We start from the raw sequence: 71939 nt of genomic DNA, 5'->3' as shown, positions 1-71939 counted from the left end.
TCTACAATGTAAAGTTTTACTGATAAGCATTAGATAAACATTATCAGTACCTAATTTTAGATTGAAATTTTTTTGAAAATGCAAAGAGTTGAAAATAATAATATGAAGTAAGAAAAAGCAAACTTACTTAAAGTACTCAACTCAAAAACTTTTCTTCTCTCTGTAGCTGTTGGAAAGACTAGAGGAAAGCCTTTTCCATTACTCTTATTTTTTGAAACCATCTTTAGCACAAGTCATGCATGCAGACATCCTATCAATGCAGAACTGACCCTGGAAGGAATCAAATGTGGATTATCTGAAAAACGTTTAGATTTAGTTATCAATTGGGTCACCCAGGAAAGGTAAGTAAAATTAAGCTTTTGACTTAATTTTGATATTTGGTTAATAAGGTTGTTAAGTTCTCAAGATTTCAATAGTTTTTTTATCAGCACATTGTTTGAACATTTAGCTTAGGTCTCTATTGCAATTAACCCATCAGGATTTACAAAGCATTCATGGAGTAATGTGGCCTAGTCACATAAGCCCCGATCAGGAGTTGAGTAATGGAAGTTCATGGGATGATTCATGACCTGTGAATTTATCAATCAGGATAGAAAAGTATTAATCAGTATCATGCTATGCAGAGAGATAAGGCAGAAACCTGGATCCAGATAGATTATGGGTACATGTAAAGCATATACCTAGGAGAAACCTTATAAGCAGGATGGATGTGGACCAAAGTTCCTTTTAGAATATACAAACCAGGGGCATCTAGGTGGCTCAGTCCATTAAGCATCCAACTCTTGATCTCGGCTCAGGTCATGATCTCCTGGTTCATGGGATTGAGTTGGTGTCGGGCTCCATGATGAGAGTATGGAAGCTACTTGAGATTCTCTCTTTCCCTTTCTCTCTGCTCCTCCCCACCCCTCTCTTTGTCTCTCTCTCTCTCTCTTTCTCACTCACTAAATAAATAAACATGAAAAAAGAAGAAGAAGAAGAAGAAGAAGAAGAAGAAGAAGAAGAAGAAGAAGAAGAAGGGGAAGAACATGAACATGTACACCAGCAAGGACAGGCAGGAAATGGCTTTTTGAGTTGGGTTTCAGTTATAGATTAGGAGATTTGTACTAGAGCTTCCTTAGGTTAGATTCCCTAGAACCAAAGCCTCAGACGGGAATCTGAGTGTACATGATTGACAGACGGTGAACTTCTCAAGAAAACCCTGTAAGGGAGTGAGTGAAGCAAAATAGGGAAGTGTGTGTGTGTGTGTGTGTGTGTGTGTGTGTGTGTGTGTGTGTGTGTTTGGGAAGCCAAGAAAGGATGTGATCTCAGACAAGTTCTGCCCTTGGTTTTATTTGTAGAGGGATGGCTCTGGAGCATAAACCACACCAAAGAGCTGTCCCCTCTGAGGCAAGGGACCAGTCTTTTGTACCTCTCTATTAGTCTCTATTAGAGCTATAGGCTGCCTGGTTGGGGCATAACTTCCTAGGCATGGTGACTCCCACCAGCAAAGGGCAATTTGCTGTAGACAGGAGGGGAGTGTGAGCCACTGACGGCCAACACGCAGAGCAGCTGGGGAAGGGTATGCTGTCTCAGTAAGGAGTGTCTGGGCAGGACGTTAAAACGGCATCCACTGTAGTCAACCATTTGTACAACACAAATGTATTTTTTTTCTCACATTAATTTCACTCCATCTGGGCACAACTTCTCTAGGATTCTATGGTTATAATTCTGGGGGAAACTTATAATAAGAGTATTAGTGGAATGAACTATATAGCCCTTTTCATGACAATTGATCATAGGGCTGTAATTTGTTTTTTTACAACTTTATTGAGATAGAATTTATGGACTGTAATCTTTACACGTTTAAAGTGTACAATATGATGAGTTTTTAGAAAGCAGCATTGTGAAGGTATAATTGACATATTATAAACTGCACATATTGATAGTGTACACTTTGACAAGTTTTGACATATGTATACACCCATGAAATCATCACCACAGTCAGGATAATCAACCTCATTCCAACCCCCACCCCTATCTCCAGGTATCTCAGGATCCAACCCCCACCTCCATCTCCAGGTAACCACTGTCACCTTAGATGAGGTTTCATTTTCTAGAATCTTATATACATGGAATTACACATTATGTATTCTTTTTTCTTTTTGCTCTGGCCTTTTGGGTTTAATTGAGATTCATCCATATTATTACTCATCTTTCTCCTCTGTCCTCCAATTTATATTCTTCTCCCTCTTCTTTTGGTCTTGATGGCTTGTTTGGTAGGATGACTATGGTCACCATGCCTTTATCAAACCATAATTATTGATTTACTCACTAACAGTTTTAATTGGCCTGGGACTACCCAACGATATCCCAGTAGATCATCTAATACCTATAACAAGCAACTATATACTATTCCAAAAGTTCCTGCTGAGCCCTGCTAAAGTTGGAGTGTTTATCCAGGGAACACCAATGACTGTGGAACTAGAACTGCTCATCATGAACTGGATTCTGACAGAAACACCAAGTCATGAGGTCAGGTGGGCTCAGAGAGTCCATCTAAAATCAGGCACAATCAAGATAATGGTCAAGCAGCTCCAGAGCACACAAGTTAGCTTCAGGAATAGGTGGCCCAGAACTCCTGTCAACTACCACTGACTGAAACTGACCGACTCTACTTCCACACTCACACCTGTGGCGTCATGCACAGGTGGGGGTAATGTAAGGCCAGCAGGCAAGGAAGAAAAAACCCAGACTTGGTTCAGGGGTGGTTCAGGTTGTATCCAAGTGATGCCAGCTTGTCACTCCATCTTTTGAGGATGTAATAACGTCCTTCAGAATGGAATGTACACATTAAACCACTGACCATTATATGGTATATCTCCATAGGTAGAATACTTGGATCTGGGAGATAAAAGAGTGACTCTGCTCACATGTCATTCCCAGTAACCCACTTGGGGAAATCAGGGTTCTCCAGAGAAGCAGAATCAATAGGATATATATACATACACACACCTGTGAAGAAATTGGTTCATGTGAATATGGAGGCTGAAAAGTCCTAAGATTGGCAGTCAGCAAGCTAGAGACTCAAGACAACTGGGAATAGTGTAAGTTTCAGGCTACTCAAGACCCAAGAAGAGTCAGTGTTTCTGTTTGAGTCCAAAGGTAGGAAAAAACTGATGTCCCAGCTAAGCAGTCAGGCAGGAGGAGCTCCCCCCTTATTTGAGAGAGGGTCAGCCTTTTTTATACCCGTCAGACCATCAACTGATTGGATAAGAGCCATCCACATTCCCAACAATCTGCTTTATTCAGTCTACTGACTCAAATGTTACTCTCTTTCAAATACATCCTCACAGATTCACACATAATAATATATGACTAAATATCTGGGCACTCTGAGTCAGTCAGGATGACACATGGAATTCTCATGCCTACAGATTTAGGTTATGTGAGTCATAATCAACTTTGATTATCATGAGAAGGTATGATTGTTGTTACATAACAGGGCAGAGAGGAATATATTTGGCACTCAGGTTTCCTGTTCCCTTAAAGAGAGCATAATAATTGGATTTGAGTACATATCATTTACTGATAGACTACTCCTTGAGAAATATTGTAAAGGAAGGAGTGAGAAGGGATAGGGAAGGGGAAAGAGCCAAGCAAGGATGTGAACTCAGGCAAAGTCTAGTATTAGCTAATATTATGGGGAGAGGACTGTGGAGCATTATACCAGAGTTGCTTCTTTTTGAATTATGGTACTGACCTTTTATATCCTTACTAATCAGTTTTCAGCTCTAGACTACTGGGAGGTTGAAAGAGCACAATTTTCTGGGCAAGATAGCTGGTCAGCTGAGGACAATTCTCTGGGGAAGTCAACAGCTGTCATCTGTTAGTAGTCATTCGGGAGAAGAATCACCGGTCCAGTAAAGAGGACTAAAACAGTGTCTGCTTACTTATGAAGATCAAGCTACTTTTGCTGGGTCTGTGTGGACATGGGTTGGGCTATGAGTATTGAAAGGCAGAGTGAGGAAAGGCTTGTCATCTGTCTGGTAGCCATGACCTACTTATTTTGCGGCCTAAGGGGTAGGCTTACTTGCTTCTGGGTGCATCCAGACATAGGCTACATATTAGAGAGTAGTTCTTATCTTTAAGAAGTATATCATAAGGGAGATGGAAGGACTAATATAGCACTCTGTATATAACAAATTCATGATTTTGAAATGTCTCAGACCTAAAAATGGCAAGTTTACATACTAGAGCCTAATGCCACCTGTTCCAAATTCACCATTTCCCCTAGGTGGCCCTGGGGAGTCGTAAACTGTGCTGGATTGAAGGCACTATTGTTCACCAGTGTAAAGTATCTTTTTTTCCACCCCCTCTTGTTATGGCCTTCACTTACTGTTCACATAATAGTTCATTCTGTTTTCGGAAACTTCTTCATACATATACACTTTTTTGTTATTTTTTGCCTCTTTTTCTACCTGGCTTCTACACCCTCTGCAAAAAGTACTTGTCAGGGAGCACTGGAAATGGTTCAGACATGAGAACACAATCAGAAAATACATGTTCATTAACACCTGCTGTCTAGTGCAGAGACACTTCAGACAAGATTAATTTCCCTACATATACTGATGGTTCTTGGCCAGTTCTGCCTCTTAATTGTAAGAATTTAAATTCTTATGCAATTCCTTGATGGCATAAATTTGAAAAATACCACCACTTTTAAGGATCCTGAGACGATATAACAGAATCCTGAAGGTAATTCACGTTCTTTGTTTTTAGCCTCTGTCCTCTGGTCTCTGCCTCCAATATCCTGGCCTCTACCATATGGCCACCTTAAAAAGTTCTATAGTTCTTTCCTCGAAGTCCTGCACAGAGCCAGTCCTAAAACAGCCTGGATTATAGACTAATCTTGGCTCTCTTCGTCATTCTTACCTAGGGGAAAGTTTAATCCTTTGACTCAGAAAGCCTAAACTTAAGAAATGCTATTTTACTGGTGTTAGCTCTCTAAATTGCAGACCTTGCTCCCAGAAGAGGAAAACTATCTTCTGAAATACTAACTTGACAAACCCAATCCTATAAAATAACAGTAAATAATAGTGACTACATATTACCTTTATTTTGGCTTTTAAAAATCTATAATCTGGAGCATCTGGGTGGCTTAGTCAGTTAAGTGCCTGACTTGGGCTCTGGTCATGATCTCAAGGTTCTTGGGTTCAAGACGTGCATCAGCTCTGCGCTAACAGCTCAGAGCCTGAAGCCTGCTTTGGATTCTGTGTCTCCCACTCTCTCTGCCCCTCCCCAACTTGTGTCTTTTTTTTCCTCTGTCTCTTTCTCTCAAAAATAAACATTAAAAAATCTACAATCTGGTTTATAATCAAATATACCTTCATTTACTAATGAAGTTAAACACATTTTATTTTATTTATTAGTCATTTGTATTCTCCAGAGCCAGTCTAGAGATCCACTTTCAGAAGTCTTTTTAGAATTGGAAGTAGGGATGGGAGAGCCAAGAAGGTGGCTTTGAGAAAGCAGAAAGAGGGGTATACTGAGGTGATTGGGAGAAGACATGGACGGAGGTTCCCAGGCTCATTTCCTAGCTGGGTGCAGGGTGCTTGACTACCTCCCTTTTCCCAGGGCTAGAATCCCTGTTTTTCTTTCCCTTGTTTTCCTTCACAGCCAATTCTACTCTTTTGGGGCTTGACCCTCTTCCTCCCTTTTGATAATTTTTCTTTTTAATCATACATCCTCCTTTTGGAAAGTGACAAACCAAGACAGAGCAACCTCAGTCCTTAGCTCTGGTGTTCTCGCAGGTGGAACAATATCATGACAGTGATGACCTCTTAAAAAATAAAATAATAGTAATAAGAGAAAGAAATACTAAAATACTTGTATTATCATCTTGCTCTGATTGTACAGTCACTAAAAAGACCAGTAATTCATTGTTCAGCCTTAGAAAACATCGTGGCTATAGCTATGAAAACCTGTTTTGGTACTAAAATATAGAAGTCAGGTAAATTTCTTACTAAATAATTGATTTATTCTTAGAAGCTGCCTTTTGATTTTAGACCCACTTCTCTTTGGCCCAATAAACAACCCCCAATAAAGATGGAAGGTTTTATTTACTGAATTTTCAGTAAATAGACATTTTGTAGGGGTTTCAGGATTTCATTTTAATGTGACTAGTATTTTGTTCCATGTGTACAGGTACCAATATTATGTCGTTGCTGTTATTCTCTAGTTGTTAATTAAAAATATAACTAAAGCACAATTTCCATACTGTCGTGTCCCGCCCCGGCCACTCCGGCCCGCCCGCGGGCCCGCGGGCTGTGAATCCTTGCGGGGTTCTTCCTGAGAGAGGGAGAGAAAGGGCAGGAAGGGGGAGCACAGAGAGTAAGGACACAACAGAAGGTTTCTGATCAAGCCTCTTCCCTTCTTTATTCAGAAAACACTGTATCTTATAAAGCTTTTTAGACGGGAGAAGAAGGCAGCTGACCTATGTCGGTTGCTAGGAAACAGGGTTAAGGGATTTAGGCTAGGGTAAAGAAGGAAATAAACTGAAGTTTTTAGCACAGCACTGAAGGGCCGATACCACCCCGCCTGTAGGCAATTGATCTTTGTTCTTCCGGCTTCTCCTCTGACAGGGAGTGGCGCTCCCCTGCCTATTTTTGCAACTCTCCTCAGGGAGTGACACATCCCGCTAGCAAATGGCCAAGCAGCTGAATCTTTGCCGCTCCCCACACCATACAACCAGTGATTGGATGTAATATCTTTAATCATACCCAAATGTGTTTTGGCCTATGCTGATCATTTTTAGGTGGAGTTAGTGAGCAGAGGGTTCACTCCCATTGTGTTTGAGGATGGCCGTTAAAATGTGAAGACAAGGGAAGCCTAGTCAATTGAGCCATCTCAAAAAAACTACTTCTTCAGTCTATCTCAAGTGGGACATCATAAATCCTTTTTCCCCCTGTTGTTTTTTATAATTCTGTAAAAGTTTAAAAAATAACACGATGTCACACATTTCTTGCAAACACTTGCAAGATCTGTCACTAATTTTGAGCTAAAATTTGTTGTCACTATCTTTAACCAACATTTAATGAGTTCTTACATTCTACAGGGCTTAGAATCTGTATAACTCCTGAGAACATTGAAATCCTCAATTATAAAATAAGTTTTGTTTACCTCGTTATTTTGAATCCCACCATTATTTTTAGGAGAGTTTTAACCATGTTTGTAGATTTTTGAAAAAACTTAAGTTCAGTTTCACCAAAATGTCTGCCCCAACACAAAAAGAATATGTCTGATTATTTTTGTTCTTGTTGTTAAATCTTAGATATGTTTAATTTCTCTTACATCAATTGACTATTAACTTGGAATTCTTACAGACCATGGAAAATCCAGTTCTACTATGCTGAAGTTTTAAATATTTTATTCTCATGCACTCACCATGAACTCTCTAAAGTATACCTATTGATCTGCTTGCTCTAGGCTCACATTTTCTGAGGAGGCTGGGGATGTCATTTATGATTATGGGGAGCAGGATACTTATAACAAGGCCAAGTGCCTAGCTTTAGCTCAGATTATCTACACTGAATGTGGCCTACACAAGAAGGCTCTTCTTTGCCTGTGTAAACAGGGTCAGATTTATGGGGCCATGGAATATGTACAGCAGTTCAAGGACTTGACTTCCGGTAAGTGAAAAAACCTGCTTGTTGGTATACATTCGAATTCTAGACTTTACTTGTAAGATCACACATGATAGTAGGCAAGATTTTGGATTTACATTATAAAGTCTGTTTTATGTAGACTAATAAGTAGATTTTTTAAATTTTCAGTGAAAACAGTTAAGCTGGAACTGATTGACTTTTATGCTAGACATTCAAATACATTATGCAATTCTTAAATATATAAAGATTTAGTAAACTATAATCCCGAAACATACAATTTTTGTCTGTTTGTTTTTTAACAAAAACCTATCTAACTTTTACTGAGTACCTACTATATGCCAGACTCTGGATGGGGTATTCTCACACCCTTCTAGCCAGTTCTTACAGTAGTTCCATCAGGTAGTCAAACAAGTGGAGATTCTGAGGCCACTGAAGGAAGTGAGTCAAGGCTTACACAGAAGGAACACTGAGCCGAGGGAATAAAGTTCACCATGTCCTTGGTGCTGATGGAGGGTCCTGGGTAGCTGTGGCCAGGCCAGTCAGAGTGGTCTTTGCCTTAAGGTCTGTTGTTGCTGAGGAGATCTAGTTTTTCTCCCATGTCTGGCAAAGGCATAAGGGACTGAGCCTCAGGCTGTCCTGAGGCAAGGGCCTGGAAGCCTTGAAGAAGGTGGGTGTCTGGGTATCGCTGCTTCTCTCCCTCTGAAGTACACAATTTATTTTGCAAATATTTCAGACCATGCTACTTAAAGAATTTAAAAAAAAATTAGCGTGGTGCCTGGGTGGCTCAGTCGGTTAAGCGTCCGGCTTCAGCTTAGGTCATAATCGCACAGTTCGTGGGTTCGAGCCCCGCATTGGGCTCTGTGCTGACAGCTAGCTCAGAGCCTGGAGCCTGCTTCGGATTCTGTGTCTCCCTCTCTGTCTAACCCTCCCCTGCTCACGCTGTCTCTCTCTGTCTCTCAAAAAATAAATAAAAAACATTAAAAAAATTAGCTGCACTTATTTGTTACATAAGCTATAATATGACCATTAAAAATGAAGAGCTAGTAAAATAATGTTCATTTCAAAATTCTGAAACACCTAGATTACAAGTAGGCAGTGATCTGAGAGCGTTGTCGACCTTGGGGTAACCGTAGTTGAATGAGCTGATCTCTTATGAATCTAGTTCAGCTCTGACCTGAATGTACGGGCAGCCTGACCTCTCCCATATCCCAGGTCTGTGTCTGAATTCTTATTTGCAGGCTACGTACCTCAATTCTAAGAAGTAGCAAATAGAACAAAATGTAGCACTTTTGGTTCCTATTTTTCCAGGAATGAGGATAATTTATGGCAGTTGAATCTGGTTATTTTTAAACAATAAATTGAATTTTACTTAGAATCTATTTTTTAAAGTTATGAATTTCTTCATTTGTTATGTAACATTATACTTGATTCTATAGTTTGGCCTTTTACTTGCATTATTTTACTTAATACTTCCATTAACTATAAAGTGGGTTTTGTTATTATCCCTGTTTTATAGATGAAAAAAAACTTTCCACAGAGAGGCTAAGGCTCAAAGAGTTAAGTAATTTGCCTACACACACACACACACACACACACACACACAGAGCAAAAGAACAGAACCTGGCATTAAGTAGGTACTACTCAATATTTATTGAAAGAATTATATATTTTATTTTTATTATCTAAGTATTCAGATTCAGTTTCTGTTTTAAGTATTATTTTCAACAGGTAAGAAATTATTTTAGTTAGTCGGGGTTTTAAACATAGATGGGATATAGGCTTAAATACTCTAGAATTTATATTGAGTGAAATGTGAAGTTTGTTTTGCTTGCATAAGTGCATAGAAATGTGATTGACTCATTATTATATTGTTATATTCCTGTTAGAACCTAAAATAATCAAATATGTTATTATAATGTAAGAAGTAATAACACATGATATAATTAGAACCTTGATATTTATCCTCAGAATTTATTTAGCACATCTTAAGATAAAAATAATAACGAGAAAAATTAAGCTTACAAAATAGAAACAGTGTTTGAAACTTACTTTGCTGATTTTACTTTTTAATGGGAAATAACCCACAGCTTTCGATGATATCATGGGGCCTTGGGGGACAGATTCAATTTGTTAATACTTTCTGGTTTCAGAAAACAATGTTGTCTCTTAGAGACTTAGACTATCAGTTACACATTTACAATTTGTTTTTTAATTTTTAGAAAATGTTTTATTTGAGAGAGAGAGAGAGAGAGCATGAGCAGGGGAGGGGCAGAGAGAGAGGGAGACACAGAATCTGGAGCAGGCCCCAGGCTCTGAGCTGTCAGCACAGAGCCCGATGCGGCGCCCAAACCTACAAACGGTGAGATCATGACCTGAGCCAAAGCCGGACACTCAACCGACTGAGGCACCCAGGCGCCCCATATACATTTACAGATTTAAAAACCAAAACCAAACCTACAACAAAACAAAAAAATTCTAAAGAAGTTTTTTTCCCAAAAGCATAAATCTGACTAAAAGAACATCTGTTTTAGAAATAAAAATTTTTCCTCCCTAATAATTTTTAGAATAAAGCCTAAAACAGTTTGTGTGTTCACCTTCCCCAGTATCATTAAACAAGTGAATAAATGTATCTGGAAATTGGGTTATTCTAGATGTGAGACTCTCAAACTTTTTGGCCTCAGGTTTCTTTTACACTCCGTTCATTCATTCATTCATTCATTCATTATGTTTATTTATTTTTGAGAGACAGAGAGTGAGCGAGCATGTGAAGGACAGCAAGACGGCTCCAGAGATCCGAAGTGGGCTCTGGTGCTGAAAGCAGAGAGTGCAGTGAGGGGTTTGAACTCACAACCGTGAGATCATGACCTGAACTGAAGTGGGATGCTTAAGCAGCTGAGCTACCCAGCTGCCCCTCTGTAACACTTTTAAAAAAGCACTGAACATCCCAAAGAGTTTGTATTTATATAGGTTATATCTGTTAATATTTATCCTATTACAAATTAAAACAAAAATTTAAAATGTTTATTCATTTAAAAATAATAAACCCATCACATGTTATCATAATAAAATATTTTTATAAGAAATAACTTTCCTTGGGGCGCCTGGGTTGTGCAGCTAGTTAAGTGTCCGACTTTTGATTTCAGCTAATCTCTTGATTTCACCGTCTCAAGGCTGCATGAGTTCGAGCTCTGCATCTGGCTCTGTGCTGACAGTGAGGAGCCTGCTTGGGATCCTCTCTCCCCCTCTCTGTTCCTCCCCATCTGCACCTGCTCTCTCTCTAAAATAAATAAATAACTTGAAAAAAACTAACTTTTTCTAAAACCAAAGAATTTCATGAAAAGAGTTGCATTTTCTACATTTTTGCAAATCTCTGTAGTATCTGGATTGTTGTAAGATAGCTGATTTCCCATATCTGCTCCTATATTCAGTCTGCTGTAAGACCACATGTCATGTAGTCTTTGGAAAGCACCACTGTATATTTGTGAGAGAATGAAAGTAAAAAAGGCAAATAACAACCTGGTATTTTTATGAACACAGTTTTGAATTTATAAACCCTAGACCATATTTTGAAAACCATTGCTCTAGATGTTTGTGAGTTAAACATATGTCACACTTGGTATATCGGCCTTTATAATCTTATTACAACAATATCTATGAAAGGGGAACCCTCTTTGTACTGTTGGTGGGAATACAAATGGCTGCAGCCACTTTGGAGAACAGTATGGAGGTTTCCCAAAAAGTTAAAAAAAATAGGGTTCTTGGGTGGCTCAATCAGTTAAACATCCGATTCCTGGTTTCAGCTCTGGTTAAGACCTCACAGTTAAGTTTGAGACCTGTGTCAGGCTCTGCACTATTAGCTAATACCACAGAGCCTGCTTGGTTTTCTCTCTCTCACCCTCTCTCTGCCCCTCCCTTGCGCTCTCTCTCTCTCTCTCTCTCTCTCTCTCTCTCTCTCACACACACACACACACACACACACACACACACACACACACTCTCTCTGTCTCTGTCTCTCTCAAAATATATAAATACATTTTTAAAAGATGTTAAAAATAGAACTACCCTATGATCTAGCAATTTCACTACTAGGTATTTATCCAAAGGATGCAAAAGTACAGATTTGCAGGGGTATATGCACCCCAATGTTTATAGCAGCATTTCAACAATAGCCAAACTATGGAGAGAGCCCAAATGTCCATTGACTGATGAATAGATAAAGAAGATTGGTGTATATATACACAATGGAATATTACTCAGCCGTTCAAAAGAATGAAATCTTGCCATTTCAACGATGTGGATGGAGCCGAAGTGTATTATGCTAAGTGAAATAAGCCAGTCAGAGAAAGAGAAATGCCACATGATTTCACTCATATGTGGAATTTAAGAAACAGCAGATAAACATATGGGAGAGAAGGAAACAAACCATGAGAGACTCTTAACAATAGAGAACAAACTGAGGGGTAATGGGGGATAAGCTAGATGGGTGGCGGGTACTGGGGAGGCACCTGTTAAGACGAGTACTGGGTATTGTATACAAGTGACGAATCACTGAATTCACTGAAATTGCTCTTGAAACCAATTTCCACTGTTTGTAAACTGAATAGAAGTTAAATAAAAATTTGAAGAAAAAACCCAGAACATCCATGATATAAAAAATGATTAATAATGTATGAAATTGGCGAAATGACGAAATGGATTACAAAGTGTGGTAAGCAGAAGAGAAAGCTCATAGGATTTGAATTTGTGTTCTTTCTAACTAGTCAGAGACCATATCCTGCACATTTTTGAGTAGATATCAATTAATTAATCAATTTAAGGAGAAGGGGGCTTGAATACGTGAGTGAATGACACAACAACATGTGTGAGTTATGAACTGTTGGAGGCCGGGAATGCTATATAAACAGCTTCCCCTTCGTGGAGGCCAGCTTGAGTGACCCAAATCATAAACCTCTAAGTCTCCTCTAGGGAAATTTTAAAAAAATTATTTGACTTTATTAATTCAGAATTGTATTCTGCTATTCCTTGCTTATTCTTTTATCATTTTTCTCTCTCTGTATTTATGTGTGTGTGTGCATGCATGTGTATATATACATACATGCAATGCATGCACACATATATTTATTACTTTGGAGGAGCATCACTAAAAATTGGAAGGTCATGGACTCTGGGAGATCAGATGAACTGTTCTACTTTATATCATGTATATAATTCTGGGAAAATTAACTTCTCAAAGCCTGTTTCCTCACTTTTAATGTGAGAATAATAGTATCTCACTTATACTGAATATTAAATAAATGATTTAATATATGTAATTCCCAGTACAGTAAATATGTATTTAATAAACACTAGATTATCTTATATTGCCTGTCAAAAAATTTCAGATTATGTTTATGGTAGTTCTTAAAAGGCTCTTAGAAATTATTCTGAATACTATCTCTGTTGTGACCGAAGAAGAATAATTTTGCTTGAAAAATTTTAGGAAGTTAATGCAAAGTTTATAAATTTTAGAATGTAAGTCATGATTGGAGTACTAACTGAACTCAGTAGCTAACTAGTATATTATACTGTCGCAGACTAGAGAGAATTCTTAAACTCATATCCCACATTAAACCATATGAAATTTCTTTTTTTTTTTGGAGTCAAAAATGGTCATATTCAGGCAACTTCATATGGTTCAGCCTCTAGCTTCTTGAACTGGCGAATGGTTTCTTAAAGTCTTCATTTCTGAGTTTCTAAATATTTGGTATTTTTAGGAAAAAAATCACCAAGCCCCTTTTTCTGTGCAAAGCACAGAAAGAAAGAAATTATACTCATTAGAAGTTGGCCTAAGTATGACAATAAAATAGAGACAAACATAATGCCTGTTAGATGGAACCTTAGAAATTGGAGATGCTAACACTTTTTTTTAATGTTTATGTTTGAGAGGGATATAGAGAGCAAACGTGAGTGGGGAAGGGCAGGGTGGGGGGACAGAGGATCTGAAGCGAGCTAACAATAGAGAGCCTGGATGCAGGCTTGAACTTACAAACCATGAGATCATGACCTGAGCTAAAGTCAGATGCTTAACTGACTGAGCCACCCAGGCGTCCCAATGCTAGAACTTTTAAGATGCATAAACTGAGATCCAAAAGGGTAAATGACTGATGGAACTGTGGTTAGAAGTCAGGTTTCCTGATTACCAATCTAATTCTTTCTATTCTACCACAGTTCTTTGATAATTTGTGTTACTGGTAGTCCTTGGTGTAAGTAGTTTTCTTTAATTTTTTGCTGTGCTAAACATAATTTTTTTTTAAAAAACCTTTGATGTTTATTTTTGAGAGAGAGACAGAGACAAGAGTGCAAGTGGGGGAGGGGCAGAGAGAGGGGTCACAGAATCCCGCTCCAGGCTCCAGGCTCTGAGCTATTAGCACAGAGCCAGATGTAGGACTCAAACTCAAGAACCATGAGATCATGACCTGAACTGAAGTCAGACACTCACTCAACCAACTGTGCCACCCAGGCGCCCATGAGCATGATTCTTTTTCTTCTTGATGGAGATAGTATTGTTGAGTTCATTGAGGGCTTTGGAAGGATTGGAAAAAGAAATCTTGACTGGCAGGTATACATATTAGCTGATCTCAGTTTTTAGTTGATGTATCATATTAGGATGTTGAGACATAGTTTTTTAATTTTGCTTTCAGATGACCTGATGGAGCTAATAAAGTTATGTCCTCACACCGAATTAATTCTGTGTCTCACTAGAGAATGGAACGGGAAACCACCATCTTTATCTTTTGGTCTTGCTATACTTCATCTGTTCTCTGTAGATATGAAAAAAGTTGGCATTAAGCTACTTCAAGAGATAAGTAAAGGTGGAAAAGGTAAGTATAGCAAAATGTTGTTGTAGAAGAAAAAGTAGTGGGTTATTTAGGGAAAGGTTCAAGAATATTATGTTTGAGTTAACTCATTCTTCCTAAGAGTTCCTTCCTGGCAGGAATTGACCGTAGGAGTTTCTAAGTGTAATCATTACCATGTCAATAATAGTCTGTTGACAATAGTGTTTATTCTTGAGGGAACTACAAAGAAGAGAGAATCTTTATGGAGCTTTAGGGGAACATCTTAATAATTACACTAACACTGCTACTAAAAACTTTACATATTTTAATAAATGTGTATATTTAGTAATTTTTTATGTATTTTGTTATTTAGACATATTTTTAAAAAAATATTTATTTTGAGAAAGAGAGAGAGAGACTGTGAGCAGGGGAGGGGCGGAGAGAGAGGAGAGAGAGAATCCCAAGCAGGCTCTGTGTTGTCAGTGCCGAGCCTGATGTAGGGCTCAAGCTTGCAAACTGTGAAATCACGAACTGAGCCAAAATCAAGGGTCCAGTGCTTGACTGAGCCACCCAGGTGCCCCCAGAAGTAATCTCTCTCTATATATTAATATTAAACCAAATATATATATACATGTCACTTACACATGATATTTACTCTGAACATAACTCTGTAGTAGGATCCAGAATAACTAACTACATCTCATTTTTCCTTTCCTTTCTCTAATATAGGAACTTGAGCAGACCACTTGATTTTAAATTATTATATGGGGTTAAAGAATGAATAGCAGATTACATGAGAATATATTTAGGATGATAATTTTGAAATTATCATAGACATCAACTAAAATATTTTGACAAAAATAATATCATGGTAGAAATAAAATAGTGATGATAATATTTTAAGAAGAGACCTTCTTTAATTAAGTATCATAAGTAATGCAGGTAATAGAAAAGAAATGAGTTCCTTAAATAAATATATTCCAAAGGGGGTCACTGAATTGATTTTCAAAAGTAAATAATATTGTTCATTTTCTTTAATAAACTCTTTCTTTTATATCCTTTGAAAAAATATTTGGTATAGAAGTTCCATGACTAAGAGATTTCTCTCTATCCAGATGATAGGATGGAGGGTTTGCCAAAGAGTTTTTTAAGCCCTTGGGCCAACACTACTAGGGAGTTTATAAAGTAATTTGAAGGATCATAAAAATTAGGCCTATAAGCCCTCAGTTACATGATAGTGTCTGATGGTACCTTATACTCTGAATAAGGCTGAGACCTCATTCTTCACTTTCTGGGCCCCCTTCCTAGTAACCTTCAACCTCTGCTAACCCTACCAAGAAGGAGATGAGTGAAGGTGTGGGAATGTGAGAGATGGTAGAGGGCTGGCTTGCGGCATGAAGAGGCTAATGAAAAAGGAGAAGCACTAACACTTGATTATTTCCCACGAGTTGGATGAAACACTCCACATTAAACTTCTAGGAATCGGGTTTAATAGTAACTGAGTTGAAATGATATCCCTCCCTATTTTTGAAGAATTTCTAAATGTGGATTTTCAAATAAGTGCCATACTGTAATATTATAATTTTTTCCCTAGGTTTAGTTGAACAACTTATGATAAATGATCCATTTTGCTCATTAGAAAACTGGCAAGAAGTGGCAAATATATGTTTACAGAATGGCTTTGACAGAACGTCTCATGACATCATGTCTGTTCTTCGATCTCAGGCTGGAGTTACAGAAATTTCTCAAGAGGATGATGCAGTCAACCTAATGGAACATGTTTTTTGGTAGTGCTCTGTCTTAGCCAGTTGAGGGAGCTTGTATAACATTTCATGTGTGTTGGTTGGACAAATTGATTTTGGCATAACTAATTTATAAATAAATCCAAAGTATGAAGCTCTCAGAAATAACTCATGCTGCTTTTGTTATGTTGACATTTAGATTTGTCCTTGAAACATTTATACTATTGCTGTCTCTTTTTCCCCCATATGGTCATTTCTTATATTGAATCTTGATGAAATCCAAGAATATAACTCAGTTTAGGTACCTACTTCTATCAAAGGGCATAAGCTAATATCTAGATATATTCCTTTCCGGTGATCTAATTTCATAGCAGGAACTGGAGAAGGTGTGAGTAGTATCCTGTCACATGAATTTCCCAAATATTGAATGCTACTAGTCTGATTTTTAACGAGAAAGGCAGGTTGTCATTTCATGATTGGACTCACTGATGAAATTCTAAGTATAGTAATTCTGTGCTACTGATTTAGAGATGTGCCCCGTGCTTTGGTATATGTAAATAGCAATTGTTAGGCTTCTACTCTTAAAGTTGGAAATCCTAGCATGTTCTTACCTAGAGAGAATACCAGCCAAATTTTGCATGAAATAGACCCGAGACACCTGTAGGTATGGAACATCTTGCATAAGAAGTCGTTTGGGATGACTTCAAATGTCTAAAGTGTTTGATGGAATACTCAGGTTCTGTGTCACCGACAGGATATTTAACATCTTTAGTGATCCACATGGCACAGGCACCGCCAGTCAAACGGAACAGATCCCCAGCTAATCATAACAGCTTTCAGCCCTTATGCCACAGCAGAGCATACCAGATAGATGTCAGCCTTGCTCATGGAACTTGGTAACAGTGAGCTGCTATGAGATGGAGTTGAGTAAAAAGTCAAGCTTTCCCCTCCTAAATTAGAATTGAATGTTTGTTTTTTACTGTATAGTGGAAAGAATATGAACTTGAAATCAGATGGCCTCATATTTAAATTCTGGTCTTACCTCTTCCTCTTTGTAAAATATGGGCAGTAATACCTCCTCCAAAGGTTCATCATAAAGGTTAGTGATGTGTGTGTGTAACATAAGTATATTACATAATGGAGGAGTCTTGTGGAAGATAACTGTTAACTTCTATGTAAGAGGTCCCAGAAATCTATGTTCTTCTACTTGGTTTAAACTTAACTAAATCCCACAGATCTGTCCTTACGTGTAAAATTATCCTCCTTTGGAGTATTCCATAATATTGACATACCTTATTTTCCATGTAGTAAGCTATCTGTCTATGCTAAAATTAGGGTTTCTTGGATTATAAAACTAGAAGGTACTGGCTGAGTCCTCAGTTTTTCCATATATTACTAAACACAGTAGTGCATAATTATAATTTAGTCTTCTAAAACATAAGATTTTTAAAAGTAATATATGCACACAATTTAAAAAACAATGTATTACTAAAAGGCTTATAATAACGAATAATATTTTGATTTCTGGCCTTTACATTAGCTGTGATTTTTAAAAAGAAAAGATGAAGGATGGAAGAAAAAGGAAGGGAAAGGACATTTCAGCAGCATTTATTTTTACTTTTATTTATTTATTTTTTAATTTTTATTTTTAGCAGCATTGATTTTTTTTTAATGTACCAATGGCTCAAAACCTTTTTTATTAGAGATTGTATGATTGATAGAAAGCTATTATGTGTCCATTGACAACTTAGGGGGGAAAAGTGTCCCTGAAAGCCAGAAGGATAAAGTGGGAACATAAATGTGGAAAAGGCTTGGAACAGCAGCTGTTGTTGTTGTTACTGTTAATTTTGCTTTGATTTTAAAATGTTTTTCTTCCAGTCATCATTATTCCTCCTCTGTTTAGCATTGCCTTTGGCAGTTTCCCCAAGGAATGTGAGACTTGTCAAGTGAATATAAATTAAAACATCTAGAGATGGAGTTGGGAGGAAGACCAAGAAAGAATATGAAGTCAAGTCGGGAGGAGGAGTGGCGCTGTGAGCGCCACAAGGTTTGGAAGCAGTTGGCGCCCTCTGTAGGCTGCACTGAGAGATGCATAACATGAGCCTCCTGGCGTAGAACCCTGCATTCAACCCCAGGTCCACCACAAGCTGGCTTTGTGTCCTTTTCTTCATAAATTTATTTTGACTAGATAATTCCTATTATCATTTATAACTCAAAATTTTCTGTAATTCTGCAAAGGTACAAATGATCTCCCAGTACTTTTTGACCTTCTGCCTAAATTTGAAATAATACTGAGATTCAACATCAGAATCAATAACACACTGAGTGACTACTTTGTGTATGGTCTCTGCTATCAAGAATATAGCTTCAATGGAGACACAGTATGCTTTTAAAAATAATAATCCCTTAGCGTCATCTAATGTCCAGTCCATATTTAAATTTCACCAATTGCTTAAATATACCTTCTTATAGTTGATTTGTTCCAATTAGGATCTAAACAAGGTTTATGCGTTCTGTTTTGTTGTTGTATCTCTGCATCTGGAGTTTGCCTTCCCACTCCCTTTTTTTTCCTCTCTCTATTGACTGGTTGGACTGGCTGGTTACCAAAAACGTTCTACCTGCTAGATTTGTCTGACTGGTATTTGTCCTTATGGTATTACTTTGTTATTCTGTTTCCCATATTTCCTACATTTAGCTTCAGCTGTTTTGACAAGGATACTTACAGGTTGTTGAGTACTTCACATTCTATCATATTATGATGCACTAAGTGTTGGTTGTCTCATTGCCTCTTGAGATAAAGTCCAAAATCTTTAACACAGCCTGCATGACCAGGATTCCAGCTGCCTCTCTAACCTATTTCCTAATGTACTCTTCACTTGCTTCCAGTCAGATGTGTGCTTGCTTTCTGTTCCTCCTGTAAGGTGTGGTAGTTAAATGTGGTGTCTCTCCTGATCTCCTGATCGGATGTGGGCCCCCAAATGTCGGGTGACAATAGGGTGGCAGCTGGTGGTGCAGGAGGTAAAAGGATTCACCCGAGGCAGAACAAGGAGATAGAAGTTTATGGATTACATTGCAAGGGAGCAGTGGGCAGGACGGCAGAGGAGAGGCTGTTTGCCTGGAGGCATTTGAGTGGGGAGCGGTGCTGTATTTAAAGCTGGAAGGTGAGGTGGGTGGGGAAGTATGGAATTTTCCCTTGTTTGGTAACTGCTGGTTGTAACTGTCAGTTAAGGCCTGTGGATGTGAGTCTCCTGCTTATATTCAGCCAGAGGGTTGCTGTAGGCTCTTTCTACATTCTGTTGCTCAAACCTGTTTGCTTAAAAGTGGCCTCTCCATAAGAGGCTTTAAAATATGCTATTTCTTGTTTTTTGGAAGCCTTGTCCCTTTCTTTTTACCTAGTCAATAATTTCTTTTAAGGGTGCCTGGGCAGCTCAATCGGTTAAGCACCTGACTTCAGCTCAGGTCATGATCTCATCGTTGATGGGTTCAAGCCCTGAGTTGTGCTGACAGCTCAGAGCCTGGAGCCTGCTTCAGATTCTGTGTCTCACTCTCTCTCTCTGCCCCTTCCCCACATGCACTCTTTCTCTCTCATAAATAAATAAATAAATAAAATAAAAATATTTAAGGATTTTTAAATAAAAAAATTGTTTTACTTCAGTTTTTGAAGTTAAAAGTTCCTCAGGGAAGCTTTCATGACTTCCTCAGTTAGGCGAATTTCCCCATTTATAGGCTGTTCTTTATTGCAGTTATCCTCGTTGTAGATGGGGACAGTACTTTTAACTGACAGTCCCTTTTGAGGGTATGGGGAGTGGGCAAGGGTTAACTGTATTCGGTAGGGCTGCTGAAACAAGTATTACAAACTGAGTGTTTTAACCAACAGAGACGGATTGTCTCACAGTTGTGAGTGCTGTGAGTGTGAGATCCAGGTGTTGGAGGGATGGTTCCTTAGAAAGCTTACGGGGCGCCTGGGTGGCTCAGTCGGTTGGGCGTCCGGCTTCTGCCCAGGTCATGACCTCACAGTTCGTGGGTTGGAGCCCCAGTCAGGTCTGTGCTGACAGCTAGCTCAGGGCCTGGAGCCTGCTTCCAATTCTGTGTGTCCCTCTGTCTCTGCCCCTACTCTGCTCATGATCTGTCTCTGTCTCTCAAAAATAAAATAAATGTTAAAAAAAAAAAAAAGAAAAAAAAAGAAAGCTTGTGAGAGAGCAATCTGTTCCTGTTGCAGGGTGATGTCGGAAAGACCACCAAACACCAAATAGCTGTTTTATTTATGGCCGGGCCAAACCTGTTCCCCTAATCTTAAGGAGAAAAGTGCAGAGAATGGCCCTGAACAAAGGGGGCAGTGAGATTATATGAACAGAATAGTCATTACTTAGTTAGCCAGTTACATTCACAGACACTAGTTTTGGTGGGAACCTATCCATTTAAAGTTCTTTGTTCCTTTAAAATGACCATAGTTAGACACCTAAGATACTGTGGGGCAGTGACTAGGTAACTTTTGCCTGCTGACCTTGCCTTTGACCAGGTCTTAGTAAAAGGGGTGGGGGAGAGTTTTGCAACCTATGTTATCTATCTAGCAGGTGGGCGTTGTTACAGAAGCGTGATAAGCCAAACTTTTATACAGTAAGCTTTCTGATATCTTATAAGTTGACCTATTACATTCCATAAGTTGACCTATTACAGTTCCAGACCTCTGCCTCTCTCCTTATCCTCTTTCTCTTATGTCATCTTCCCTTTATGCATGTCTGTGTCCACATTTCCTCCTCTTATAAGGACACAGGTCATACTGGAGTAGGGCCCACCTGAACGACCTCATTTTACTTGATTACCTCAGTAAAGACCCTGTCTCCAAGTAAGGTCACATTATGAGGTACTGGGGGTGAGGGCTACAACATGGGGATTTGGGGGACAACACAATTCAACCTATAACCTTTATCACTGTATCACCAAAATCAAACTCTGTACTGGGTACAAAGTAAATTTCAATAAATAGTTGCATGAATAAATACCAGGCTGGGCCTGGTATCTCCAATATTTAATGTTCATGTGTGAATTTACAGGTGCTTTATTATTTTTTTGGTAAATTTTATTGATATATAAACATGCATATACCCTATAATACATTCTGAAAAATGCACAAATTATAACTCTAGAGCTCAATAATTTTTCGCAAAGTGGACACATTGTGTAATTAACTCCAAAGTGAAGAAACAGGGGCGCCTGGGTGGCGCAGTTGGTTGAGCGTCCGACTTTGGCTCAGGTCATGATCTCACAGTTCGTGGGTTCGAGCTCCGTGTCGGGGCTCTGTGCTGACAGCTAGCTCAGAGCCTGGAGCCTGTCTTCAGATTCTGTGTCTCCCTCTCTCTCTGACCCTCCCCTGCTCACACTGTCTCTCTCTCTCTCTCAAAAATAAATTAAAATATATTTTTAAAAAAAGTGAAGAAACAATACCTGTCATTCAAGAAGCCCCTTCCAATCACTATGATCTCAAAGATAGCCACTATTCTGACTTCTCTATCACGGGTAAGTTTTACCTGATTTTGAATTATATATAAAAGAAATCATAATGACTTTTTTTATGTGTGTTTTTTTCTTTTGCCCTTTATTATTTTTGTGAGATTTTTTCCACTGTGTGTATTTGCAATTATTCATTCTCAAAGCTGTTTATTATTCCAATATGTAAGTACACCACAGTTGTAGCAGGGATGGACTTTTGTTTCCAGTATGGGGTGAATACACATAGTGCTTCCACGAACATTCTTGTATGTGTCTTGTATACAAACATAAGTGTGCATTGTTGGATTCCTGCTTTGCTTCTAGGTTGTATATTGGGTATTTATTAAGTCATACTAGTAGCCATAATTTTCAGGATCAGCACCACATTAATGTTGATTTATAACATTATCCTGTGACAGCTATACTGAAAAAGCTATAATAGAAATTCTGCATTTGGTTAGAAATAGTAAAAATTAGTCATTTGTTTAAACCCTTGTCTCTAAAAAATATATATCTCATTTTGAACAGTTTTAGGTTCACAGCATTATTGAGCAGAAGATACAGATTTCCCATACAGCCCCCTGCCCCCACACATGCACGGCCTCCCGCATTATCAGTATTGCCCACTAGAGTGATACATTTGTTACATTTGATGAACTGCCAGTGACACATCATTATTACTCTGTCCATCGTTTACATGAGGGTACACTCCTGGTGCACTTTCTATGGGTTTGGACAAATTTATGACAAGTATCAGAATAGTTTCACCACCCTAAAAATCCTCAGTGCTTTGCCTATTCATCCTGCATGGCTTTTTCATTTTTTTATGGGGAATGTATTTGCCTGCCATGTATGAAAAGAACAGAAAATTTTTTTAGATGTATAGACGATTAACAGACAAAGCCTACAAAATTTATTTCTTCTTGGACACACCCATGGCACGGCCACAGTGGCCTGCGGTCTTGGTGTGCGGGCCTTGGACACGAAGTCCCCAGAAGTGGTGCAGCCCTCTGTGAGCCTGAGTCTTCTTCAGTTGCTCCAGATCTTCACAAGTTTGTTGGCTAGGTCATTGGCTATATTTTCTATCCTTCATGTCCTTTTGTCTCTTCAAAAACCAGTCTGGGAACCTGTACTGGTATGGATTCTGCATAATGGTGATTACACATTCCACTTCATCCTCAGTGAGCTCTCCTGTCCTGGTGAGATCATGGTCTGCTTTCCGCATCACCACATGAGCATGTCTTTGCCCCCACATCCTTAATTACAGCGATGGTAGAGGTTACTTTCCACCACCCATTGATATTGGTGTCAGGCACTTGCAAAATGTGCTGGAACTTCTCAGGGATCACTAGAGGCATGATGGCGGCCCCAGTGGTGGCCTGTAGACCTGTGGAAAAAGAGATGAACACTAATGTTGTAAGTGCTCTCTGTGTGCCAGACACTGTGATAGCCATTTTGATATATATTCTCATTAAAATCCTTACAACAATTTTGTGAAATAGAGATATGATCCCCATTTGTATAGGCAAAGGAAAGGGACCAGAAGGCAAAGCCATATGCTGAAGATGACATGGCAAGGGTCATGATAAACTAATTTATGACTTCAAATTAGGTGTTCTTTCTGCCATACAAGAGAGAAAAATGTTTCTTCTAGAGTCAGAAAGATTTCATTGTACTAACATGTATTTACATTTCTGTTTAACTATTGTAGTTAAGCATCTATCAAAGTGAATTTCCATTATTTTCATTTATTTGGAAAGGCTTAGAGATTTTCTGAAACAAAAATATAATGATTTAATGATAATGATTTAATGATAATTTAATCCTTAAGTTTTTCTAAGTCCTGGATTTGTTAAATAACTATTATATCCAATCACTTTTTTAATGTTACCTTTTAGTTGCCTTCAATTCTATTAGACTGCTAAAGCATAAGGTAAGTTAAAAATCAAAGTACAGGCCTCATTGGTTATTTTCTTTTTAACTTTATTTCATGGATATTTCTTCCATTCCTTCTTGGAAAAAGACAGCATTTTTAAAAAATTCCAGTTGGTTAAAATATAGTGTAATATTAGTTTAAGGTGGAAAAAACAGCATTTTACCAGAGTTGAACTAGTGTAGTACTACTGAACATAAAAAGTTATGAATTTGCTAATAGTTATAATTTGTTGTGTTCTTAAAAAAAATTAGAAAACTAATAAAGGTATTATTATTTATGTAGCAATTTCCTCATGTTTTCTTATTGTCAATTATTTACAGGTACCCTACATGTCTTGGAATCTGTGTCAATCTCTCCTTGATGTTTTAGATTTCAAACTGAAGGTCATTCAAGTATCTATAGAAGCCATGTACTACTATATAAATTAGTAAGGCATTTCATAATCAGGCATAGGAGAATCTGGAGATGTTTTGAAAGGGATTATAGTAAATTCCAGCTAATTTTTGTCATGCAGGATTATGGACTCAGAATTACCCTATCAGAAGGTGGCAAGGTAGATTTGATGTGAACAAGTCCTGATTTTCGGGGAACTGCATAGGCCAAACAAAACACATCCACAGACCACACTTAACCTTAGGCCCCAAATTTGAAACCTCTTTCCTAAACTCAGGAGACCAGATTGAATTTTTTGTTTCCATTAATTTTAAATGAAGCTTTTTGAGTAGATAAGGAAGTAAAGAGCTACCATGTTTTCTTATTCAGGAAAAGCTGCTGCAGAATGCCTAATTTACTGATGCCCTGGTTATAGAAGGTAGGATTCTTTCACCTAAAAGTTAGAGCTATTATATGTTTTGCTGATGTAGAATGGAGGCCATTTTAATTTCTAATGTGAAGGGACTTGGAAAGTAGCACAGATGTATGTAATTTTTATATCAAAGAAGGAAAAGACACATACTCCGTAAGTAATTTTGATGCCCTTTTCTCCCATGCTAAATAATTAATCTGTCAGTATACTTCCTCAATGGTATTGCCATAGAATAGTTTAAAAAAAAAAAAAAGCCCTTTAAAATGAGGCTATTAAGACACATTTTGAAGATTTTCCTAAATTGATCCCAGTTTCTATTTAGTTGGCTCTTTAGTATAAATTCCATTATGGCTGTGAGGCTGCCATTATGTTGTATTTTCAAACTGCCTGTGGGAATAATTACCACTAAATGTTTTTAGTCCTCCACTGAGTTCATATTCTACCATCAAGCTCCCACATGTATTGATGTGTTAAGGCCACTGAGGAGGATCTACCTTTTTCATCTAAGGAATTATATTCTGTTATTTTGTTTTCTGGCATCAGATCATACAGAGCCAACATTAGTCGAATTTGTGCTTAACATTAAGTGTGTATCAGCCTTAAACTCTTTGGTTATACACAGATCAACATGTCTAATAACAAGCCCTCAGGGCGCCTGGGTGCCTCAGTCGTTTGAGCGTCTGACTTCAGCTCAGGTCATGATCTCGTGATTCATGAGTTTGAGTCCCACATCGGGCTCTGTGCTGACAGCTGGGAGCCTGGAGCCTACTTCTGATTCTGTGACTCCATCTCTCTCTGCCCCTATTCCCCTGCTCATACTCTTTCTTTCTCTCTCTCTCTCTCTCTCTCTCTCTCTCTCTCAAACATAAATAAAAACATAAAAACAACAAAAAAACCCCAAGTCCTCATCCATTTTCTCACCACACACATGCTCACACAGTTTGAAAGCACAGAATCAACCTGAGAATGTGCATTTTGGAAGCAGCTCCCACCAATGGGACTGAATTATCAAAGATCTCTGCCACGTTGCTTAAAGATCTGGGCATTTATAGGTTAACAATCATGGGTTTTGAATTGCAAACCTTGACCAGTCCAGAGAGCCAACAATCTGCTTGTAAAGTTGGTATGCTATTTTATATTTGCCCAGCTTCTCTGGGGTGAGGACTTAAATTGATCAGTTCCTGAATAACATTACAATCACAAGAAGACAAATACTGTATGATTCCATTTATGGGAGGTACTTAGAGTAGTCAAAAATAATAAAAAAAAGAAAGTATGATGGTAGTTTCCGGGGGTCAAGGGGAGGGGAGAATGGGGAGTTATTGTTTAACAGATATAGAGTTTCAGTTTTATAGGATGAAAGAGTTATGGGGATGGATGGTGGTAATGGTAGCAGAGTATGAATGTATTTAACACCAATTTAAAGATGGTTAAGGTGATAAATTTTGTTATTTGTATTTCACTAAATAAATTTTGCTCCTGTAACAGCTCTGTCCTCTTCCCATATAGTTGATGTCACAAAATTACATCTTTGAAAATTGTGCGCCCAAAACCATAATCTAATTTTTGTAAATACATTAGTTTCTTAAATTAGGTAGAAAACAAAACTAGAGTTATAACCAAAATTACAATAATAGTAGCTTTTAGACTAGTCATTCTTAGAAAATGTATTATTCTCTTGTCATGCGGATAACAAAAGGTAAAGTTACAAACCATTGTTACAGTAAAAATAGCTCTTACAATTATCTGTGTATTTACCTTTGTTGAGATCTTTATTTTGTCATAAGCCTTAAGTTACTGACTAGTGTTCTTTTATTTTATCTTGCAGTAGTCCCTCGAGCATTTCTTTCAGAGTAGGGCTAGTGGTAATGAACTCCCTCAGCTTTTGTTTAACTGGGAAACTTTTTTTTAATGTTTATTTTTATTTTGATAGAGAGTGTGCGGGGGGGGGGTGACAAAGAGAGGGGGACAGAGGATCCAAAGTGGGCTCTGGGTTGACAGCATGGAAATCAACTTGAGACGTAAACTCATGAACCGTGAGACCAGACCTGAGCCAAAGTTGGACATTAAATTGAGCCACCAGGCACCCCTATCTGGGAAAGTCTTAATTTCTCCCTCATTCTTGAAGGATAATTTTGTTGGATATAAGAATCTTGGTTGACAGTTTTTTTCCTTTTAGCACTCTGAATAGCACTGCCTTTTGTCCTCTGAACTTTCTGATGAAAAATTTGCTGATAATCTTACTGAAGACCCCTTGTATATGATAAGTCTTTTTTCTCTTGTGACTTTCAAGATTCTTTGTTTTTGTTTTTTTGAAATTTAATTATAATATGTTTCAGTGTAGATCTCTTTGAGTTTATCTTACTTGGAGTTTGTTGATCTTCTTAGATGTTTATTGTCTTTCATCAAATTTGGGAAGTTTTCAGCCATTATTTCTTCACATATTCTCTTGGCTTCTTTCTCTATCTCTTCTTCTTTTGGAACTCACATGATGCATATGTTGGTCCACTTCATGGTATTCTACCAATCCCTTACATTCTGGTCACTTTTCTTTACATTTTTTTCCTTCTGTTCCTCAGACTTAACAATTTCTATTGTCCCATCTTCAAGTTTGTTGATTCTTTCTTCTGCTGAAGTCTGTTGAAATCTGAATCCCTCTAGTGAATTTTTCATTCTAGTTATTGTACTTCTCAGTTCCAGAATTTCTTTTTGGTCTTCCTTCTTTCCTTTTTTTGTTTTTGTTAGAGAGGAAGAGTGAGCAGGAGTCGGGGAGAGGGGCAGAGAGAGAGGGAGGATCTTAAGCAGGTTCCACGCCCAGCAAGAGCCTGACATGGGGCGAGATCACACAACCATGATCATGACCTGAGCTAAAATCAAGAGTTGGATGTTTAGCCAGGTACTCCTCTTTTTAGTTTTTCTATCTCTTCGTTGATATTTCCATTTTGTTCAGGCATCATTTTCTTTGAATATCTTTAAGACAGTGGTATTGAAGTCCTTGTCTAATAGATCTACTATCAGTTCTTTTTCCGTATCTGTTGATTTGTTTCTTCCTTCCTTCCCCCTATACTGGGGCACTTGGGTGGCTCAGTTGGCTAAGAGCCCGGCTTTGGTTCAGGTCATGATCACACAGTTGGTGGGTTCAAGCCCCGCCTCAGGCTCTGTGCTGACAGCTAGTTCAGAGCCTGGAGCCTGCTTCTGATTCTGTGTGTCCCTCTCTCTCTGACCCTCCCCTGCTCACACTGTATCTTTCTGTCTCTCAAAAAAAAAAAATAAATAAATGGACCATACTTTGCTTTTTCTTTATATGCTTTGTGATTTTTTTTTCTTGAAAACTGGGTATTTGAATCTATTAATGGGGTAACTCTGGATATCAGATTCTCTCCCTTCCCTAAGTTTTCCTAGTTTTTGTTTTTGTTTATTGTTTTGCGGTTTTTGATTGTTGTAGGCTGTCTCTGTGCCAATAACATGCCTGAGGTGTAAACTTAAGATCTCAAATCTTTTCTAAGCCTGCACCTTCCCCTGGGTGTGCATGATGACTTTCTAATTTTCCCTGTATATAGTTGCTTTTGAACATCCTACTGTTTCACATCTTGTTCCCAAAAAGGGAAAATGAGAAAAATGGAGGGAGGAAAAAAAGAGAATACTGACCCTTAAAATCCTCTGGAAGCTACTTCAGCTGGAAAGGGGAGAAGCTTGCAAGAGTGGAGGGAAGTGCAACAACAATGGCCAACTTCCTCTTTGTTGGCATCTCTGAGATCATAAGCAGCAATCAGTAATCAGAACACAGATACCCATATTTGGAAGGTAGGGTTCTTTTTTAACCACTGGATCCTGTAATCTATGCACACTCCAGGAACAGGCCCACAGCTGCCTGCTTTGGGGCAGGGCATGGGAGAGGGGTACCTGCTACTGTGTACCGTAGCAGAAATGGACTCAAATTAACCAGTTTGCTGTTCAACCCTTCCCCTGGAAGTGATAAGCCTTCAGTAGACTCTAGAGTCCCAAAATAATTAGACTGCCAGACAGGTTCTGCCAGAGTAATTGTTGACTAGGTGGAAAGATAGATTCCTGGTGCTTTTTACTTTTCCCAGAATCCTTTTTGAAAACCATTCTTGCTTGGGGAGAGATTTGCATTCTTAAGAAAATGGCCCTTTATTAAAAAAAATTTTTAGGTTTATTTATTTTAATGTTTACTAATTGTTGAAAGAGAGAGAGAGAGACAGAGAGACAGAGAAAGAGAGACAGAGTGTGAGCTGGGGAGGGCAAAGAGAGAAGGAGACAGATCTGAAGCAGGCTCCAGGCTCTGAGCTGTGAGCACAGAGCTTGATGCAGTGTTCGAAACCATGAACTGCAAGATTAATGACCCAAGCCAAAGTAGGACGCTTAACCGAGTAAGCCACCCAAACACACCTAGAAGATGGCCCTTTAAGGGGGAAAAAAAAAGTTACTCTGTATTAAAATTTATAAAATTCTAGCGTTTTTTCTGTTTTTGAGTTTTTTTCATTCAGTTGAAGCAGGGATAAGGGTGGAATGAGTAGGGTGAGTTGGTGCCTGGAAATGAGGGCTTTGTTTTCTAGACATAGGATTTCTTTTCAAGACATTTCAAAGGCCATATTGTAGTAGGATCCTGGCCATTGTGCAGTGATCCCACACTGTTATATGTTTGACTGGGCCCTCATGACTTGGCTGACTTTTCTCTTTGTTCTACTCTAGTTTGGAGGATACTCTGGCTTCAAAGTTGTTGCCTATATCATAATTTTACCTTCAGAAGTTTTTGACATGTTCAATCTCTTCTTCAGAAAAGTAAGAAATGTATACACAAAAACAGCCCAGGCTGATAAATTTACAGCCATATTGTGGAAATCTGTTTTCTCAAAATCATTGGGATGGTTTCAGAACCAATTGAAGAGAATGCTTGGTTATTCTGCTTACATAGTGTTGAATCCTTGATTCAAAGTGAGTAGATGAGATTATTACACAGTTGGAAGCAAGAGGCATTTCTTTGTGCCTCAGAATAAGACCTGACCTAGGAAATATTTCTGGGAAATCCTTGTTATTTTTCTAACTAAGTTTTCATTTAAATTCCAGTTAGTTAACATATAGTGTTAGATTAGTTTCAGATGTAGAATGTAATAGGTCTATACAACACCTGGTTCTCATCACAAGTGTCCTCCTTAATGCCCATCACCTAGTTAGCCCATCCCACCATCCAATTCCCCTCTGGTCACCATCAGTTTGTTCTCTATAGTCAAGAGTTTGGTTCTTGGTTTTCCTCTCTCTTCTCCCCAACCATATTCATTTGTTTTGTTTCTTAAATTCTACATATGAGTGAAATCATATGGTATTTGTCTTTCTCTGACTTATTTCACTTAGCATGATACACTTTAGCTCCATCTGCATTGTTGCAAATGGAAAGATTTCATTTATTTGGATGGCTGAATTATATTAGGAATATATAGGAATATATAGTCCTACACTCACACACACACACACACACACACACACACACACACACCACGTCTTCTTTATCCATTCATCAGTTGATGGACATTTGGGCTTTTTCCATTATTTGGCTATTGCTGATAATGCTGCTATAAACATTGTGGTCCACCACATATCCCTTCAAATCAGTAATTTTGTATCCTTTGTATACCTAATATTACAATTGCTGGATCATAGGGTATTTCTTTTTCTTTTCAACTTTTTGAGGAATGTCCACACTTTTCCAGAGTGGCTGCTTCAGTTTGTATTCCCACCAATGGCATAAGAAGATTCCTTCTCCACAGTTTTGCCAACACTTGTTGTTTCTTGTGTTTTTGATTTTAGCCATTCTGACAGGTGTGAGTGAGGTGACATCTCATTGCATTTGATTTGTATTTCCCAGATTATGAGCAATTTTGAGTATCTTTCCATGTGTCTGTTGGCCATCTGTATGTCTTCTTTGGAAAAATGTCTATTCATGTCTTCTGCCCATTTTTTAACAGGATTATTTGTTTTTTGGGGGGTGTTATGTTTTATAAGTTCTTTATATATTTTGAATACTAACCCTATATCAGATATGTCATTTGCAAATATATTTCTGTAGGCAGCCTTTTAGTTTTGTGATTGTTTCCTATGCTGTGCAGAAATTTTTATTTTGTTGAAGTCCCAATAGCTTATTTTTGCTTCTGTTCTCCTTGCCTCAGGAGACATACCTAGGAAGATGTTGCTATGGCTGATGTCAAAAAGGTCACTGCCTGTGTTCTCCCATAGGATTTTGATGGTTTCCTGTCTCACATTTAGGTCTTTAACCCATTTTGAATTTGCTTTTGTGTATGGTATAAGAACATGGTCCAGTTTTCCCAACACCATTTATTGAAGAGACTGTTTTTCACCCCTTTGATATTCTTTCCTGATTTATCAAAGATTCGTTGACCATATAATTGTGGGCTCATTTCTGGGTTTTCTATCCCATTCTATTAATCTATGTATCAATTTTTGTGCTAGTACTATGCTGTTTTGATCACTACAGCTTTATAATATAACTTGGAGTCTGGAATTATGATGACTCCAGTTTTGCTTTTCTTTCTCAAGGTTACTTTGGCTATTCGGGGTCTTTTATGGTTCCATGCAAATTCTAGGATTATTCTAGTTGTATGAAAAATGCTGTTGGTATTTTGATAGGGATTGGATTAAATGTGTAGATTGCTTTGGGAATATAGACATTTTAATAATATTTGTTCTTCTGATCCATGAGCATGCAAAGTTTTCCTATTTCTTTTTTTTTTTAATTTTTAACATTAATTTTTAAGAGAAAGTGAGAGACAGAGTGCTAGGTGGGGAGGGGCAGGGAAAGAGGGAGACACAGAATCCAACGGAGGTTCCAGGCTCTGAGCTGTCAGCACAGTGCCTGATGCGGGGCTCAAACTCACTAACCGTGAGATCATGACCTGAGCCGAAGTCGGACACTTAACTGAGCCACCCAGATGCCCCTGTGTTTCCATTTCTTTGTATCATTTTCAATTTCTTTCATCAGTGTTTCATGGTTTTCAGAGTACAGATCTTTTACCTTTTACCATAGGTTTATTCCTATGTATCTTCTGGTTTTTGATAAGAATTCCTTATTACTTTCTGATTTGGCCTGCTTGTTCACACATGCCCACATAACACATAGCTTTTGAAGGGAGTCCATGAGCCAAGATCAAGCCTGTTTTCACATTTGGGGTTTTACTTGTCTTTGTTCCTCAGCTCTGCCTTCATCAAGCGGGGAGGGGAGGACACTAAAAGGGAAAGACTGTGAGCTTGCTGTCAGGCAGCTTGTAATTTCTCCAGGCCAGCAGCGGAGAAACGATGCCTGAAGCTTCCCGAAGAGGTAAGTACTTTGAGGAGGACATGGAATTATTTCTACATCGGGGTTTTTCCCAGCCTCAGCCCTATCACCATTTTGGGCCAAGTAATTCTTTGTTGTATGAGGCTCTCCAGGACGGTTAGCGGCATTCTGGCCTCTATCCGCTAGATGTCGATAGAGTTCCCTGCTCCCCTGCCACCAGTCAGGACTAGCAGAAATGTCTACAGGTCTTGCCAAATGGTTGAAAATCATTGGTGTGAGTTTTCCTAATGAGTATAATAGCTCTACCAATCCATAGTTAAAACATAATAATTATTGGGTTGTCTTCCGACAAAGAAGATCAAAGATACAGCAAAGGAAGTGAAGGTAGTACTCCTTTATAAATTGTTATTTACCATGCAGGTCTGGAAAGCATCCTGAGGTGAGCACAGGGAAACAAATAAAAAAGGGATTATTTCACTTTAAATTCATAGCTCAGAAATCTAAATATCTCAAAGGATTTTTGGCAAGAAGGAAGTAACTAATGTGCTTAGATTTCTCTCATAGGCAGAAGCACATTACCATCAAACAGGAGCTGCCTGCTTCTGGCTAGTTCTTGCTGATTGCCCCTTCTCTCCTGTTCTCTGGGGCACAGCGGCTTCTCTGTTCCCAGGGACTGTGGAGCCTCAGGTTTAACCTTTTTCTTCTTGTCTCTTGATGTCTTCCTATTTCTTCAGTGAGAAGCTCTGTGAGGATCTCCAGGCTGTGAGAATGTCTGCTTTAAAGAGTTGAAGTCTAGGAAAAGTGCCCTATCTTTCTTACGGATGGTGACTCGTTAAGTACTGAGTGCCAGGTTTTACAGAGGATGATCAAGTTAACTCTAAGAGGTGAGAAATTGGCATTGCCCTTAAACTGACCAACATTCAAATGAAAGTTTGAAAGAGGGTTTTTTGTGGCCTTCACAGAAAACCATAAAGATGATAATAGGATTGAAAGCAGGAACTTTGGTGGAAAAATAGTGGATATGGGCTCATTTGCCTTGAAGAAAAGATTGGAGATGAATCATAAAGGTTCACTAAACAAAGAAGCTTATATATGTTTTCTACCTCTGCCTAATATAACAAAAAGAAATTAATACAGGTATAAGGAATTTAAATTTATTTCAGGAGAACATTTCTGATAGTTAAGGGTTATCAACTTTACAAGGGGTGCCAGTACCAGAGGTGGTTCTGGAATCTTCTTTAAAGGTCTTTTAAGAATTGCCTGGACTTGTTTCTGGCTGACTGGCTCAGATAAGGTGTGGTCCTACCAGGGAAGGAATGGCCTTGTCAGTCTCACTGCTCCGGCCCTTGAATGGCTCAATATACATGTTGCAGTTGGCAGTGAGGTGACAACCTGTAACCTACAGACCCTTAACTTCATTCTCTAAATCAGGACTTGGGCAACGTTCTTTCACAGGGATGGGTTACTTGACCAGATTCAATGGATGGGAGGTCTTCTCTGTGCCTTCAGTGGGGCTCTGTCTATTGACTTACTGAGCAGTGTTGCCATATGAGTTCTCCCCTACCCTGACTGAGATGGAGATGGATGTATGTGCAGGCTGCTATTCACTAGGGAGTGCTTTTGGTATCAACAATGTGGAACGCAGGGGGAGAAAGTATGGGCAGGAAAGAAGTTAAGGCCTGAAGCAACCCCAACAAAGAACTCAGCTGACCAGGAAAGCTCTGAAGCTGGGCAGGTGCACCCAGATGGGGCCAGAGGGCCGGGCCTTTACACGCCTGTGCATGGGTCCCTGGAGGGGGCTGCCACCAGAAGGCACGACCTTGGGCGGGGCAGCTTCCTTTGGCCCAGGCACTCCTGAAGAAGGCTGACAGCCAGGAGTCTTCTTCCAACAGCACCCCACATGGGGGAGTGGGGAGCAAAGCCTTCATTCGGGAAAGGGAATCTGCGGAGCATATCACTACATTCACCACAAGCAGCTTCCCCTGTCTTCTACTCACATCTGAGAATTGCCTTGACCTTTATTTATACCAGAAGCATTTTCCCTTTTGCAGGGACATATTTCCCTTACCTCATTCCGAGCCAACTGTGGCCACCCTAGAACATGGAACAAATGCAGTCACAGATTCTGTTTGTTCTGAAATATATTCATTTCCTCCCGCCCTCCCTCTTCCTCACTTTCCTCCTTCAGCTCTCATCAGGCAGATTCACCTGCTTTCAACTTGAGCCTCGTGACAGCCGGCCTGGATGGCAAACTAGAAATTAGCCGATTTCTTCCTCTTCAGAGTTTCTTCATTCTTCCCTGAGTGGCCACGTGACCCCCTCTGCCCTCTGCCCGTGTCTTGCGCCTGAATTCCCCGGGCAGTGGTGCAGCCAGCAGAAGGCTGGCCTGGAGCCTGGGGTTAGCTCAGCCACTGGCTTGCGGGAGTTTGATCATGGCCTGTGTTCTCTATTAGCTCTCTAAAATGAGGAGGGGCCATTGGCCTGAACAATCTCCAACATCTCTCCTAACTCCAGTATCCAATGACTTTCTGATTTAAAGGGTTTTCATGAAAGGAAATGGGAACAAAAAGGGATGTTAGATTTCCTATTTAGTCTTTGCTTCCTGTTTCACCCACACAGACTACTGGAACCTCCTCTCCCAGCTAAATGCAAAACGTGGGATTCATTATGGCCTAATCTGAAGTGTCTGGGGGAGTGAAGGTTTAGAGTCCCCAGGGCATTTTGGAAAGCAATCTGAATTTAAATCAGAAAGTTCCTAGTAGCTGAACTTCCCCGGTGACTGTGAGGTGAGTGAAGGTGAACCCGGACTAGGGGACTAGAGTTGAGCTGCATTTGAAATGCACAAGGCATTAGTTAGTTCTCTGCAGCAAAATTGGTTTCCTGCTGGGTTCATTCTACTGGCTTTTCCTTTCTCTCTCCCTTTTCCTAATCTAAATGGATTTAGTTATCATTGCTGGTACTTCCTCTAGCAAAAGCAGGAGATAGGCCAGGGCAAACACTGGCTCTCTAAGCGAACTTAGGCTGAGGGAGACCAGATAAAGACTGTCCTTTTTCATGCTCGTTGTCTCATTCGGTAATGACAGGCCAGGATAAATGAGCGCCATAAAGTCAAGGCAGCACAGAGAGTGGGAGCTGGAGAGAACAGGCTAGTGGAAAAGTGAACCTGGCTGTGGAGAGAGCAGAGCTGAGCTTATTTGCATAGTAACTCAGGTGTGGTTACTTATTGATGAAGCACATGTTCTCTGAAGGTGTGGAAAATAGGCTAGCTGTGAACCCGATCCCTGCCCTGGAACATTCTTTGTCAGGAGGCAGAGCCCAGGGGGAGCCCCCATCCTCAGTCACTCCCCTTTCCCGTGTTTTCTATGAATCCCCTGAGCCTTTTCTTGCCTTGCCTTATGCTGCACTGTGAGGTCCTGGAGGACAGGACCTCTTGTCTATGGTCACTGCTGTTATCCGTTTCCCTGATCTCACCTGGCGCATGTCAGGCCTTTAATAAATTAATGTGTAATGGAGGGCACTTGGCAGTGAAGCTTGCAGCTACTTGGGAGTTAGAGTGAGATAAATACACAAGAGGAAGGCAGGACTTGTATTTCCCAAAGTAGACACCCACCCTGAAGGGTGAAGGGGAAGTAATGTTAGAGACTGAGGGACAGAAGAAGGGGTCAACTGTGGACCTACTGCAGGAGAAAATCCCAAACAAATTTAACCTTCTTCCAAGTGCATGGTTTGTTTCTCCAAAACAAGGGGAAAAAACTACCCTCTCCACCCCTCAAACACCTACCTCAAACAACAATTCCTCCAGACTGTTAGGGTGCCCTAGTTACACAGCAGAAAGAACAAAGAAGTGATTTAAGCATCTCGACATTGAAAGAACTATTGCCAAACACTAGAGGATCAGCAGAATCATTAGATTCCAGAAAATGCAAAACTTCTGAGGCCTCTGTATTCTTCCATCCTGATGTCACACTGCTGGCAGCCCACGCCGAGCTGCTGTGTAAGAATGTGCCACTAGAGTGACAGGAGGAGGAAGGAAGGGCAAGGCTGCCTTGCTGGGAATTTGGAAGCTCATCTTGAAGACAGAAGAACTGTCCATGGACACTGATTTCTCTGCTCCCAGTGAGGGAGGAACACAAGGTGGCCCTTGCAGCTGACTGGATGTGTCTGAGTTTATCAGTTACAGGCTTGACAGGAAAACAATTTATCCCAGGTGCTCAAATGAAAAACTTTGAGAGTAACAGATGCAGGCAGCGTTCAGGAAACAGATAGGGAGGTGCCCAGAGACTTCTATCAGCTGGGAGCCATTACCTCCCTGAGGTTAAAAGGCAAAGGGGAGAAGGGAATTTCGATGCCTCTCATTGGTCAAACTGGAGACCCTCAGAGAGCATGCCCAGAAGGATGCCTTTCTGGGGGGTCGGCCTCCTGCGGCTCAGAACACATGGAGGTGAGTCAAGAGGAGAAGAACACAGACAACTAACCTTATTACCGTTTGGCATATATATTTTAAAACATTTCCTATAGCTTCTTATGTGTTACCTCGTTGAATCCTTGATACTAAAGCAAGTCTGAGCCAGGGCCTCTTGAGAATACTGGAGGCTGGTGTACACAGTGCTCTCTCACGCCTGAGGGCATGCTTAGGCTGGGCTGAGGAGAGGGGAAGTGTGCTGACCCCTCACATGGGGCTCGAGGGGATAGGGGCTCTAAAACACCAACTAAGAAGGAAGTCACTGGGACAGTGTCCGTGGGCAATGTTTCCACTTTCTTCAGCCTTTGTAGTTTCCCCACGAATTTCTGCATTTTATCCTGAATGGTTCCCAGTAGTAGGAAGGTTGTCTTTTTCTCAACGGGCAGTCCTGAGGGGAGAGATCCGTGGGTTGCTGTCAGCAGTGGCAGCGTGCTGAGGAACAAAGAGGAGGCTGGCTCCTTGGTGACATCACTGAGGGAGGGAAGGGAAGCAGAAAGGCCAGAAACCAGATGGTCCAGGGAAGGGCTGTGGTGGGAGATGAGGGGCGCTCAGCCTATGCTCCTCCTGGTCCTTCTGCTTTCCTGCCCTGGGGGTTGGGGCGGAAGCTGTGGGCCATGGCTCACATGCAAGATGGAGTGAGTGATTCTTCAGCAACTCAGGCCAGCAGGCGGCAGACACACTGGGTCTACTTTATTATTGTAAGGTAATCCAGGCCGGGGTGGCCATTCGATCTGAAGGGCAGGTCTTATCACCAGATAAATATTTCATCATTCTCAGCCCCTGGTGAGCCGAGGCATGGACAGGACTTGAGTCCCCAGCCCCCTCTCAGATGTCCACTGCCCAGGAAAGGGGGAGGACGGGAGCTTGTGGCTGAGCCATTAGAGGAGGTGGGAGAGGGGTGGGACAGCAGCCAGGGCTCCTGGTCCCCCTCCCATGGCCTCCACCAATGTGCTGAGTCACTTGGGCCACTTCTCTGTGTCTTAGTTTTCTCAGCTGCAAAATGGAAATGATGTCCCAGCCCAGCTCTAGTGCCCTTTATTGTTGCAAAGATCAAAAGAACTGAGGCATGAAAGCATTTTGGAGGGCAGAAAATGATACCCCAAATGTACCAATTATTAATGCCGACTATGCCTTTTCAGAAAATATTCCTCAAGAGGCTTAAATCACAGTTGAGCTTTGTTTTTATTCACTTAATCATTTAACAGATATTTACCGAGCCCCTGCTCTGTGCCAGGGGCTTATTTTGCCTAATCAATTGGCCAGGTTCATTGTATATCCTTCATTTACCAGTCCTGTCCTTTAAGGTTTTATTTTAACCTTGCTCTCTAGGGTTGACAGAATAAAAGGAAGTCGAATGTTTGTTGGGGTTGATGAGAAATATATTGGCTGAAACGAGATTTTGTTGCCCCTGCTCATTATCTCTTCACAGGCTGGGTCCGCTCTGAGACCTGAGTGGCCCTGCAGGGCGCCATGGCAACCACATAGGACCACCACCAGGGAGTTCATGTCAGGCCGTGCCTTGCAGCCCATCAGCTATGGGCTCAACAGAAAGGAAACTCTTTCCCACTCTCTGAGGTGGAGAAAAGGGAAGAGAGGCAGGTGTGCCGGATACAGCTTGGGCAGGCCACTGTTAGTAAGCTGCATTCGTGAGACTGGGCTTTTCACTTGGAGCAGGACCTCTGCTGGCTGGGGATGCAGGAGGCCAGACTCCAGCAGAGAAAGGCACAGAGGCCTGGCTTGGGTTATCAAATACTGGGATGTCCTCTCAAGACATTAACCTCAGACCAAGAAGCCTGGGGGTAGAAGGGCTCACATGTTTGGGCAGTTTAGGGTTCCTTGCCTGTCCTGAAAGGGAAGCATCCTGAGTTGGTTCTAGATAAATAGTACATAGCCCCCATGTCCTGGACCCATTGTCTGTGGATATGTAACTTAGTGTTCATTTCTTTAGTTAACAAAGCATTTATTATTGAAAAATCTTTTTAGTGTTTTTATTTATTTTTGAGAGACAGAGCACAAATGGGGAAGGGGCAGAGAGAGAGGAAGACACAGAATCCCAAGCAGGCTCCAGGCTCGAACCCACTAACTGTGAGATCATGACCTGAGTCACCCAGGTGCCCCAAAACTTTCATTTTTTAATAGGACATGTTGGTGGGCACCCAGTAGATGGCTGGATTATCTGGTAAAACCAACCCTGGTCCAGAAGATCATTATCTGCATACTATCACTAAATAAGCAAAAAAGAATGCCCTTCTTGAAATAGAAAAGGAAATGTGTGACAGGGTCTGGGGAACATGGTGTCCCTGGGTATTTTAAAAATATGCTCCAACTCAAGGACCCAGGGAAGGGAGGTGCTGGTTGGGGAGCAGACATCAGCATGGGGTTACCCCACTACTTCCTTCTCCTGGTGGGCTCAGTAGTGTCTCCAACACCTGGTAGCCAACCTTGTCTGCTAGGAATGTGTACTTCTGCCTTTCTTTGGGCTTGCTTTCTTATCTCCAAACAAATCTAGCCTCCTTATTTACCTCATCAACCAGCAGGCAGGCCCAGAGTAGGAGCTGTGTCCCGTGGGGAAGGTGAGCCACTGTAGGCTGGGCCTCGCAGCCAGCTGTCTCCTCCAGGCCACCTCCTTGCTCCACCATTAGGTGACAGTGGTCATTATGATGATGATGGTTGACAGCCCTTCAGGGGATTGGTCTTATTTTAGCTTCTCTTTACTCAGGTGCATTAAGACTAAGTTAAAACTTCTTCCAGAGCTCTGGTGATTTGTCTTTTATTATTTCTCAGACCTAGGATACTATTTTGATTGAGAAAGTTGACTTGCTTGTGCTACAGCTCGTGGTGGCCAGGACCTGATGGTTGTCTGTTTTCATAGGTGCTGTGTCAGCTGTCTGCTCAGTATTGATTTTTACACTGCTTCATGTAATCACCCCGCATTATGCTGCACTGGCCCAGGGCTGGTGCAGAGATTTTAACCTGAAATGTCTTGGTTCATTGTCTGGAACTGCTGACGCTCTGGCCTTTGGCTGCCCCCACCAAGTCTGCTAGGGCCCCCAGCCTGCCACTGACCTCCTTACTGATGAGTTGAAAAGGTCTGGGAAGAGAGGGTGTCCACACTAGGACATGGCAATTTGGCTTGAGCTCCCGAGATTGCTTCAGTCTTAGAACATAGTGTTGGAGAGCTGAGCCCAGGAGAATTCTCAGACAGCATGCATTAACGTCAGAAATCTGCAGGGTAAGACTTTGAAAAACATCTCATAAAAAGTATACTGTACCTGGAAATTGAAATAAGGGTTAGTACCCTGCAAAATAAGTACTTGGTGTATGCTCTTAAGAGCATTGGATGGATGCTGTGATGGTCAAGGGAGAGGGGCTGCCCCCAGGGGCTGTGTTTGCTCCCACCCACTGCTAGAATGCTCTCTGAACCTGCCCTTGGTTCTCTGTCCCCATGCAAACTTAGGTCTTTAAGGGTCTTAGAGCGCTGAGCTTGCAACAAATGCTATACATGCTTGGTAAGGAAAATCTACTGCTGAACTGTGGGCCACAGATGGGCCTGGAGGACATGGGAATAGGCAGCTGGGGTGGAGAGTACCATCTTCAGGGTTGGGGGAGGTTGTAACTGGGGATACAGAGCAAGACCTGTGAGGGGCCCAGGCTCCAGGAGCATCAGAACTGCTCCTGAGAGGAAGGACCAAATGATTTACTTGAGTGCCCACTGTATGGTGATTTACACACATTTTGTCATCTAATGGCTACGGTATACCAGGAAGAAGGTGTTGCTGTCACTTTTTTACACAGGAGGAAACGGCTTAGGGGCACAAAGCAGCTGCAGGAAGGTTGGAGTGGGAAGGCACCTCTTTTTCTCTGAGGAGAAAATAGGAGTAGAGAACTGGTTTGGGCCTGTTCTGTGGACACTGGGTAGGGGGCGGGGCAGCCACCTAGCAGCTACTTCCCTGGGGAAGGAGGAGGAGGCCAGGCTATGGGAAGGGGGTCTCTGCCCTGTGGAGGTGGAGGGGAGTACTGAGGGGAGGGCCAGGCCACAGTGGCAGTGCTCTAGCATGAGCTCAGAGGGGCTGAATCACCGCCCCCCAACCCACACTGAGCCCCTGAGCCTCTGTGGTGGGGACACAGAGTTCACTGTTGCTTCCCTGACTTCTCACTCTTCTCTCCAGGGCCTTGTTGGCCAAAGGCCCAGGCTCTGCTGACAGAGAACTGACAGATTTCCTAAAATAGGAAGCCTTGTCACCCACCCATTATCTCTCTTTGGCTGAACTGGGTGGGGCCTTTTCAGTAGAAATCTCTCTTTATAGATTTGTTTTACCAGAGAAAGCTTTGGCATGAAAGTGTGGCTGACTGGATGCCTTTGGTTCAAGGGCCAGTTTAAACCCCATTTAAAGTCTGTTGAGCCCTGGGGGTTAACTGAATAATTGGGCAGATTGTGGGTTGGACAGAAGTCTGTGCTCTCACTTCCTGTTTAAAAGGGATGAAAGAAGCCAAGGGATCTCACTGACTACCCAGCTGAGTTCCTTCCCTTCCTGCAGAGCCCAAGACCCATGGGACCCTGCTGGGAGTTCTAAACTCGGCGTTAGAATGGCCAAATTGACTTTCTGGTTACCTTATTTTTCTAATTAGAAGACCTGGAACAAAGCTTTCTTGGACTTGGTTTTCTTGTCTGTATAATGGATGGAACCGTTTTAGTTCAGGTCCAGAGGCAGAGGCTCTGTGTGGGTCAAGTGCTGGGTCAATCAACCCTGTCCCTGTGCTCCACCTGATAAGAGACAAGCTTTTATTTTGTTCTCAAAGATAACACCCAGGGCCTGGAACAGGAAAGGTGAGCTGAAGCTTGCCTGCCTAGTCAAAAAGCTTGTTTCTGTGTGGCTGTGACAGGGTCAGCCCCTCCCTCTCCCATAGCCTCTCTTTCACATTGATTATAAAAATAACCATATACCTCCTCCGTTTTTGCTGTTTGGATTTTGCTCAGCAGCTTTAATTCACTCGGGTCACATGGGCTTATTCCTCCATCTACACTCCATTGATCTGAAATCAGATTTCACCTAATGGAACAGAGTTTCTTATTCTTTTGTTGGTGAGGAGTGTGGGTTTTGTTTTTTAATCTTGTTTTGTTTTTACTGCTCAGAATTCCCCTGATGCACGTAGTTTTCCGATTTTTGCCTGTGCTTAGAGGGAGAGGGAGAGGCCATTGTAAGAACAACAGTATGACAGTAACTTTCCCTTCCTCTGGGTGTATTTCTGCTGGGAAAAATAGTAAAGAGGGAGACCGGGCAGACCCATTTCAAATGCCGATGGTGCTCCTGCTGTGTCCGTTCCAGGGCTGCAGACATGGCCCTGTTCCTCTGCCGTTGGCCATGGGAAGGGCCATCAGGGCACAGTTTCACACTTATCGCTGCCTCTGAATAAGGCAGAGGTCTGGGGAAGGCTCATTGGAGTGGGGAACTCTGCTTCTCTCTTGGCATATCGGCTCTGGGTGTTTGGGGTGGGCGTAGAGGAAGAGAGCTGCAGTAAACCACGCAGTGACACAATGACTGAACCCACAGAGGTGTCCCAACCATTCGTGCTTCACTGCAAGCAGTCTTACCCCAAGCCCCTTGTGAGCAGTGCGTTGGGACCTTCCATGCCCACCTTGGAGACTGAAATCCTGCCTGTTCTTCAGTGATAGATACAAAAAAAGAGCAGATAAAGCCCCTATGCTTGAGGAACTCAAGACCTACCAGAGAAATTAAAGCAATCTCCAAATTCAGGGTCCCTTACTGGCTCAGTTGGCAGAGCACGTGCCTCTTGATCTCGGGGTTGTGAATTCGAGCCCCATGTTGGGCATAGAGATGTTAAGAAATTCATTAAAAAAAAATCCCCAAATCATGAAAGATGAGGCAATTATTACAAAACAACTGGGTATGTGGATTTGAGTGTGAGTAGGTGGGTGTGAGGAGGGCAGTGTGCCCGGGCCCCCTTTAACCTTCTGAACTGGCAGAGAGGAGGGGACTAACAATCCGCTGTCTCTCTCCTTCCCTCTTAGTCTCCCTTCCTTCCAATGGAAAACCTGCTATTTGTGTAACTTTGTGCTAGGTCCTGGACGGAGGTGGATGTGATCATAAGGGAGTTGACAGTTCCTACAAAACAGTCTCTGTGCCAAAGATGGCGAATACTACCTTAGGGGCCAAACTATTCTGCCTGAAGGGGCAGGATCTGTACTTGAACTAAAAGTGTCAGGGCGAATGAGCCTCATCGAAGGGCATCATTTTGGAGTGACCACATCCTAACCTCTGCTTCTTCACCTCTTCTGTTCCCTTGCTCCTGCCTTTGAGTCCAAATCATTCACATAGATTCTGCCCCCACATAGGTGTCTTTCCCATGATTATCCCACTGTCTGAATCAGAAAGACTGCCAACCTCACCCCTGAGGAAACGTCTTGGTACTGGGTCCCCTTTCTCGCCTTGACCAGTCTACTGGTTTTAGTTCTGGGAAGTGGCTTCAGCTTGAATGGAGCATACAGGGTCTCCAATTAATTGAGGAGATAAGACTAGAAACTAATAAAAAAATACTATGTTAATTGCCAAGAGAACAGAGTTCTGTAAACTCTCCAAGGTTTTAGTCCTGAGGGAGAGTCAAGATTTGCATAAATGGAAAGAAAAAGGGAGTGCATTCTTGGCAAGAGACAGGGCTTTAGCAATGGGCCAGGGGTGGCAATGTGCTTCAGGAGTTCAGGGAGCAATGAGTAGACCGGTTTGCTAAAAAATTTATTGAGTGCCTCCCATGTGCCTCCACAGAAGATAGGAAGGAAGGGTAATGAGTGATCTGTTCTCTGGGATTCTGTAGGGTTCTGGATTGGAAGCACTCCCGTCAGGATAGAAAAACCTGGGTGTGTCTCAGGAATAAAGCAGAGACCACAATTGAAGGAACAGGAAAGTGTCCACTCTCCTAGCACAGAGGTTTGGATGACTAAAAAATGTGTGCTCGGGACATAATCTTAGTAAAGCTGCAGATTACATTTAAAGCAAACATTTACAAAGAGGATTGGCATGAGGAATGTGCATGAGGGGGAGTGGCTTTGCATGGGGAGCTTCTGAATTACGTAGAATTAGCCAGCAAAAGAGGAAAGACCAGCTGGGAGCCCCGCACAAATGTGTTTTGTATTAAAAAAAATTTTGATTTTAATGTTTATTTTTGAGAGAGAGAGACAGAGCATGAGTTGGGGAAGGGCAGAGGGAGAGAGGGAGATACAGAATCTGAAAGCAGGCTCCAGGTTCCGAGCTTTCAGCACAGAGCCTGATGCCAGGTTCCAACCCACCAGCCATGAGATCATGACCTGAGCCAAAGTCAGACACTTAACCAACTGAGCCACCCAGGCGCCCCCAGGCACCCCAGTTTTAAAGCAATCTCTCCATCAGGGGCTGGTGCTAGTGATGTTTGTTATGTTGTTACTGGCTTGGTGACCCTGGCAGCAGAGTCTTACGGGTTTGGGGAGGTTTTTCTAGGTTGCTAGATTCTTTGGTTTTTTGGAACTTGTCACAAGAAATTGCTTTGGTTTCCTCTCACTGGGTGCAGAGGAATGCCTGTGGTCACCGAAATAGAGTAACACTTAACAGATCAGTGTTCTTTTAGCTTAAAAAAAAAAAATAGCTGAGAAGATAGAGAATTTTTGGTCCTTGTCTTTCGTCACCTGAGCACGACCTGAACCTAGCTTAATTCTAATGGTTTCTCTGGAGGAACTTTTATAAAAGCTGGTAAATCATCATTTAAGGTACAACTAAAAAGTAGCTAGACATGAAATAAACACCTAGGAGTACTGATACAATGAATATTCATTCATTCAGCAGGTATGTTTGTCCCTATTATGTTCAAGTCACTCTGCTAAGTACAAAGCCAAGTGCCTGTTTATAAAAGCCTCACTTGCACTATCCTCCTGAGTGCACAAGATCAGAACATTTTCCAGCTGAATGAACAAGGAATTCCAGGCCCTGTTTCTTCAGTGGAAGCACACACTGTCCACTGAATAGGACGACATGCCGGGGAGGGATTTCTTCCATGGTCTCTGACAGCCGTTTGGCCACAGAGGCTTCAGCTTCATCCCTGCTGTGGGACTTTGGAGCTTACTAAGTTTCAGAAGAAAAGGCCTCAGTCCAGACATGTGTGTGCAGGAGGCATACTTCCAAGAGAGATGGGAAAACAACAGAATGAAGGAGGGGATAAAACCCCACCTCTGAAGAAGCTGGTTCCTTTAAACAAGCAGGGATGCTCTGTGTATTTTCAACCCAGGCTTGGTGAACCTCGTTGGAATTAGCCTGCTGGGTGGGAAGATGTATTCCCAAGAACTGGTGGGTGGGGTACAAGAGCCAAGATGTGAACCTGTAGATCCCTAGAGTTAACCCCATCCCCGTGGGGCAGGGTGGGCCCCTGCTGTTTGAGGCCAGAAGGCCCTATGGAAAAAGTGTGCTGTGGGGGTTCAGTCTGTGTTCCTTCCTGCTCTTTCTCTTGAACCAGACACCACCAAGATGGGAGAGATTGACACGGGATGGTGTCCGAGCAAGTGCTGTGGAAGACTGGCCCAGGGCTTTTGAAGGTTAGCTTCTGGGTTGCCAAAATATGGGGACTCTACTACAGGATTGTTGTTGTAAATCATGATATCAATATGAATCATTTGTTAGAAGAGCTCCGGTCCAGAAAGAGTGGAGACTGTGATGCCCCTGGGTGCCTCTGACTCAGAGGATTAGGTGATCGTTTGTACCTCAGTTTCTCCTACCCACAAAAACAGGACGAAACTTGCCTGCTACAGGATAGGGCTGTGGGAAAGTTCAAGAGAATAAGGAATATTTACATGCTCTTTAGTACCTTTTGAGGGAGGCCGGATTTTGGTCTGGTGAACATTTTCTATAGGAGAGCTACAGGGTGGTCTGAAAAAAACCTTTTTTTTTTTAAGTAGGCTGTGGGGGGTGGGGTGGGGTGTCAGGACCCTGAGATCAAGACCTGAGATCAAGTCCATCCCTCATCTGAGTCACCCAGGCAACCCCCAAAATCTTTCTTAAGTGATGCCCATCTCCTTGTTTGTGTCAATATGTTTTCTTCCTACTTTGCTTATCATTCCCCCATAGTAATGAACCCCATATGGTAATATTAGTAACTAATAAAAGCTATTATTTACTGGGCAACTCCTATGTGTCCATCCCTCTGCTGGATATTACATGACCTTGAATTCTTATTTAAAAATTTTTTTAAGTGTTTATTTTTGAGAGAGAGAGAGAGAGAGAGGGGGGGGGGACAACATGAGCAAGGGAAGGGCAGAGAGAAAAATGGAGACACAGAATATGAAGCAGGTTCCAGGCTCTGAGCTGTTAGCCCAGAGCTCAATGTGGGGCTCAAACCCACAAACTGCAAGATCATGACCTGAGCCAAAGTCAGATGCTCAACTGACTGAGCCACCAGGCACCCCTACATGATCTTGAATTCTTAAAACAGACATGAAAGAGAGGTGTTGTTAGTCTCCCTTTATACTGTGGAAACTGAGGCTCCAAGAGGTTTGTGGAAAGGGTAGAGGTGACCCATGAGTAAGTGGGAGAGCCAGGATGTAATTCAGGTCCACCTAGTGCAAAGTCCTATCCTCTCCGCTACACCCTACAGGCTCCCAGCCACTCTTCGCAGGTTTCTACGGGCCCATGAGTGGAATATGCCCAGAGACAGCCGTTCTTGGCAGAAGAGGTGACCACAGAGTGCTTGGTACTAAACACAATGCTGTCAGCACCAACGCTCAACCCCATGACGTGTGCTTAGGCTGGCTGTGGTGTGTGTGTGTAGATATCTGCACCCAGCTGTGGTGGGTGATAGAACTCAGAAAAGGACAGAATTTGTCTGGAGAAGACCCCTCTCACAACCAGGTCCCTCTCCCTTCTTGAACTTGAGGGATGCAGCAAGCCTCCTATGTCCCACCTGACTGCTCGTTAAAGCATCAAGGCAGATGCTCTCATTGGACCGTGAGCCTTGGGCCTCTGTCTTCAGGCAACATGGATTACCTGGAAGCTGTTAACTTTGCCCTAGTTATCCTTTTTGTGATGCTTTCAGATGGTGGGTGTGGTGGCTGATGAGTTGAAACCAGTCAACTATGCACTGAAGCCGGTTATTACTTGCTTAATGACAAACAGCTTGCAAAACAGTTTCCCTGGCTCTCGGCACAGCCAGGCCTGTGTTGTAGTACATCTGCTGCTGAACAGGGTTTGCCGTTCGTTCGGAAATGCAAGTGCTTGGCTTCTTCAGCATGCTGTGCCCTGACACAATCATCCTAGTGTTCCATGTCCTCTAAATGTCATTGCCAAGTAATCAGTATTGATTTTTGGTAGGTCTTTCAGAGCCCAGGCTGTCACTAACCCCTCCGGGGGCCATCATAGCCTTTGACACCTGGAGGGTAACTGCTTGTTGTATTGATGGGTTGCCAGGACCAGAATTTCCCAGGTCTATCCTTAGTTCTTCAGAGGAGCTTTTATAAACACCGTCCGGAATCCTTGTGAAACTTCCCTATTATGTAATCCACATTAGTGCTGTTCATGTGAGCCATGTCTTCTCCCTTTTGTGGTAATCACCACCTTGGTGCTTAGTTATTTAGGTAAGGATGCACAATAAGGGAGAAATTTAGAGCCATTTCTTATACATGGTGATACGTGATTTTTTTCAACTTTCATAGCCTTCTGAGGAAATGAAGTAGTCCCAATTGCGTATTTTTCCTAACATCTAAAACTTCCTTCTTGAAGTAAAAATGTTAAAGATTTTTAACTTTAATAGCATAGTCCTGGCTTTTTTGTTAATTAAAAAAAATTTTTTTTGTTTTAATGTTTATTTTTTGAAAGAGACAGAGCATGAGTGGGGGGAGGGGCAGAAAGAAAAGGAGACACAGAATCTGAAGCAGGTTTCAGGCTCTGAGCTGTCAGCACAGAATCCCATGTGGGGCTTGAGCCCATGAGCTGTGATATCATGACCTGAGCTGAAGTTAGACATTTAACCCACTGAGCCACCCAGGTGCCCCTTCAACTTTTTTTTTTTTTTAATGTTTATTTGGAGAGAGGGAGTGAGAGAGAATACCAAGCAAGCTCCAAGCTGTCAGCACAGAGCCTGACATAGGGCTCAAACCTACAAACTATGAGATCATGACCTGAGCTGAAATCAAGAATTGGATGCTTGACTAAGCCACCGAGGAGCCGCTAGTCCTGGTATCTTAAATATTACATATTTAGGGAATGCAATCTTCTATCTTAATGTCATGGGGCAGTCAATATCACGGGTTATATAATAATGCTATAACTCGGTGATACACTCTCAGGGTGGCTGAGATTCATAGGATTGGCCTTTTGTCCCCAGATAGTTATACTGCTGTGTGCTTTTACTTTTCTGGGCTTTTTGCACTCTCCACTTGAGTTTCTCCCCACTGACCCATGTTTGATTGCTTCTAAACCACAGGCTTGTTTCTTAGAATAGGATAAGGACTTGAAAATGGTTTCTATTTCCTGGACACATATGGCACATGGAATTGTGTCAGCAGCCCTGTCCCTCAGAGGTCCTCCTCATTTACTGCAGAATTCACAGCTCTGCTGTAGATGGTGGAGGGTGTGGGAAGTCGGAGCCTCCAGTTCTCCAGGGTGTTACTGGCTTTGGCATTGAGCAGAACTGCCCCTTTGGAAAATGCATGTCATCCTGTATGATGACATTACAGGCTATGGATTCAGCATGTGTACAAGACCAGTGTCCTTTATTTCCTGTCTTCTCTTTAACAGAAGCCACTGCTCTGATTTCTATTTTACCAAATAGTGGATGGCTAGTGGAAAAACCTAGGCTTTCCTTCATTAGTCTCCATAGGGAAATGTAACCAGTTTTGCCTTGTGTTCCATTCCTTAGACGGGCAGGAGATGCCAACACAAAACCAAGCAGAGAACTGACCACCCAACTTCTGAGCATTTCCAAGGATCTTTTGGTAACCTTCATAACACATGTAATTTCTTCTTAAGTGCCCATCTCCCCCACTGCACTGTGAGCTGAAAGCTCCAACAGACAGTAGAGGTTGTGTCTCTTCTCCCTGTATCCCCAGCCTCTGCAAAGTGTCAGACACATAGTGGGCACTCAGGGAATACTTGCTGGGCTGGCCGAAGTGTGTGAGGGCCCCTGACTGACTCCCTCATCTGAACAGCCTTGCAAGAACATTCAGCAGACAGAGAGGTATATTTCAGATGATGTGTTTAGCTTGAGGAAAGCTTTTTAGGAAGGCAAAATTTGTGTTCTCCCCTGCAGGGCTTACTGGAAGTGCGTGCCAAGTTCCTCTTCTTTGGTCTGGTATTGCAGTCCTGTCACTAAGTGGCTACCCTGTGCTCGGCTATGATGGCTGGAGACCCACTCCGCGACTTCGCATGCGCCAAGAATAAGTCTATGTTCCAGGTTGGGAGGCGATGGTAGCTTTGTGGGTGGAGTATGTCAGGTGCTCATAAGTTGTGTGGGATTCAGAGAGGACAGAGATGAATGGACATGGAGGTAAGACTAGGACTCCCCAGTTGAGTCTTTGATGTTTGGGTGACTCAGCCTCTTACCTCTGCCTGTCTTTTTGGGACTGTTATTTTACAGTTTTCCGTAGCGCTTTCTTGTTCAAACTGCCACTTCTCCATCCTGGTCCTCTCTGGAGAAAGAGTTGCAGGCTGGATCCAATAGATAGTGGGACAACTTCCCACCTTGATGTCTTTGTTCCCAGTCTCATTTTGCCATGTCATTGTTTGCCTCTTCCAGCTTCAATACTGCAGTTTTCTTCACGGGCCCTTTCCTGCTGTCCTGCTTCTCAGGTTTCAAGCCTCCCTTTCCCCACACGTTGCTGCCCGTCTGAAAATATACTGCCTAAGCGGCAATCTCTTCACCTCTCCTTCTCCATGCTTTTGCCTACAAACTAAGCCCCTCCATAGCCCATTGCTTCTGGGCTAGAGTGAATTTTCCAGTCCATTTATTTGCTTGTCAAACATTTACCTTCTATAATCAACTATGACAGGCTCCCTAGAAAAGTAACATAATGATGATTTACTTCCCCAGGAACTTACAACATTCTGTTGGCATTTATCTTCTCCTAGACTGAAGACTTTCTGATTAAAAAGATGATAATAATAATAAAAGCATTTGGGACTTAAGTTAAATTTCCATTCCTACCCTTCTGACCTTAGACATCCATTCACAGTTGGTGGGAGTAAGACATCGGTGGAGTCAGTGAGTGTCCTCTTGTCTAGCTTGGGAATCTTTGCTCACCTGCAGACAGAGATGTGAATGGAGAATATCAGATTCCCGTGACAGGTAGGAGGAGTCTCAAGGGAACTGTTAACACTGAGGAAGGGAGAAGTTTCCCCTTCTGTGATTAGAAGCAGGAGAAAAAGTGGTGAGAGAGTCCACATGGTGAGCAATGGAGCTGATGGGGCAGGGCCCTCGTCTCCTGCTGCTAGCAGCAGTGAGCTCTGTAAACTTGTCTCCCACCAGTGGTAGCAGTGAGGAGCTACAAGAGCAGGACTATTAGCCCCTCAGGCCAGGGAGTGAAGGGACATGTTTGGGGATGGTGGGGATTCCACAGGCAGTTGGACTTGCAGGGAAAGCTCTGGTGGAGAATCAGGATTCAAAGGCATTACAGTTGTTTATTTCTCTTCCCAGACTTGCTGAGTACAGAACAGAAAGATGAGGTAAAGAACAAACTATAGCTCTTGCCCTTAGAGAGGATCCCATTGTGATGGGGTGGTTGGAGAAATGGGCACATACATACATGATACAGTGGAGTGAACAGAGTTGGGGTGATAGGTAAGGAGAGAAAGTGTTGAATGTGTGAACTGGGTGTGGGATTGGCCAACCTTCATGAATCCCAATGGGAAGAGTAGTGTTGTGGCCGCCTTGGTAATCAGTTACAGTGACTGGTGTTGTTTGTTTCTCTCTGTGGCATAAATGTTCCCAATAATGCTGATGAAGAGATGAACACTGAATGTTCTTCATTCATTCTGACCAGATAAGATCATTGTTTCCTAGATCATTTTCTTATTTGTTTATACTGAAACTTCTCCACCCTGATCTTCGCTGGCCAGCACAGAGATAAATGTTAATGGAACCAGGGAATTAAACTTAGCTGGGTTCAAGTAAAACCAGCTGTCTAAGGGGGGTTGGTGCCATGACCACTACTCAGGACACTGATTCCATAGAGCTGGGTTTCAGCATATGAAGTACAGATTCTGTGGAGATCAGTGATGGCAGGAATCCTATGGAAAACCAGGCCCTGCTTTGCTCCTCTCCCACATGAGACATCTGATGTTCAGAGAAGATCTTGATCAAATTCAGAGTTGCAGAACCAGAAAAAGAATCCTTGTCATTCAATTGCTATGTGAACGTGTTACCTCTTCTGCAGTGTAGCCTCAAAGTACAATATTCTCCAGCTGGACTGGACTAAAGCACTTGACTCTAGAAACCTCTTGATAAAATAGAAAATAAAGCCATGCATTAAGCTCTAATCATTAATAATGCTTTGGTGTGGGTGGTAATATCTTTCTTTTAAATCAACCAGCCCAATAAGCTAGGATTTAAGACTAACTTGCTCCCCATCCTACTACTGGTAAAACAAAAAACAAAATAATAAAAACCTTCCCCTTTGTATCCTCCACCTACTCTGCCCCTAGAGTATGTGCCCACCTTGGTCAGCACAGGAGGATTATTGATTATTACTAATTATTGATTATTATTGATTAGCCTAGAAGAATGCCATATTGACTTTCTTGTTTGGGTCATGTCACAATTCCCTATAGAGGAGGCAAAGCTTTGGGCTCTTCCTGAGTTTTCCTAGTTGTCATTTCTGTGTTGGCAGTACAATTGAAGATGTCTCCATAAGTCTCACAATCCCCCATTCCCTCTTCACACCTAGGAGATCAGGAATGGAGGAGGGAAAGCTATGAAACATTGCCTCTGTCAGCTGATGGGGTCATTGATGACCAGCATGATAAATGCCTTTAGAAAAACTGACACTAAAAAAAAAAGGCATTTTCTGTGTTTAAAAACTCCATTCTAGAGTTTTGTAAGTGACATGCTTTATCTGGTAATTGAAAACCTGTTGCGGTTCCATGGTTCTTCTGTGAGGAACATGGGTCATGTGACTTCCTGCCACTGGGTGAAAAATGAAGTTGGAACAGATTTCACCACTGAACATATACCCACTACCTGGGCTAAGTCTTGCCTTTCCCCCCTCACCCTTAATATGTCTTATCACAGAATTAGGGGCTCTTCAAACTGGTCAGTTAAAGACCGTAAACTCAACTCTGATCACCACCCTTCCCTACCCAAAACAGTACTGAATAACTATAGAGTGGTCTCTGGACCAGCAGCCTCAGCATCACTTGGGGGCTTGTTAGAAATCAAATTCTTGGATCCCATCCAGACTTACTCAGAAACTCTGTGGGAGGAACTCCACAAACCCTGTGGTGATTTTGACCAGCACTGGACTCCAGCACAAAGTACTCTCTTAGGGCTCGCCATTGAGGGACTTCACAGCAGAGCCCCAAGCCACCTGGTCAGCCTCCCAGTGCTTCCCTGTGAACACTCTGTGCTCTGGTTACACCACAGACCTTCATTTTCATACTTTTCTGCCTTTGCTCAAATGCCTCCTCTGCCTGGAATGCCCTCCCTGCCCTCCCGTGTCTGTCTGTCCGATTCTCCACCTAAAAGTTGTGCCTGCTGTAAATGTTGGCAGGCATGTTTCCAATGATGAATGTTTTAGTTTTAGAAGCTGAGGTGGGGATCTCCAGTTGCTCCACATCCATTGATCACTCTAATCACCCCAGCAACACTGAAGGGCTTCACCAGGTGACTGCTGGAAAACATCCTCTAATCAGCATGTAGGTTAACTAACATTGGCACATTGCTTTCCTTCCAGAAGCCTCCAAAGGCAAGTGTTGTGACAGAAGAGGGGATGATTCAGTCCACACCTGATGTGAAAACAGGGTATAAAATCTAGTAGCACTGATGGGAGCAATGAACAATAATGGCAACCTATTTTTAAATGGCATGAGTCTTGATAATTATCACTTGCAGAATCTAGCCTCCCAAGCTGAATGCATCCTCGGGATGTGAAACTCATTCTGATAATTGAGGCACTGGAAAACACTGGAAGGCTTATAGAAAATATATACAGCAAGCACAAGATATTCTGAGCAATATATTCACTACTGTCTGGTTCCGTGTGCTAAAACGACTGCCTTCATTATGAAAACGACAAACAAATTTTAACTAATAGTCTCAGGTCTCAGCGAGTCTCCACAGAGCATTGATCACAATGGCGTCTATCATCATGGTCCCCACCATCTTTGAGGTGTCACTCAGGTCTGTAGCTGTTGGTATTTGTGGGGCAACCAGGCAACCTCTTAGTCCAGATGGATGATAATGACTAACATGACTTGCTTCCTCCTCAACGCTGTTGGGAAGATTAACTGGATCATAGGTCTCCTTGTAAATGACAAAGTTTAGTGTAAATGTCAGTTAATATTTTGATCACCCTTCCCTGGCTCCCTACTCCAAAGCCAGAGACCTTCAGTTTATCTTGACAAATGGAGAAATTATTCTTCATACAGTTAAATCTTAAATATTGGCTAGTCCTGGGTTGTGCCCATAGGTGACTGGGGCTTGGTTGAAAAGAAGCACTAGCTTTTAGTGAGATGTTGGAGTTAGGATGTGGAAGGAATTAGAGCGGATTTGGTTGAAAGCACTGCTCTTCACAGTGGTCCTCAGACTGGTGTCGTTGTTGACAGAATTGTGGGCTGTGGTAGTGAGCTGGTCTAATCTTTCACACACTTTGCAAAGCCCATGCCACAGCATTCAGGACAGATGTCATTTAGCTCTTGTTTGGACATCTACAGAATTGGGTGCCCTCATCTCAATGGTTCATTGTGTTATTAGACATTTGCAGTTGTTGGAACATTCTTTCAGCTTTTGAGCCCAAATCTGCTTCCATTTTACTTCCTACTATTGGTTTTCATTCTCAACTCTGGCAGAACACACAGAAGGCTGGTCTGCTCAATAAGGCAGGGCTTCCTAAAAAAATGCACAGCTAGATACTTCCATCGGAGCTTCTCTTCTCCGAATGAAACATCTTCTGGTCTTGTAACTGTCCTTTGTTGATATCGTTTCCAGAGCCACCTTGCAATCTTGGTTTTCTCTTTTGGGCAAGGAGCATGAGTGTTTATAATATAATTGTTGGAGTACACTGGCAGGGAATTTCTAGGTCTTCCATGATCTTATAGTAAAGCAAACTATGCTCTGAATTGTTCCCCCTGCTCCCTGCACCCTCACTGCAGCACACGACCGTAAGAATTCAGAGAGGAACCTGATGGTAGCTGACTCTCCAAGGAACAACCCCAGTGACATCGGGCTGTGGGGGCAGGTTGATACTGTCTGTCACATGGAGTGAATTCTCTTGGTAGATAGTTCCAACTGATTGCTATACTATTTCCATACAATTGCTAGGAAGAATTCTATCTTTTTATCCAAAGTGATAGAATTCTTCCTAGCAATTGTATAGAAACATTTAAGCTGCAGACAGTGTGGAAGTTGGATGCAGTGATAAAATATGCAGACAGGCAGATCTAATTTCAAATATGGCCCTGCCAGATCAGCAATTTGCTTTATATCTCTGAGTCTGTTTTCTCTCCATATCAAATGAAGATCATTCCTGTCTCACAAAGTTGATGTGAGGGCTAAATGCAATGATGTTTTCAAAACAGTAGGTACTTATAAGTGCCCTCTGATGTTCTTAGCACAGGGACTTTTTGTTGGGATTTGAGCCTCCTTCCTCTAAAGCAGTCCAGGTCAATGTGTGTGACACATTCTGGTGTGGTGATGAGAGCCCTGAGGAATCTAAGTCAAGGAGTGGCAAGGTCCTTTTCATTAAGGGCCACATGTAATTTATTTACATTAAAATAGCCCCATGTCTGGTGACTACTTTATTGAACACAATAACATTACAGCATGTGGTAAATAAGGTTAACCCTAGTCTGTGGACTGAGTAAGAGACTACTGGTACTAGGATGTGTTTCAAGTTTTGCAGTAGGACAATAATGTCAAGAACAAAACTGTGGGGAATACCAAGATGGCCGACTAGCTCACACCCTTGCATAGGGTAGTCAGGAGTTTCAGCTTTGTAGGTTATAGAGTCACGGTCACAACTACTCAGCTCTGCCATTGTAGTGTGAAAACAGTCATAGAAATTGTATGAATGAATGTATATGGCTGTGTCACAGTAAAGCTTTATGTATTTACAAAAACAAGCAGCAAGCAGGCCATAGTCAACCTCTAGTCTAAAGACTTCTCTTTCTCTCCTCCCTCCACCCCCCTTATTTTGTCTGTTTCTTGTGGTAAGAACACTTAACATGAGATCTACCTAACACAGTTTGAAGGGCATTATATACAGAATTGTTAAGTACTGTCACAATATTGTCCAGCAGAGCTCTAGAACTACTCATCTTGCATAACTGAAATCTTATACCCATTAAACAGCAACTACCTGCTTCACCTCCCTGGCAACTACCATTATACTCTTGAGTCTGGTTATTTTATCATGCAATATTTGTCTTTCTGTGGTTGATTTATTTCACTTAAAATCATGTCCTCAAGGTTTATCCATGTTGTTGCATGTGGCAGGATTTCCTTTTTTTAAAGCTGAAAAATACTACAGCTTGAATATACCATATTTTCTTTATCCAGTCATCCACTGATGAACATTTAGATTATTTCCACAACTTGGCTATTGTGAATAAGCTGCAGTGAATGTGGGAGTGCAGAAACCTCTTTGAGATCCTAGTTTTCATGCTTTTGGATAAATAGAAGTGGGATTGCTGCATAACAAGCTAGTGCAGTTTTCAGTTTTTTGAGGAACTTCCATACTGTTTTCCATAGCAGCTACAAGATCTTATTTTCAATGTACGAGAATTTCAACTTCTCCACATCCTTGAAACACTTGCTCTTTGTTTTTTGATGTTACCCATTCTAACAACTGAGGTGGTTAGAGCCTCATTTTCTGACCTCAGCTCTGGGGACCTGCTTCTGTTGGATTGATCTTTCCAGAAGCCTCCCTCTCTTACCCTGAGGGGCTCTAGGATCCTCTCTGGGGCCACTGGGCATGTAGCCTCAAAACCTGTTCAAAGCTTTGTTTCAAATTATTGTAGCTTCTGGAGGGGGCAGGGACCTCCATCCAAGATCCTGTAGAGAGAATGTGCACAAAACCTTTAGAGCAGGGTGCCCAGGTGGCTCATTCAGTTAGATGTCTGACTCTTGGTCTCCACTCAGGTCATGATCTCCTGGTTTCTGTATCTGAACCCCAAGTCCTGCTCTGCATTGTGACATCATAGAGCCTGCTTGGGATTGTTTCTCCCTCTCTGTCTGCTCCTCTCCTGCTTGTGCTCTTCCTCTCTCCCTCTTTAAAAATAAATACATTCTAAAATGATTAAAAAAAAAAAACAACCCCACAAACCTTTAGAACAGACCCACTGGAGATTTCATGATCAGAGGGCAAATGCCTAGGTTCTGTGTTTCCATGTAAGTCGTCTGTTAGGTGTGCAGAGTGCCCTGGTGTAAGCCTCCGTGACACTCCATACTTGTGCTTCGTAACAATGCTTGTGTGATGGGCTCTTTCTCTATGAAGTCAGGGCCATGTTAGAATTGCTGTTCATGGCTGTAGCACTAGCATCTAGCAGAGTGACCAGCACAGGCTACACACTCCACAGATTCCTACTCCAGTTCAGCCTCTAATCCACAGAATTGTTTCAGACAACACTGTTAGACTTTGTCACCCCTACCACTGTGGGGGAAAGCTCGTGGACTCCAGGCCTGAAAAATAAGATGTATATTATAAGGCACAGCCTTCACCAAAGACCTATAATCTCAGGCCTCAAAAGTCTTCTTGGCAACTATCACTGACATAACTTCTGTTTACACAATTACCAGGCGTTTCTTGGAGGGAGGTCACGTTAATAGCTTAAGGAATGGTTCCTTTGAAATTTAGAAATGGTGATTCATTTAATATTTTCTTTCCTTTCTTAGAGAAAGAACTTTTAGATTTTTGAATATGGTGTGTCCTTTTCTGATCCTTAAATTGAATTTTGTTAACTAAACTTTGGTAGGCTTTTCCTTGTGTAAATTTTAACCACAGTAGAAGAAAGCTAAGTGCTGCTGAATCCCGAGTTCACAAACCAGCCATGGAAGTGCAGGAGTCTGAGCAGTTCCTGAGTGGGCAGAGCTGGCTGACCTTCCCAAGACAGGCTGCAAAGTGCTGGGTGGGCAGGCTGCTGCCTTGCTCACACCCAGAGGGATCCAAATCTCTGGGTTATACATAGGTTACTCGCAGGGTCGGTGAGTGGGGAAAGAGATTAATGACCTGGCTTTTCCCTGTGACTTTGTCATTCCAGCCAGTTAGTGACTTTGGCGGGTCTTCATGGAGGGCAGATCCCAGGCAACTACCCCTTCTTCCCTACTATACCCATGCTGAAGGTCCATTCAGTCACCATGGCCTTTTTTATCATCATTTGTCTGAATAGTTCTAGTCCTCACCTTGTCCCATTAATTCTTAAAGGTCTGAATAGAAGCCCAGTGTTTATTTTTTTTTTGTCTTCTCCCTTCTCCTTTATTTGGATACTGTAGTGGTTGAATAGAGGTCCCTCAAAAAGATATGTCCAAGTCCTAATCCTTGGAACCTGTAAAAGTGACCTTATTTGGAATCTAGATCTCTGCAGGTGTAATGTAAGGACCTTGAGATGAGATTGTCAAGACTTAGGGTGGGTCCTAGGTCCAATGACAGATGTCCTTATAAGAAGAATAGAGGGCACACAGACACACAGGAAAAAGTTTATGTGAAGTTGGGGGGTGGGAATTAAAGTTCTAGAGCCACAAGCCAAAGAATGACAGATTGCCTCTAGTGAAGGCATGGAATGGATTGTGTCAGAACCTCCAGAAGGCACCAACCCTACCAATGCTTTGATTTTGGACTTTTAACTTCCATACAAGAACAAATAAACAAATGAACAAGTATACAAGAACAAATGTCTCTTGTTTTAAGCCACCCAGTTTGTTATGACAGCCCCAGGAAACTAATGCAAGTGGCGGTATGAGCATGGTTGGGAAAAGACTCAAGATCTGACTATTAGAGCGCCATATTGTTACATCTCCGATAGCATTGTGTAGGCTGATGCAGCCTGGGCTTGGAAGTGTTTAGGGAAACGGTGCTGGGTCAGGTGCTGTTAACCACCAGCCCTGGGCTTCTCCTCCCCAAAAGCCAGGGGCTGCTGATAGCAGATAGCTCCTCTTTTCTCCTTATCAGCTGGGAAAATGAGAGAATAACTGTACAGCTTAGCAACCACCTAGCTGGCTGGGGAGGGGCAGAAAGGGTAATCTGCTCATGGGACTTTCACATCTCTTTCCTGTCTCTGTTCCTTATTTGCTTCTTAGCATATAAGCTGGAAAAGAACAGTGCCTCATCACAGAGCTGCTGTGGGTTAGACTAGAAACACCATCTACCTTCTAAATAATGGAATCTTCCCTAAAGGGACAATACAAAGCAATCTTAAAATTAGAGAAAAGCAACCTTCCCACCCTCACTACTCTTTGATCCTTCACTCTCCCAGGCATCAGCCTCTGCCTTGATGTCAGCAGTGTGGCCGGAAGCATAAACCGGGGGAAGCAGAGAGTGAGTCCAAGGCATGTGCAGGCTAGATGCTCTAAGGAACCACTAAGGGGCCAAGGTAGGAGGTGGTTCATTTGGCTGTTTTGGTTTCTATCACTTAAAAATACTGGAGGTTCATTTTGGTGTTAATGTGCAAGAATCTTCATTTGTCTTATTGGCTGGGGGAGAAAAACGCCCACGCCTGTCTCACTTAACAATAGAGAGGTTTTTGGCAGTCACTAAATGGTCCAGTGCTAGAGCTTCAATGAAAACATTTCTGTTAATACACATAGGCCACTTAGAGTTGCATTCATGCCCTTTATTTCATACAAGCCTTCCAATGGTCCATGAGATGAGTAAAGAAAGAATTATTACCCTATTTTCAAATGACAGAACATGAGGTTCATGAAACTATGGTGTTTTCAGGCAAATAGTAAGGAATTCCAAGCATGCGGGGGAGTGCGGGATGGGGGATGAGGGTGAAGGAATCTGGAACAGCAAAGACACCCTCAAGGCTGGAGAGAAGGCCATGTGGGGTGAGGCGACAGCCGGAGGACTTGGACATCTGAGGAGGTTCCTGGAGTGGAGGAGGTGAGTGGGGATGCTAGCCAAATGGGAAGACAATGAGGGAAACCTGTGGTTTATGAAGAAGGTTCCCTCCTGAAGCCTGAACATTCAATAGGAGATGGATTTTCGTAAAACTGTAACGCCTCACCCCAGTGACTGCTCACCACAGCGATGCTTCGTGGTAATACAGTGAATGAACTCTGTCCTCCACAGTAAAGAGTAGAGGCTACTCTGGTAGTGAGGTGTTGCTTCATGGGCCTGATTGTTGAATGAGGTCCCCCTACACAAGACAGCACTTTGGGAAGTTGGTTCTATTGGGCATGGGGACGCCTGGGCTGGTGGATGTGACCGTTGGATTGTTATCATGCTGTGGTGAGCTTTGAGAGGAGGAACTTGGCATCTCTAGACTCCCCAGCAGGAGGCCTGTCCTCAGCTGGTCTGACACATCACATTTGCTTTGGGATTTGCACACATAAAATGAATCTCCCCGGCGACCCTCTCCCCGGAGCCTCCTCAATTAGAACTGCTTTTGTCCTTAGCCTTCTTTTGTTGACCAGCTTGGAAATTAGTTAGAAGGGAGAAGAAAGGGAAGTTGTCTTTGTGGACAGTGGCACTGGAGCTCTGGCTGCTAATGAAGGAGCCCTGAATGGTGTGATTGTGCTGCTGTTTATATAGTTTTTATTTTAATTTGCATCCGTACCAGGCTCGGATCCCAAGAGTCATTTGGCTGTGTTTGGAGCTTTTATCTCCTCCACAGAGGCAGACCTGCCAGCTTATCATTTGCCTCGAGGAAATTAATGTGGGTTCCCCCTCCCCCTACTTTTATCATGTGCTGTTGAATTGTTCATACATCCATGGAGAGAAAGAAAGCCTCCACGGAACTGCAGAAGAAGGGTTCTTTCTCCTGTAGCTGGATCATCTGAGACCGCTCTCCTGGTGAAAGGCTGCTAGGGCCCAGGACTCCTGGGATGAAGCAAGGGGATGGAGGGTAAGGGATGGGGACATGGCATCCAGGAGCTGAACTGAATCTCTTAAAGTAAGAAGTGAGAGAAACTATACCCCAGTTTTCCTTGTCTTCTGCATGGATCTATGTCTCTTTTCCTACTTAGCCTGAATGTATCAGCAAACTTTGACTCAAGGATCATCTTCAGCTCACCATTCCCTTTTTCAATAGGTAGCAACTCCTCAGTATGGCACTTAAGACTACACACAGGTTAGTCCCTTTTAGTTGGTGACCTTGCCTGATAAGAATGGTCAGTCCCAGCACATGAACTCCCCATGCCCGTGGTTCTCCCCACATGTAAGCTTAGCTCTGGAGAGGCCGTAGTTAGGCTGAACCTACCCGGAAAGCCCCTCCTACCTTGTCCAGTCAAACCTGGGCCTCCCATCAATCCCAGACTTCCTTGTTTATGGAGCTTTCTCTGAAAGCTCAAAAGGTTCCCTCCATTCCCTAGGGTCTTTGCTACTCAAAATGAGTCCTAGACCTATAGTCTTGGCCTTTTCTCAGAACATGTGAGAAACCGAGAATCTTAAGCTCTACCTCAGAACTACTGAACCATAATCTGTATTTGAACAAGACCCCTACACAAAAAATTTGAATTCCCTGTTTTTTATACCTGTGACATTTATCAATTTGTCCTCCCCACCTGGTAATACATTAATTCCCAAATGTCTTCATGTCTATGCATCTTGCTTCCCTAATAAGAATGTTAACACCTGAAGATGAGAATGGTTGACTCAGGTTCACCTACAATATCTTTAATAGTTCGAGGACAATGTTGAATACATTGTAAGATCTCAATAAATACTGGGTTAATCCCATGCAGATTTTCCCTGAAAGTCACATTTATTTATTGCTCCTTTAAAAATATTGGACAAAACATTGGACATCCAATGTTTGATATCCTTTTATGTATGTTTTTTCTGTCTTCATCTTTTTCTTAAAATTTATTTTGAGACAGAGAAGGAGGAGCAGAGAGAGAGAGAGAGAGAGAGAGAGAGAGAGAGAGAGAGAATCTAAAGCAGGCTCCATGCTGTCAGCAAGGAGCCAGCCAGATCACAAGATCATGACCTGAGCCAAAATCAAGAGTGGGTCCCTTAACTGACTGAGCCACTCAGGCCCCCCTTGTCTTCCTCTTAATTATTAATATGTTAAGGGAAGGGATCTTTGGCAATATTTTTTCTTATTTTCATACAGATTTTTATTCCCCTTGATAAAATGAGGCTTCCCCAAGACATTTCAGAGTAGAGAACAGAGTAACTATCCTGTCTGGAGAGATCAGCTCTGGCACTCTTTCCACATTGTGTTGAGTCAGAAATCTGTTGCAACCTCATGCCAGTCAGAGTGGCTAAAATGAACAAATCAGACTATAGATGCTGGTGAGGGTGTGCAGAGACGGGCACCCTCCTACACTGTTGGTGGGAATGTAAACTGGTGCAGCCACTCTGGAAAACAGTGTGGAGGTTCCTCAAAAAACTATCAGTAGAACTCCCTTATGACCCAGCAATAGTACTGCTGGGGATTTATCCAAGGGATACAGAAGTGCTGATGCATCCCATAGGGGCACATGTATCCCAATATTCATAGCAGCACTTTTAGCAATAGCCAAACTATGGAAAGAGCCCAAATGCCCATCACCTGATGAGTGGATCAAGAAGAAGTGGTTTATTTATACAATGGAGTACTACATGGCCATGAGAAAGAATAAAATCTGGCCATTTGTAGCAACATGGATGGAACTAGAGGGTGTTATGCTAAGTGAAATAAGTCAGTCAGAGAAGGACAGATATCCTATGTTTTCACTCGTAAGTGGAACAGGAGAAACTTAACAGAGGACCATGGGGGAGGGGAAGGGGAAAACTGGTTAAGGAGAGGGAGGGAGGCAAACCATAAGAGACTCTTAAATACTGAGAACAAACTGGGCTGATGGGGGTGGAGGAGAGGGGAAAAGGGGTAATGGGCATAGAGGAGGGCACTTGTGGGGAAGAATACTGGGTGTTATATGCAGACCAACTTGACAGTAAACTAAAAAAGAAAAAAAAGAAATCCCGGTGCATGCCCAGAGCCTGCCCTCATCCCTCTGCACACTCTCCTTATCTCAGCTTTCCTAAGGCAGCTCCTGCTTATGTCAGATGAATCGAAAATCTCTATCTCCAGCTTTCCAGGTCTCCAGTTCCAAAAACAAAAGACAAGGATGCTGTCCTGAAGACATGACAATTTAGTGGGACTGAAGGAGGTTCTAGAGGGCAGGGCACAGTGGGCCCTGGGGCACAGGGGACACACTCTTGGGTCTGTCCTCTGGGGAAGCTCTTGGAGAAGGAGCCTCAAGCTATATATTGAAGGAAAGGAGGGTTTTTGGTGTTGAGTTGATGCCGAGTCATGTGACAAGGCACGAAGGCCGAGGGAACACGGAGATGAGAATCAGTGCACTGTTGGACTGAGTGTGTGTGTTGGGGGAGGCAGGGTTACAGGGAGGAAGGGAGAGAAGGGAAGGGCTGCTGGAGCGAGCACTCGGGGAGGGCAGAATGACATGGCACAGGCCAGTGGGTGGGCCCGGCTCGCCCAGGTCTTGGTGGCCGTCTAAGGGAAGTGAGATTTCATTCTGTAGGTAGTGGAAAGCCACAAGGGAAGCTGAGTTGGCGGGAGACCGTTAGTTTAAGTCTCCCTGTGCCAAGAATGGGGTAGGTGGTCTGGGCAGAGCAAGAGGGACACCTGTGGGGAGGCTGTTAACCACAGCAACATGGGTCCACTCAGAAGTGCCAGCCGTGAGGGCCACCACAGTCTATTCTGTGTGCCTACACCCCATTACCAGTTCCTATGAAATCTGCTTTCCAGAATGTAGTCCCTGTTGTCTGTTTCCAGTGGCATCATCCAAGGATGCATCACTTTGGTTTTCTTCCCCCAAGTGTTTTTCCAAAGTACAGTCAGGCCTGGCTCTTTTCCCTGGCTCTGTAGTGTCTGTGTCTAGAGGGCAAGGACTGATCCCTCACCACAGCTTAGCAGGCCCTTCGTCTTGGCCCACTCTCCCTCCACCCCCATCCCATGCCATCCTCTCTGCTCACAGATCCCAGCTCCTGGAAACTGTCTTGCCCTGGGAGATTTCTGAGTTTTTCCTACACTTAGAAAGCCCTCCCCAAACTTGGCTTGGTAAATTCTACTCTTCCTCCAAGACCTGGTTCAAATCCCATCTCCTGGGGAAACTCCCTGCGCTCCCCGACAGACATCAGTGCTTCCTCCTTTTCACACCAGAGCCTTTATACATCTCTGTGTCTGGCTTCTCGTGTTGGGTTTGAGATGACTGTTCATACATTTGCTTCCTTCCCCTCTAGATGGCTATTGCCATGGGGGCAGTTCTTGGAAAAGGCCAGTTTGGGAGGTGTATGTTTGTAATATGTACCCAGTGTCCATCTCAGGCCCTTCACTTCTGTAACAGCAGTTTCCCACTCTGCACCTGACCCAGTTTGTTGAATTAAACTCAATTAGGTAGGCAGCCAACCTGAGCCAGGAAAGTGGAGGGCCTAGCAGAGACTCTAGAGAGAAAATGTTCAATAGAAATACAATGTGAGCACATTTTAATATACACTAGTTGCCGCATTGAATCTTTTAAATGTTACTTTTTTTTTAGAGGTGCACCTGGGTGGTTCAGTCATACAAGCCTCTGACTCTTGATTTTGGCTCAGGTCATGATCTCATCGTTCGTGAGATCAAGCCCTGTGTCAGGCTCTATTCTGACAGCGCAGAACCTGCTTGGGATTCTCTCTCTCCCTTTCTCCCATTGCTTACTTGCTCACTCATGCTCTCTTTCTCAAAATAGTAAACTTAAAGAAAATAAAAGACATTGATAAATGATCATACCTACTTGATCTGTAATAGCCCTCCAATGGAAACAACCTCAATGTTTGTCCACAGATGAATGAATAAACAAACTTGTGATGTGTTCATATAATGAAATACTACACAGCAATAAAAAGAAATGAAGTTGTGATACATGGAACAATATGAGTGAATCTCACAATAATTATCCTGAGGGCAAAGTAAAAAGTTATGCATACTGTATGATTCTACTCACATAAAATTCCAGAAAATGCCAAGTTCTATAGGGACAGACTGCAGACCAGTGATTATCTCAGGATGGAGGATGGGAAGGAGGGAATGTAAAAGGTATGACAACTTTTTGGGGGTGACGGATATGTTCATGATACTGATTTTAATGATGGTTTCATGGTATACAATGCCAAAACTTAACAAATTGTATTCTTAAATATGTGTCATTTGGGGCATCTGGATGGCTCAGTTGGTTAAGCATCTAACTCTTGGTTTTGACTCAGGACATGATCTCTTGGTTTGTGTGTTTGCCCCTGCTGTGGGCGCTGTATACTGACAGCTTGGAGCCTGCTTGGGATTCTCTCTCTTCCTCTCTCTCCCTCTTCCCTGTTTTGTGTGTGCACGCTCTCTCAAAATAAATAAACAACCATTCATAAAAAAATGCATGTAGGGGCACCCAGGTAGCTCAGTTGGTTAAGCGTCCAATTTTGGCTCAGGTCCTGATCTCTTGGTTCATACATTGGAGGCCCACATCAGGCTCTGTGAGATATGTATTTTAATATATATATTAAAAAATGCATGTAGTTTATTGTATGTCACCTAAAATTCAGTAAAGTAAAAATGAAACAAGAATTTTAATATATTTTAATCCCATATACCCAAAATAATATAACTTTAATATCTAATCAATATAAAGATTAATAGACTTTCTTGCCTTGTTATTTTTGTACAGTTTTTGAAATCTGGTGTGCATTTTATATTACAGCGTATCTCATTTTGGAGCCCAGATTTCAAGTGCTCAGTAGCTACACGTGACTGAGAGCAGCCATATTGGAGAGCAGAGATCTAGATCCTCTAGTGACAAGCCCTCCCCTGACTGAGAGTGGCTTTCTCCTTAGAATGGACAAGCCATGGCAAACCATTCCTCAAATGTACATGTGGAATAGCTGTGGACTGCTTTGAGAGCCCCCTTCTTTGGTCCTTGGGAGTTAGGCTCTCTGGGGCGGTGGATCAGTGAGTGGCTCTGGAGAATTCAAATCCTAGAGCTAGGACTTTGCATGAGTTCCCACCTACTGTCCCACCCTCACTTTCCTCTTGTTATATCTGAGGTTGAAAAGTAGCATTCTTTTTGCATGTCTATTTTGCTTTATGAAAACACCTTATTTTTCCTTGTGCATCAAGAAGCAGAGTCTACTTCATGTGCAGGGGTCAGTCCTGGGGTAGGAAGCGGGGCTGCCAGAGTACAGAGGGCATCTGCTGGGTGGGTGTCAGCTTTTAAGAGATGGAGTGAGTCTGGGGGCTGCAACTGGCAGCCTGGGAGCTTTCCAGTGCACCATGGCCTTGGAGCTGCTGCAAACTTTCTCAGAGCCTGGGACCTGTTACCCCCCTCCATCTCTGAGCCTGGGATCTGCACCCCCTGCCCCTACCCTGCCATTCCCTCAGCTCCTGCCAAGAAGAGCTAAGAGGGGGTTGGGGAGTGGGAGGGCTGTTGGCGGGACAGACAGCGACTTCACTAGCCCTGTGGTTGCAGGTCCCCTTGGTGGTTACGTAGCACATGGTGTCTGAGGTTAGTGAGACCCTTTTATGGTCCTGCAACGAACCAGCTCAAGGACCCTGACCAGATTAGCCCTTCTTGTCAGGGTCTCAGTTTCCCCATCAGTAACATGAAGGAATTGGAATTGACAGTCTGAAAGGTCGCTTCCAGTCTTGTGAGGAACAGTGGTTCTAACTGCATTGGAAGGAGCACATACCAGTGCCTGGCAGGGGCCTGCGTAAGGGGAAGCTTACGAGAAACGTGACACAGCCGGTGTCTGTATGAATGGAGGGTGCATCTGTAGCTCTCAGTCTTGTTGGACATTTTTACACAAATCCATTACTTTTACAAATAAAATAAGGCAGAGAAAGGGGTAAAATTTTTTAAAATGTGGATGTACTGTGTGGGAGAAACTAACTCCCTAAAGTGAGGAGTATGTTTATTTTTAACTTTTTATTTAAAGTTTCAAACATACACAAAAATGGAAAGCCTGGTATAATGAAACCCAATGTGGCCGTTCCCTAACTTCAATAATTATCACACTGCCTCATCCTGTAACTTAAAGATGATTTTTAAAGCAAATTCTTGATATCAGATCATTTGACTCATAGATACTTGAGTAGGAATCTATAACAGATAAGGACTTTTGTCAGAATAAAGTAATGTCATTAGCACACCTAACAATAATTTCTTTCAAGTTTATTTATTTATTTATTTTGAGAGAAAGTGAGAGAGCACATAGGAGTGAGCATGTGCAGGAGCGGGGGAGGGGTTGAGAGAGGGAGAGAGAAAAATCCCAAGCAGACTTCACATGGTCAGTGCAGAGTTGGATGTGGGGCTTGATCCAACAAACGGTGAGATCATGACCTGAGCCAAAACCACAAGTCGGAGGCTTAACCAGCTGAGCCACTCAGGTGCCCCTGAACAGTAACTTTTAAAATACCATAGAATAAAGCATTCATTCCTTTATCCTTAATGACTTAAAAATTTGTTTATTAAATTTTTTAATGTTTTATTTATATTTTTGAACAGAGAGACAGAGTATGAGATGGGGAGGGGCAGAGAGAGGGAGACACAGAATCAGAAGCAGGCTCTAGGCTCTGAGCTGTCAGCACAGAACCCAACATGGGGCTCAAACCCACGAACCTGAGATCATGACCTGAGCCAAAGTTAGAGGCTTAACAGAGTGAACCACTCAGGCGCCCCATATGTTTGTTTATTTTTGAGAGAGAGACAGAGTAGGGGCAGGGGAGTGGCAGAGAGAGAGGGAGTCATAAAATCCAAAGCAGGATCCGGGCTCTGAGCTATAGGTGCAGACCCTGATGTGGAGCCTGAACCCACAGACCATGAGATCATGACCTGAGCCAAAGTCGGACGCCTAACCAACTGAGCCCCCCAGGTGCCTCATCCTGATTGACTTAAAAGTATCTTTTTCCCACTGGTTTGTTGGAATTAGTACAAGAATGCTTGAACCTTTTAAACGTATTTTATGATGGGTTGAGCATCCTGCTCTTGATTCCAGCCCCAGTTGTGATCCCAGGGTTGTAGTGGGCTTCGTTCTGAGTTCTGAGTGTGGAGCCTGATTAATAGTCTCTCCCTCCTCCTCCCCCATGCTTGCTCACTTGTGCGCTCGTGCTTTCTCTCTCAAATTAAAAGTATTAAAAAAAATACTTTGAAAAGTGTCCTTCTCGTCGTGGCCCATGAGCTGTGCTGCCTGGAGCTCCGCTCCTGGGCCCCCGTTCTCCGGTACCGCGCTCACCAGCTTGTGCACTTTCCGTGGATGTGGAGCTAAAGGCCACATGGTGACCTCACGGCTCCTAGTCCGTGCCCTCCTGGGAGGGACCTGCACAGGAAGCCTGAGTCCAAAGGGAGACAAGGAGGGGGAAATGGTGCCCCTGGTATTCTAGATCCTTAAGGGAATGGGTCGCTTCACAAATTGGGGCATCACAGGGCTTTTACTCCCTGAAGCCAACGTGGGGTGTACTCTTCACCTTTGGTTTCTGTACCCCCTTTCTCCACTGTGCTTTATACTTTTGCAGTCAAATCTTAGGAGAAGGAAGCTGGGTCATCTATAGCCTGGGAGAGCTAGGCGTGTCCTTAGGGCCAAGCAGAGGCCCTGGGGCAGTGGTGGGCCCCGGTGGAGCCTGTTTGTTTAGCAAGCCTCCTGTTCTGTGTGCCCCATGAGGGGAAGGTTACAGTAGAACAAAAAAAAAGTGGTGAATCAGGGATGCAGGGGGAGGGGAGGCGCAGTGGCTGGCCGAGTTCAAACCTGCACCGCTGAAGAATGACCTTGTCGGTCTGTATGTACATCACGTATGTATTTTTAAATTTATTTCTAAATTTATTTTGGGAGGGGAGGGGGAGGGAGAGAGAAAGCAAGTGAGGGAGGGGCAGAGAGAGAGAGGGAGACAAAATCCCAAGCGGGATCTGCGCTGCCAACGCAGAGTCTGATGTGGGGCTTGAACTCAAAATCAGTGAGATGATGATCCCATCTGACATCAAGCGTCCGACACTTAACTGGCTGAGCCACCCAGGTGCTCCTATATATGTATTTCTAACTTCTACCCTATTTCCACAAAAGATCGAGGTGATCACAATAAAAGTAATAAGTACAGAGGTGCCAGGGTGGCTCAGTCAATTAAGTGTCTGACCCTTAATCTTGCCTCAGGTCATGATCTCTCGGTTTGTGAGTTTGAGCCCTGCCTCAGACCTGCGTTGACAGTGAGGAGCATGGTTGGGATTCTCTCCTTCCCATTTTGTCTCTGTCCCTCTCCTGCTCATGCTCACTCACGCACGCTCTCTAAGTAAATAAACTTCAAAAAAAAATGTAATAAGTACTTCTGTCATTTAGAATAGGCTAAAGATATGGCCCATAGACCATCCTTTGCACACACCAGTAGTTTTTCTCTATCATTAGACTTTATTAAGGGACCTGCACATTTATGAATGCCTGTTTATTTTTAAGCCACATAATGCCCCACATTAGACTAATTGTCAAAATAAGCAAACACCAATGACAAGTTTAAATAATGTGCTATGCTTAGCTGTTATAAGTTGTCTTATCTAAGTGCTTTTCTTTTTGACAAAGTTATAAACTGTTTTGAAATACAAGCGGTGTTCTTTCTACCTTTTGTGATGGTAGAATGATGTTCTTTCTACCTTTCTCCTCCTCACTCAGCTTAAGAATTTGCATAATATAGGGGCAACTGGGTGGCTCAGTCGGTTAAGCATCCGATTGTAGATCACGTTGTGATCTCTGGTTTGTGGGTTCAGTCCCCGTGATGGGCTTTGTCCTGACAGCTCAGTACCTGGAGCCTGCTGCAGATTGTGTCTCTCTCTCCCTCTCTCTCTGCCCCTCCCCTGCTCACTCTGTCTCTCAAAAATAAAATAAAATAAAACATTAAAAAATTTAAAAAAGTTCATATAACATATATATAAACTGAAGCCTCTTAAAGGGTTCCTCATCCACCCCCCCTCCACCCCCACAGGTGTTTATAGCTCTTCTGCATGTCTTTATGCTTATACTAATTTGTTTCTATTAAAAAAATACATATCAATATTATATAATCATAAATATAGTAAATATATACTATATTGCTAAAATAGCATTATATAATCTGTAGGGAATTCAATGCTTGATTTTCTTTGTATAGTCATGATAGATATGGGGCCCAGGACTTTTGTGTAGCTCTTGGATATCTGTTTCAACCTGCTATTCAGAGAATCATAATAATTATCTTCTTAATATTCTCCATTGTTGCTCTTATTTTAATCTGTCCTGGCTAACCTTGAGTCTGCAAGCCACCTCCCTTCTTGGTGGTTCTGGAATCAGCCCAGACCTGGACCAAAACCTTTCTGTGTTACTTGTAGCTCTGTGATCTCAGGCAACTTACTTTACCTCTCTGAGCATCAATTTCCTCGTCTGTAAAACAAAAAATATTAGTATTTGTAAACAGATAATATTAGGGAGCACCTCGGAGTTATGAGGTTTGAAGAAGACAATGCATGTTAGAGGCTTAGCTCTGGACCTGCCAGCTAGCAAGAGTTTTATATCAGATTTTCAGAGTGTGATGTCCTGAATTCTTCCTCCCTTTTTGCAGCCTGACATCTTTGAAGGAATCAGGGCCTTTTGTTCTCCCAGCCCCATCTAGTGATCTAGAACTGCCATATGGCCTAAACCATGCTATACAGCTTTCTTGAGAGTTTGGGAGGTGGAGGGCGGGGAGACTGTTTCCTTTGTGAACAGGAGTAGCATAAGGATAATCGTTTCCATGTTGGTAACTGTGGGTCCTTATTGTGCTCAGCTCTTCAGGTTGATGGAAGCCCCTGACCCTCTACAGAAGGACTTTCATGCACAAGGGCCTAAACCTAACAGGCAGATGGGGCAAGAATGGGAGGGAGCCTGTGGACTTAATCCTAGACTGCTGGGATTTGTTAGCAGCACCCAAAATGTGGTGTTCCTCTTTTCCTCTAGTTACTTTTCAAGGAAAGGACTTGATTTACTGTGAATTAACTTTTTTTCTAGATACTGAAACTGAGGTGAGATCATTAACAGGGTATTTTTTTTCTTTTTAAGATTTAATTCTTAAGTAATCTCTATACCCATGGTGGGGCTCAGGCTCAGAGTCCCAGCGTCACCTCCTTCAGAGGTCGTGTTCCCAGTAACTCTTACCAGTAAGACATTCTGTCAGCTCTTCCCTTCCATGCAAATCAGTCTCAGAGGCTATTTCCCAGGGATGTGACCTGAGGCATTAGTGGAAAGTAGAAAAGCACCTGTCAATTACTGGAATTTATTTGGAGTCCTGGTATGCCATATAATTGACAAATGACTTTTCAAGCCTTAAAAAATTGTAATTGAGGGAACACAAAAACGGAAGGGAGAATGGCCTTACTCAAACAAGTAAACACAGTGGAATCAAACCAGGGAAGGGAGCAAGGACGCACGAAGGGGTTTCTGTGAAAAGTCTTGGCTGGGGGGGGTGTCATAAAGGAGGCTGGCATCTGGCATCTGGGTGGGGGTGACACTGGGCAGGTGCTGGTTCCCTTTCTCTACCCTGTCACCTCTTCCAATGCCCTAGTCAGGCTGTATCCCCTCAAGGGAAAGCGGACCTAATGGATTTTATACATCTGTCTTTGAACAGCCTTGAGGCCATGGTATTCTGTTCTTCTTGTTTTAAACTTGCACATGTAATATATAACATTCTTCTTGTAATAATGTCAGTTAACAGAACAGTCATTGCTAAAGTCTTCCCACTGCTGCATCCCGGAACCCACTTTGCTACCCAGAGTGAACAACTATTGTCAGCTTAGTATGTGTTTATTCAGATGAATTCCTATCCATTTACATACATAGGTAAATATAGAAACCTGTGGTTTTGTGAGTGTACATGTTTAAAAAATAGATTACACTATGCATGTTATTGAACAATTCACCTATTTTCACTTCATGAGTCTTAGAAATCATCTGTGTCACTCAGCATGATTGCTTTCTAACTGCTATATAATGATCCCTACTCTGACCATGCCAAACTTTATTAAGCCATGTTTTTAGCAGAGGACATTTAAGTTTATTTCCAATGTTAAGCTTATACCAACCCTATTGTAATTAATGTTTTATTTTTATGTTTATTTTTGAGTGACAGAGCAGGGGAGGGTCAGAGAAAGAGGGAGACACAGAATCCGAAGCAGGCTCCAGGCTCTGAGCTATCAGCACAGAGCCCTATGTGGGGCTCGAACCCACGAACCATGAGATCATGACCTGAGCCAAAGCTGGATGCTTAACTGACTGAGCCACCCAGGTGCCCCTAATTAATGTTTTTTTTTTTTTTTAATGATTCCTCATTCACAAGTTCAGGGGCTTCTCTAGGTTAGCTGTTGGGCATTGGATGCTGTGTCAAAGAGCATATACATTTTAAAATTTGAGGCAACCTAATTGCCTTCATAACCCCCAACACTGGATATTTGTTTCTCTTTTCTTCCAATTTATTGAGATATAATTGGCATAAAACATTTTTTAAGTGAAGATGTACAGTGTAATTATGTGATACACATATCTATTGCGAAATGATTACCATGATAAGGTTAGTTACCACATCCATCACCCTACATAGTTACCATTTTGTTGTTAACGTGAGAACATTTAAGATCTACTCTGTCAGCGGTTTTCAAATACACAGTACAATATTGTTAACTGTAGTTACCATGCTGAACATTAGATCCCCAGGACTTACTCCTCTTATAACTGGAAGTTTGTACTCTTCGACCAACATCTCCTTATTTTCCCTATCCCCTAGGCCCTGGCAACCACCAGTCTACTCTGTTTCTGTGGGTTTGGCTTTTTTAGATTCCATATATAAATGACGCCATACAGTATTGTTTTATCACTTATCTTTTTTGATAATAGCCATTCTAGCAGGTGTGAGGTGATATCATTGTGGTTTTGATATGCATTTCCCTGATGATGAGTGATGTTGAGCATCTTTTCATGTGTCTATTTGCCATCTGGAAGTCTTTGGAAGTCTATTCAGGTCATTTTTTTTTTTTTTGTAAGAGTTTGAGAAGAATTCACCAGTGGAGCTATCTGGCCTTGGGCTTTTTTTTGTCAGGAGTTTTTGATTACTGATTTAATCTCCCTACTGGTTATCAGTCTGTTCATACTTTGTAATTTTTCATAATTGAGTTTTGGTAGGCTGCGTGTTTCTGGGAATGTATCAATTTCTTTTAGGTTGTCCAGTTTGTTGGCTTGTAATTGTTCATAGTAGTCTCTTGGGATCTTTTGCATTTTTTTCCTTTAATTTTTTTTAAATGTTTTATTTTTGATACAAAGAGAGACAGAGCATAAGAGGGGGAGGGACAGAGAGAGAAGGAGACACAGAACTGGAAGCAGGCTCCAGGCTCTGAGCAA

General features: G+C 42.2%; 1 protein-coding gene, 2 long non-coding RNA genes and 1 pseudogene across 3 annotated transcripts in view; 1 reads left to right on the top strand and 3 right to left on the bottom strand.

Annotated features, from left to right (window-relative positions):
- Positions 1-16368, top strand: part of CLHC1 (clathrin heavy chain linker domain containing 1) — a 36921-nt gene extending 20553 nt beyond the window's left edge. The window contains exons 8-11 of the mRNA XM_029936227.1: positions 167-341; positions 7465-7667; positions 14324-14503; positions 16053-16368. Of these exons, the coding sequence (XP_029792087.1) occupies positions 167-341; positions 7465-7667; positions 14324-14503; positions 16053-16249 (755 nt within the window). The 3' untranslated portion in view covers positions 16250-16368. The remainder of the gene's footprint in view (positions 1-166; positions 342-7464; positions 7668-14323; positions 14504-16052) is intronic.
- A 6207-nt stretch (positions 16369-22575) lies between these two features.
- Positions 22576-32168, bottom strand: LOC115289821 (annotated as a pseudogene).
- A 4043-nt stretch (positions 32169-36211) lies between these two features.
- LOC115289825 lies at positions 36212-38830 on the bottom strand. The gene is made up of 2 exons (XR_003907824.1): positions 38725-38830; positions 36212-36590 (listed from the first exon to the last, which is right to left on the bottom strand). It is a non-coding gene; the product is annotated as an uncharacterized LOC115289825 (long non-coding RNA).
- Positions 38831-39923: 1093 nt separating this feature from the next.
- LOC115289824 lies at positions 39924-55837 on the bottom strand. Its single transcript, XR_003907823.1, has 5 exons — positions 55707-55837; positions 49385-49471; positions 41148-41371; positions 40815-40967; positions 39924-40063 (listed from the first exon to the last, which is right to left on the bottom strand). It is a non-coding gene; the product is annotated as an uncharacterized LOC115289824 (long non-coding RNA).
- Between the last annotated feature and the right edge of the window lie 16102 nt (positions 55838-71939).

The sequence above is a fragment of the Suricata suricatta genome, chromosome 4 (assembly GCF_006229205.1).
Source record: "Suricata suricatta isolate VVHF042 chromosome 4, meerkat_22Aug2017_6uvM2_HiC, whole genome shotgun sequence".
Taxonomy (NCBI): Eukaryota; Metazoa; Chordata; class Mammalia; order Carnivora; family Herpestidae; genus Suricata; species Suricata suricatta.
Note: the sequence above shows the minus strand (reverse complement) of the source record. Positions and strands in the feature narration are given on the sequence as shown.